Source organism: Psittacula echo, assembly GCF_963264785.1.
Source record: "Psittacula echo genome assembly, chromosome: 9".
NCBI classification, from domain to species: Eukaryota; Metazoa; Chordata; class Aves; order Psittaciformes; family Psittacidae; genus Psittacula; species Psittacula echo.
In genome coordinates this window covers 15,664,128-15,736,216 of record NC_137745.1, presented here as the reverse complement: position 1 = coordinate 15,736,216, position 72,089 = coordinate 15,664,128, and positions in this window count along the sequence as shown.

Below are 72,089 nucleotides of genomic sequence, written 5' to 3'. Positions count from 1 at the left end.
TGAATCTGGGGAAAAAAGCAGAGTTCCCGAATGAAGATAGAAGTATGGAGAAAGCAGTAAATAATTGCCTGAGAGGAGTTGCTCAGTGAGCCTGTGCTATCATATAGCACTGCTACAGAACTGCTCAGTAGGAAAAGCCTGTCCTCAGAAACTGGAAATTTTGGCAACAAAGATTCAGGAAGGTGCAAGCTTGGACTTTAGACTGTAGGAAGAAGGTGCAAGCTCACCGTGCTACAACCTGCATCCCTTTAGTACGAAAATCTGTGATCGCACTGCAAGAAGAGGTTTGGTACATGCTGGGTGTGGAGTTAGCTGCTCTGGTGCTTTTCCATCTTCTCTCCTGCCTGAAATACTACAGAAATTTTTCCTGGTAGACAGCAGATAGACAAGTGGTAGAGTAATTTTCTGGGGAAAAATGATGTTGGAAGGAGGATGAAGCAAGACAGGACAATGTCTCTATTCTTTGGTTGAAGTCCTTTCAGCTTTGCAGAAAACACAAGCAGGAATGGTTATTCAGCCACCCTCAGCCCTGCAACTGAGTGAATGAAGTAGTTGCCTACTGCTCTGGAGAGTCACTTTGGTGTCTTAGTGACTTTCCTTGTGTGATCACTACAGGCATTTTCTATAATCGCAAATTTGGAGCAGAACCAGCAGTGAATCAGGTAACAAAAAGAAACCCTAATGTTAGAAGCTGTTGTGGTGGACTCCAGACTGTTTCAATGATGCCTCAGGCCAGAAGACTTTAAGCTCACTGGGGTTGAGTCCAAATGAAATGTGCAAAGATACTTCCTGCAGGAATTGCCACACTAGTGACTGGTTAAACAATGAAAACAGATGGGTTTTTGTTCTGGGTGCTTTGTAATGAGATCTATTCAAATGATTAATGAGTTACTGGAGAACAAGTATAGGCCTAACTATTATTCTGTATGGCATTCATGAACTGCGTGAACATAGCTGTTTGGCTGGAGAAAAACTCAAAAGTCAGAGCTTTGAAAAGCTTAAGCACATAAAAATGTTACACTATTTGTGTCTCCAGGAAGCACATAGTAATACAAAACATCCACCACATGCTTAAATTGTGTACGATAATTTATGTATGTACATGTGTGTGTATATTTATGGGGGGAGAGAGAGTGAAATAAAATCATGTGATACTACAGTTTTAAAGCTGTTTGCAGATATTCTATAGCAATTTTGTAAAAGCAATGTCTAGAATGAGAGAAATGAACACCCAGCATTAAAAAAAAAAAAAACAACAACAAAGTAAATTAGATTGTCAGATATCATGCTGGTCTAAAAACTTCATCTACAAGAATTAATGGAGGAACTGGACCATGAAGGCCAAGAAATGGGGTCTGAAAATAAACTTGATTAAAAAGATAATGCTCACGATGTACAAAGGAAGACTGATTAGCATGGATGAGAATGTCAATGAACAAGCAGAGGAATAAATCTAACACAGACAGCTGCTCAGATCAGATCGGAACATATTTAAAAGATGAAAGATAACATAAGGAGCAATTTCTCATTTAGACTGGAAAGGAAGGCCTCCAACTGATGTATTCCTTCCATAAATGGCTTTCGGCCAAGACACTAAGCTTCGTCCACATGCAAATACGGTAGTTGGTTTGCTTTTATCCTAAGAATCTGTAGAAAGACCATGACAGGAATTCCCTTATTGGAAAGGGGCACAAAATTATGAATAAACCAAACTTAATCAGCAAATACATTTAAAGACAGAAAAGGTAGTAGGTTGTCCGTATGAGGGCAGGAAAGAAGTTATGGCTGATAGCTTATGCTCATGTGAAGTAAATGCCCCCTGCACCTCACAGTGGCTTTGGTGGGAAGAACCCATTTGTGATTTCTTTTTATCAAGGGAAAGGCCTCAACCAATTCAAAATATGAAAGCATCATCAGAGTGCAGTGCTATCTGTTTATTGTTTATTGTGATGAGGTTTTAAAGAGTGAGAGTAAGTCTCCAGATGATATTTCATTCTGTAAAAAACTGAAATGCATCATCTCTGCTCTGAAAGACCAGAAAACCCAGAAGCATATAAATCCAGGTGGATATATATGCTACAAGGAAATGCACATGATGCAAACTTAGCTAGGAGAGCTTTTTTCCTATTTTTTTGTTTTTTTAATTGATAGTAGAGGCTTAGAGGAAGAGAACAGAAAGAAGACCCGAGCTTGTCACTTTTAGTTTACCCAGGGTGAGCATATAGACATTTTGTGGCCCAAGAGAATTGAGTAAGTGGAGTCAGAAGACCTGATTTATCTAATGGTCTGTTATCATTGTTATACAGATTTTTGGTGAGTCTTGTTCTGAATGGACGTTACAGACATTACCATAGGGTGGCTTCACCAGCCTGATGTGTCTGAACACACACAGGGTTGGGTATTTTCAGTCAGCACAGGCAGTCACAGCTGTTGCTATTTTTGCACTGACTCCTCTCTAATCACTCAACACATTTTAAAACAAGATATAATGATAGACTGTGCTGCCAAGACAGAAAAATCAACAAAGTATCTAAACGAATATGAAAAGGAATGAAAATTCAAACCGTATCTGGAAGAGAAATAAAATAGACAAAAAAACTTTTGATACAGGTTGTTTCTATAAACTTGGCAATGTCAGTGCTGTAAGTAAATATGACTGTCTACCTGCCTTGCTTTATGTTCAGTGCATCCAAAACTGTATGGGTGTGGGGCAAATACAAGGAAGTCTGTTCTCTTGGTATAGCCAACTGAGTTTTCAGGCCTAATCCATTCTGAAATTGAAATTAACTCAAATTGTTGGATTCTACCAGGAAATTTAAAATGGAGAATTTTCTTCATAAATATGGATAAGAAGATGACAACTATTTGGATGTTCTACACAGTGACTTTCATTAGGAAAAAAAAAATAATATATATATATATATATATATATATATATATAGTTTCCCAACAGTTTACCAATGGTATCTCAGAATTTCAGCTATTATTTTATACATGACTTAGAAGTCCCAAATCCCCATTACTAATGGAGTCTCTGTGGGATTATGTTGACATTTTTAAGGGTAACCATTGAATCAGTTTAGATGGAACCCAAGGACAAAGTTCAATCAACATCAGCACTGCAGAATCAAACATGAGAAGTAGTAAAAACCCTTTCATTTAAACAAGTTAGGAAACACCATGGTTTAGCACTCGCTTTCTAAGCAATAAAAGTCCTAGTCCAAAACAAACTGACGTAAGTAGAACAACTTGTGTTTATGATATCAAAGGCTTTTGGCTGCAGCTGCAAATCACGGTGAATTAGGCATAATCTAGCTATGCTTCTCTTTTGTTCATTGTAAGTACTGTCTTTCCATCTCCATTTTGGGGATAGTAGGTGGTGTTTGTTTTTTTCCTTTTTTTTTTTTTTTGATAAATAGTAGTATTTAGAATGCCTAGAAATGTTTTCTGCAAATGTAGAACAAATAAATTCCATTGTAATGGAAAACAATAGGCCTCCTACTGAATCAAGTACTCCATGTACCATTGTAAAAGCTGAAATATATGACTTTCAGGAAACAGGTCACTGATAATTAGTAAAACTGTATCATTTATGTTTGAAAAATATACACTACATCTACATTAGCAAGCCATGTGCTCAGCAGGAGAAAGTCTGTAATGTGATGCAGTTGGTGCAGTGTCTCACATCCCAGCATACAGATGAAGCCAGGACTTGAACCCTGGGCAAAGTTTAGCCCAATCCCTTGGCAGATCACCCAACAACATCTCCAGTACTTTACTGGGGCTTCTGAAACACATCTTCCAGTTCAGGTTCATCCAGATCATGGGTGTCTCCACAGCTTCATGGGATGAAACTCAGCCAAGCAAGTGGGAGTGTCACTTCAACAGGTACGTACCTAATCCCCAAAAATGCTAGTGCAAGTGCACACAAAATAGAGTTTTTTTTCCTGTGGATGTTGCTGTTAGACATTCTAAAATACTTTCTGAAGACAAAGCCATAGTGTAAAATATATTTGTGGATAGTACTTGCCAGAGTTCTTTATGAATTAACTTTACTACCTCTGTCTGAATTACAGATCGTTATTACTTAAAACAAGAGGTAGATGGATTACACTCAAAATATGTGGAAAAGGAAAAAAAGACTGTGGTTTACAAGCTGTGTAGGAGGTCCATACTAAGTCATCATGGAAGCTCTTTAATTTCATATGTAAGATTTCATAACTAATGTATTGTTTCAAGTGATATAATCAAAATTGCTTTCCTTGAGACCTTTGTGATTTACTAATACTGACTGGAACTAGTCACATAACTGCATCTCCGACTGGATTTTTTACATGATGTTCTATGCTATGCTGGGTACTCAAAAATCTTAGTTACCCAAAGTAACTTTTCAGAATTACCTGTATATATCATGCAAATGGTTCTTTTCATTGCTTTGCTGATGCAAGGGTCAAATTTGGCGTTGTTTCCCAGGACATGCAGTTAACACCCTCCATTGTGGCACAAACGGAAATGGCAAAATACAGGCAATACGTGCAGCTTTGAGTATTAATTTTTTTTAAAACTCCTCTGGTACATCATAGTACCAGGTAAGCTTTTGGCTGGGGACTGTATTTTTGTTTTGTTTGTATAATAGAAACATGATAAATAAATAATGATAACAATAATTCTTATCACACAACTAAACTTGACAACAAGCTTTTGGAGAGGAGGGTCTCATTCATGACCATTTTGATAATTTACATTTCCGTGTTATTTTCTAATTTAAATATCATTATATTGTTGCTATAAAAATGGATATTAATTTTAATATTTTTCTTAAGTTACACTTGTCTCGAAATGCCCTTAGGGATAAATCTGTACTCTACACCAACATGAAAAGAAAATTTGATATGTAACAGTTCTGATTTTATCCAAAGAGAATAATTTTAGCTAATTTTCTAATTAATAAGATTTGCATTACAAATAGCACAGACTCTTTCTATGCATACAGCTATTTCAAATATAAATATTTTCCTTTTTGCAGCATTTAATTTGTCTATGGATACTTACTGAAATCAAACCCCAATGTGAAAAACATACCAAAACATTTTAGGGTGCAAAGAAGTAAGTAGAAACAGAATTCCACAGGAAAGATTACTACAGATCCTCAGTATTAAGTAAGGTAATTCAGTCATAGACAATTATTGACGTATAGCTCAAACCTGACAATAAGGAAATACTTGAATGTTTTTTTCCTCAAATGGACAATTTTCATTTCTCACTTCATAGTTTTTATCGGGGTTCTGTTTCCTGAAAAAAGGCATTGCTTATGTAATGCACCTGCTTACTACAATAATCCACATTGGCACTTTTAAACTTTCCAGAATGAAATCAGATTTGCAGCTGTGTGTATGAAGTGTGTATTTAAAGTATTTTAACATACTGGTACTTTTTCAGGTCTGTAACTTTGCTTTTATTTCCAGAGACCACCTATATATGGCAGGACAGGTAACCCCTGACGTACCTATCTCTATCCTGGTCCCTCACCTGCCTGGACCATGAAATCTCAAGTGCTCAGATCCCTGCCTGACCCATTTGCTTCAGCTCCATCCCAAGAACAGGTTGTCCTCACCTCTGGAGCCAGGGCACAGCCAGGAGGAACACACAAGACGTCAGGATTCATTTAACACACTCTGACAGCAGCCAGAAATTATCTTGACCCAAAAGCCATTCAGACCAATGGCAAGGCTCCTATAGACTTCAGTGAGGTTTAGACCTGAACCTGAAGTATGGAGTTCAGGTTTGATTATATACATAAATGTTAAGTATTCAAAATATGGCGAGCATTGGAATTTGATCTTGAGTCAGTTTGGGCTATTAATACATCTATTGCATGATAATGGAAGATTCAAGCATAAGCTGATCAGGTCATATAATTGTTTACTTAGCAGGGTTGGAAGCAAATCCTTCAATTTCAGTAGCTAGAGAGCCTTTTAATACCTGGAGGTATTAAATTTAGGAAGTATCCTATAAGTCTTTAAAAAAAGATTATTTAAAAACAAATCCAAAGCAAGTCCCACTTGTGTACCCATTAAACCAGTAGTGTCCACTATTGTCACATCAGTATTATTACATCTACATTATCACATCTATGTAATGTTGAGAGGAAAAACAGGTTAATATTTCATTTTCACTGTGCTGTATCTACTCTCCCTCTAAGTACCCCATTAAACAGCTTCAGGATGGAACTGGAATACTCTCCTGTACCTGTTCCACTCTTGGGATTTCTTAGTTGCATTTTAGCTTGGGCACACAGTACTGAGGATCTTGTCATCAACTGACAAGGATAAATCTTGAGTGTGTACACATATAAAGAGCTTTATAGGGTGGAATATGAGTGTCTGATTCATCCTAAAGACTGTGGAAGGCCCCACTCAGCTGCTGGGATATGGATTGCAAGTTGTCAGGCTTCTGAAGATCTTACAGGTAAGGAGGGCAAAAGAGCTGAAATACCTAAAGTCAAATACCTATACAAAGTGAAATTTATAGGAGTATTCACTGTGTTTATTTTTCCAGTGTCAGTCTCATTCTAGATCTCATGCTTTGCTTTCCTATCTAAATTGATTTCTTAAATGCCATGTTAAAATATATTTATTCTGCCAAGTGTAAGGGGAAATATTTGCTAGATTAGTGTATTTAGTTTCTTCAACTGCTTCATACATTTGTTGCAGTCTGAAACAAGAAAACTAAATGGCTAAAATTCCAGTACCTAGTATACACCTACATCTTGTTATGCAAAGTCACCCTTAGGTAATACCTGTGCCCACATAAAATAATAGAAGTTAAGGCAAAAAGGAAAAGAGTATATAAAGTAGCAACAGCATGTGATACCAATTATGTTACAGCCAAAAATAATATTTCTGGGCATGTTATTCTTAAACTGTGTTCTGTTAATGTTACTTGGATATAGGCAGTTATCGATGTACACTTAGAAATATTTCTGTTTGAGAACTATTAGGAAAATATTTTGAAATTACAATTTTCAAGCATATGGAATGAGTTACGTCCCACAATTATGTGAACTACTGTATAGAGAGCTATATAGCTTCCCTTCAACTAATGAACCATGTCATAAATTACAGACATTCAAAATAAAAATTACTCCAAGGCAAGCCAAATATTTACTATAAATAAAAGGGTCAAGAACTACAAAGTAGCCATTTCATTCTAAATCAATTGTGTTTAATTTTTATGCTCTTTCTCCTCAAATTTGAAGCAGATTAAGTTGATTTTAAATGTCGAATCTGACAGCTGTAGATGTACCCCCAATGAGACTTCCATCAGGGCTAGGATCACTGGAAGATTTTCAGTAAAAGTGCTAACTATTTTAAAGATATGTTTATTGAACTCATGTGACTAGTTCTCAGGATAGGTTTCTCTTGGATATAGCTAGGAAGCATATTTTCACAGGCTTCCCTTCAATTGTCTCTCTGGCAGGACCTTCTTCATCTTTCTGTCATGGCATCAGACTAGTAAATAACTGCATTTCCTCAACTCAGAGGAGCCTGAGGCAGAGGGCAGAGCACTGGGCCTGCAACCAGGGCTGCTGAGCAGAGCTCCAGTTTGCCAGAGCAGTGGGAGGAGGAGCCCTTCACCTTCTCTTATTTCTTCTCAAACACTGCACTAAATGGAACCTGGTGGGTGCCACCAGCTTTCTGACATCTGTACAAGTGTTCTTCTGGGTGTTCATCAGGAGCTGGGGTCCTGCAAAGCTTTGCATGGTTGAACTACTGGCATAGTGTTAAGGTGCAGATCCCAAAAATTCAGGTGGGGCAAAAGCTGACTGCTGCTGTTGGATTTGGTTAAAAGTCCACCAGGCTGTCTTTGGTGTATTAGAGCCTGGATGTTGCCTTGATGATGGTTGCTGAAGCTGTAAAAGTCACCATACTCATTCTACCTGCAGGAAACATATAGCAAAAATGTGTGCTTTCTTCCTCATTTCACGTAGCCACTTTGCTCCTCTGTTACGTGCTGGCTCAGTGGCAGAGTGGGGCAAATGATTATCATTTTTGTATAAATCTTTCTGTGGAGGAGAGTTTTTCTTGTCAGGCATCTAAGGGGTAACCTTCCCAAGTCACTCAGTCCTACAGGGAGAGCAGTAGGTGTTGGTAGATGAGGGCACTGCCTGCTGGCATCATGCAAACTGCTCCACATCCTGTCTTTCCTGTAGCTTCTATCCAGAGTCAAGCTGTCTTCACTGCCCTGTACTAATATTTTGCTTGCATGTCTGTTATTTTGTCTAGGGTTATTTGTCTAGGGTTATTTTTGCTTGGTTTGGGTGACTGATTGAATGGTTGATTGATTTTTAACAGTTAATACAGTCCTAAATAATGTAATAACATTTTCTCCTGTGAACTCATTATAATGGTTTGTGTAAGTCACATGATGTTACGTTATTGCAAGCTACATCATCTAATCTTTTATATTAAGCATAATGTAAACTCTTTGCCCTCTACTTTCTTCTTTTTCCCCTTTGAACCACATTATTATCTATCTGAAAGCCAGGAATGAAGGTAGACAGATGCACTGACCATATAGATAGCAAACAAGAAGTTTCCCTAATGAAACAACCAAATAAAAGCTCCTCAGACACCCACCCCATGTTTGTAACTTAAGTGTTTGGCATAATAAAGATAACAGCAGCAGATAATTAATTTATCTAAATGTATTGCCAAGAACAAAAGCAGACAAAAGGATGATAAAAGTATTACTGCTATTAGGAAGCCAGAAAGTGCCACAGTTCAACCAGATTCCGTATTATTTTCAGTAGTTACAGTTGTGTTCACAGTGATTTTAACAAAAGTGAGAATAACAAGAAGAGGAATTGGGTGGAAGCAAACAGCTTAAGTAGGCTTTGCTGGAATGTGGGAAAGTTGTTAAAAGTCATATTAAAATCAGCAGAAGCATTCAATACAGGTCTCAGAGAAAGAGGTTGTGTTTAAGTAAGAGAAAGGGTCAGCTGTTAAAGAAAATATTTGGGAAATATGAAAAATTACAAATCTTTTCATCAGGAGTTTGGGACTGATTGCATGAGGGTGTACAGACTTAAAAGTGACAACAGCTGAACGATGCTTTCGCAATGAAATCCTGGCTTCATTCAAATCAATGGCAAAATTCCCATTCGCTTCAATGGAGCCAGGATTTCATGTATATCTGTCTGTTTTCATTCTTTTTTGATATTTGTATCCCAACTATCTGGCAGCTTATTGTCTGTACAGGATGAAATTACAGCTTTCTATTCATATGTGTCAGAGTTACTGTCTGTTTTCTCACCCCAAAAAGGAGTGTAATAGTATGTTATGCATACTTGTAGTGCTATATCATTCACTTCATTCGTCAGAGGAAAGAGAATTGTTTGCTGCATCTGCTAGAAGAAGGACAAAAATGCAAATAAAAGGGCTAAATGCTGCCTGTGTGTAGTTCTTAACTCCCAGGCTCTTAAAGAACTCTTATTTTCAGCTCTGTGTGTATTAAGTTTCGGATATGGGTATCATGGGAGTTAAGTAGGGGCAGAATTACCTCAATGCTGTCTCCCCTGAAAAATGCTTCCTGAATATGGAGAAGTATGGCATGGTCAGGAAGGAAGGTGACTTTCATCAAACAAATCTGTCATGCAGTGAGACTATTTAACTCATCAAACAAACCCTGGCATTTGTGCCTCTGAATATAAGCATTAACCTAAAGGAATGAGAGAGATTAATGAAAATTCAAATTCAGAGAATGAAAATAGGTGATAACCTACTACTTTGCAGATGAATGAATTTTTTAAAATGCTTAAACCTGCACAGCTTGTCAAAATGTACCAAGAAGTGCCCTGGTAAGTGAGAAATGACACAGAGAAAGTAATAAATGTGAATGAGTAACTTTGTGTTCCCCCAGTGCACTATTTGTATACTACAAAAGCTTTACAAGAATTGTAATTCTACACTCACTGTTGCTTATCTTGGGAAAGTACATGCGGTCTGCAAAGTGGCTATTGCTATTCTGGTTTTAAAGCCCATCTGAGAGAACATGGGCATTATAAGCCAGAACATTTCACAAATATAATGGGAAGCCCTAGAAAAGTAAGGAAACATTCAGAGAAGTGGAAATCCTTTAAACACAAAGAAAGTTAGAAAAGAGGCAATATACCAGCTGACTTTAGTTTATGGATGGCATCATGGTAGATAAAAACAATATTCATGGTAGATAAAATATATGTGACAGTACATATATATCTATCAAAGACAAATATGTCAATAGTGAATCCCACATAAGAAAATAATAATTACATAGTATTGATCTCCAGAAAGAATTCAGTGCCAGGCCGAGTCCAAGAACAGAGCAGTTTTGGATATGGGCAGTAAATAAGAACATATTCATGTTCTGACATTTTCTAGCCTATTAACTCTATTTGTTGCTGTTATCCTAGATGAAGCACAAGTTATATCAAAAACATTACTGTGTCATTACCTTACTGGACAGCTAATCTGATCAAATATATTTGTTGTTCAAAATAAATATGCACATAAATTCACAATTTGGTCATAGTTACACATGTACTGTCCATGATATAGAGGTTACGCAGTCTATCCTTTTCAGTGGGTGTATGAGCATAGTATTTGGTATGCAGTTGACATTGGAAATATTTGTGAGTACATCATTAATGTTCACTACCACAGTGGTCATTTCTGAAAGTTGTATCAGCAAATATTTCTGCTAGCAGTCTCTTTCTGCAGCATATTAGTAGAAATTTAACACACTTGGGAAGTGCAAACAGCAGGGTTGATGAGCCTGGGATCAGTGCCAGGCTAATGCAGCTATACAATCTTTATACCAGCCAGCTCATATCCTACAAGCTTGGAAAGCAGTTAAGGACAATGCATCCCTCCACGGAAGGTGTATATAAACATGGCCAAGACACCAAGGCAAACATCGCAATTACTGATGCAAAAGGATGCCAAATATATCATGTCTCTTCTCTTCAGCTGGCCAGTGGAAAAAGAAATCCTTTCTAAGTAGAAAAATTCATCCTGTATTTAACTTCTCCAATTCTTCAAGGTCACCTTCTCCTGATTTAATTGTCTTTCTCAATGAGATGCTGAACGGTGTTTTGCTCACTGGAAAAATGGATCATGGAACTGTCATTTTTCCTTTGTTACATTTGCAATTTTTTTTTTTTTTTTATACATTGGTAATGATGAGAATTTTATTAAAGCTAGAGCCTTAGATTCACAGAGAAAAACTGCAACAAACATGATTAAGAAGCTTACTGTAAATCTTATTGACTGCCACAGAGAGGCAGTAAACATGGTAGCCCCTGTTGCCACTTCATATGTTACTTTTCAAATTACAATAAGAGCATAGCTTAATTGTGTTTACCTTCAGAATCTCTTTGCGATATTTCCATGAAATGCAAGATAATGAAGATTAGTAATTCTGTTCTGGGAGCAAAATTACAAGTGGTGGCCAAGGAATTATGCTGCTTAATTGAGTTTTGATGTTCTTGCTGCTATCTACAAACTGAATTTTTCCATGTGACTTTGTGATGAGATCCAAATATCTGTATCAAATGTTAAAACCCATGGCAGTTAGAAAACAGAGAGATTTATGTAATGAGCAGTGGTTGAGGAAAATAAGTTTGTTCTCACTAGGGAAGGGGAGACATCTAATTGATGCCTTACGTTATATGCAGAAGACTGATAAAACTGACCTAGACAAACTTTTCCAACTGACAAAAACACAAAATCAAGATGACATAATGCACATCCTAGGAAATTAGGAGCAGGTAGAAACTTAACTTGAAACTACTGTATTTCGTTCAAAGGGAAATACACATATTGAACCGATTATAAGAAATGTCCACTAAGAGTGGCAAAATCAATTCGTTCAAGAGATAGCTAAAGAAATTGTAGACAGAAATGATTGAAGGGCACAGGAAAAAGCAGTATCTTTAAAAGGACAAAAAGGCAAAAGAGTTCCTTTGGTTTCCACCTACCTTGAATTTCTGGTTTAAAAAAAAGATGCTAGATCAAAAGCACAGAAGCAGGAAATTATATACTGAGATATTCCAAGTCTAACATCCCATTCCTGAAATACATCGTCTTGCTCCTATTATATACTAACCTTCAACATGTATTGAATAAGACTTATATGGTCCTCTTGTGGGAAAAAGTCAATTCTCAATTGGAACAAAACAGTAGTTCTAACCAATTTCAGATGACAGCACTTCCCCTGTCTTTCTTCAAACTCAAAACTACAGAGGTGCAGCAAGCAAGTAGTGAAAACCTGACCATAAAAATCAGTTATGAAATTCTGTTTCCCAATACTGACTGTTAATGAGGTCATAATCTATTGAATGTAATCTAGATATTTTGGCAGTGTTTAATTTGGTCAAATGAGGCTCTTTTGACTTAAATGTCTTTTGGTTCTTTTGGCCATGGATCTTTCTTCTGGATCTGAACATATGTATTTGTAAGCCCCACTGACGTGAATTAGCTCAGAAGCACTACTCAGAGTGAATAACAGTTCAACAGTTGTCTTCTATTCCCTGAAAAAATACTGCATTGTCCTTCTGAAATCAAAATTGACTGGTGTGTTTTAATTGTGCTCTCCGATTTAAAAGCATTGTTTTACTATCATAAAGAATTTATATGCATCCAGGAAATTATACTCTTCCTCCTAGAAATGAAGAAAACTATTCCAGTTGATCCAACTTCAGACTGGTCTTAACATAGGCAGGATTATAGTTTTGTCCTCATCAGCAAGACTACCTGCTGCATCACCTGAGACAGGACCTCTCAGCAACACCTGGGCAGCTTTGCTTATCGTTGTCTTGAGAACTCTTTGAAATGACAGTGTTTAGCCTCTGAACCAAGTAACACAAGTTGACTGGCTGCAGCAAAGGCTTCATGACACATGATCTTTCCACACTGCAGATGGTGACACACTGTTAAACCTTCTCAAATTCCACCCAGATGTGAGCTTTTTAGAGCAAAAGAATGGCCCTATCTAATGTCAGGTGTTTGTAGCAAATCTAAAGATTGGAAAAATCCTTGAATAGACAGAGGAAAATATAGTCTGAAATACTGAGAATTTTAAGAAATTTGACTTCAGCAGGGTGGAAAAAATGGTGATATCTTGGACCTGAAATTTCTTTTGAATATGAGATCAAATAAAGACTAAGGATGTTGGCCAGTGAAGAGGAAGTTTGGTTTATTTCCCACAGGTGTCTGATAAGAAAGCACTGTGCAGCAAGGTAAAGGGACTATAGTCCCTTTAGTCCTACAGTGCAAGGAAAAATTCCTTGAAAATGGTCAGGAATCATAGAATCATAGAATAGTTAGGGTTGGAAAGGACCTTAAGATCATGAAGTTCCAACTCCCCTGCCATGGGCAGGGACACCTCACACTAAACCATGCCACCCAAGACTCCATCCAACCTGGCCTTGAACACCACCAAGGATGGAGCATTCACAACCTCCCTGGGCAACCCATTCCAGTGCCTCACCACCCTCAAAGTAAAGAATTTCTTCCTTATATCCAATCTAAACTTCTCCTGTTTCAGTTTTAACCCGTTATCCCTTGTCCTGTCACTACAGTCCCTAATGAATAGTCCCTCCCCAGCATCCTTGTAGGCCCCCTTCAGATACCGGAAGACTGCTATGAGGTCTCCACGCAGCCTTCTCTTCTGCAGGCTGAACAGCCCCAACTTTCTCAGCCTGTCTTCATACAGGAGGTGCTCCAGTCCCCTGATCATCCTCGTGGCCCTCCTCTGGACTTGTTCCAACAGTTCCATGTCCTTTTTATGTTTAGGACACCAGAACTGCACACAATACTCCAAGTGAGGTCTCACGAGAGCAGAGTAGAGGGGCAGGATAAAATGTATACCTATTCTCTGTTGGTAAGCTGAGATCTTGTACTATTTTTTTATCTTCATTTCCATTTTCTGTCAAGTGTCCCTGAAAAGGACAACTGTAGTTTGTCATTTGAACCAGCATCATTGGGCATTCACTAGCTAGAGTAAGTCTAGGGACAGGGAGAAGGCCAGCTAGTGGCTCATACACAGAAGGCCAGCAGAAAGATGCTGAGTCCCTTTCCCAAACTATGTGCTACGTACCTGAGTACCTGTGCAACGGGCATCTGCCAGAGGTAAGAAAGCATCACTGTTGCCTGGAGACTGTGTGATGGAGTAGCCTCATCAGGGCTATTCTCACTCTAACAATTCTTTGTTTATTGGACATGAGGGACTAAATTTACAAAGAAAGCAAGATGCTAACTTGCTTCAGTGGCTGAATCAGAGCCTAAGTACTTGAAGCAGTAGGGTATGCAGGAAAAACTAGGTCTATTTCTTGCCTTGTTTGTATCTACTTGTAGATACAGTTTGTTAATCCCCTCAATTAATTACGAAGAAGAAAAGAGGGTCTTACCCCTAAGAAGAAAATATTTCTTCTTCTTACTATAAGCATTAAAGTTTCCCTGGCAAGTTTTTCTGTTTTGCTGCTGTTCAGGCAGATGGTTTGAAACTGAGGAGCTGCCTTAGCGCTTCTGGAGCAAGGAATAAGAGAAACCAAGGGCATGAAAAAGCATTGTGGAAGCCTTCCTGCTCGAGACATTTAAAAATTCACTGACTGGAGCTTTCAGAAATGTAGTGTAGAAGACAGACACCCAACTAACAGGTAAATAAAACAGATTTCCTAGGAGTAATTTTCGAGTTCAAAGTTTTGCCATTCTCTGGTGTTAGCTGGGGCATTTATCTGAGTAGTTGCCAGGTAAATGACTCCGTTCCTGCTCCTACAGCAGGCTCCAGGTAGGAACTGACAGGAGGGGGAGGCAAGCAGAAGGTCTTATAGGGTATAACTCACTGGAGGAATGAGCTTGGTTGGCTCCTGGGGTAGAGTGATCAGCAAAGAGCACCATTAAAGGGTGCAATCAGGCTTTTAACATTTAGGTATCTCTACTAGCAGGAACCAAGAGAGGCCAGTTTTGCCAATACAGGTAAAAACTGAATTTTCTCCCTGTGCACACCCTCACCCCCAACTTAGCTTATAGAAGGGGAGGTAGAATAGAAAAAAATTCTGCTTAATATGCCACAGTGCAAAAGGAGTCAGTCTGTTGACAGGCTCTGAAGGGAGGTCCATCACAGCTCTAGGGCCAGCTGGCCCTGCAGCACGGCCAAGGACCAGGCTCCAGCAGGTCAGAAGTTTTGTAAATGAAGTGTCTGTTGGAGGCAATGAAGATCTTCATATCCATTGGTTCAATTAATATGAACTTTTATATTTAAAAAATAATTATTTAAGGATTCTGGTATATGTTATAGCCATGTATTCAGGCCCTGAACATTGTTCATTACAGTTAAGAGTGACAAGTAAACCTTCACCCTGCTATTAAGCCTCATCTGCTGTTTCTTGCCTTGTCTTGTCTGTGCATCTGAGCCAACAATGACAGAATTTTCTTTTCCACTTAAGCAGATGTTTACCTTTCAGCACCTAAGCTGACCTTTTGACTTGGGTTTGAAATTCTGGCCCTACTGAAATGGGTGGAAGTTTTGGCACCGATTTTGATAGAGCAAGTGTTTCATTCCAGGTGCTTTGCTCAATAAAGCATATAAAATTACATACCATAGGCCTTTTCTCTTTCTCAACTTCTCAGTCATCCTAAGTATCACTAAGTGATAAGCAACGAAAATCTTGAGGAAATAAAACGGCATCTTAAAAAAAGGGTCCTACACGAATGATTAAAATACTTCTTAATATATATAATAGGTACATCTATGCACACATGCACACACATATATAAGATGTCAATGGGATCAAAGCTTTTCTCCAGCACTTTAATAGGTGGCATGCACCCTCACTTATCTGCTAAAATCAAAACTTGTACATGCACATGCAGGTGCTAGGAGTTGCTTTTTCATATTTTTGGCACAGGGCCACATAGTAGAGACATACATCTTCATTTTTTAACGAGCCTATGTTTTCTCAGGTGTTCATTTATCTCTGTGAAGAAGTTTCTCAGACCTGTAACCTCAGGTTTAGTATGCTAATAGGAAGAGGTGTTCTTACTGCCAATAAATGGGCTTTATTCTATCTTAGGTGCAAGGATATAACTACAGAATTCTTTTTATAACATTTCTAAATATTTTTTTCCAAATATAAGGATCATGGACATGAAATAGTAACAATTGGCATTTGGAACAGACTACCAAAGGATGTGGTAGGTTTTATACCACTGACAGTTTTACTATCAAATGTGAAAAACTTCCTAAAAGACAAGTTTGGATTCAATCTACAAGATGCCATCCTAGAGGCATGAACAACTGTATGAAATGTGTGGCCTGTGTTGTAATGGCTCTTGTGGCCTTAAAAATCCATGAGTCCATGACGGTTTAGGTGACAGAAAGATACCATGAGCAAAAGCAGAAAGAAACTAAAGATTATTTTCCTGGGGAAAAAAAAATAAATTGCATTGAATAATGAAGCAGAGCAAAAGAAGGTGCACATTGCTTCCATCCATGTCATTAATAGAAGCACTCTGCTCAAGCGGGCAATTCAAGTCTTTTAATTCATTGCTAACTTTTAAAATTGCAGAGCAGATTGCCTGAATTTTTGAGTGAGTGACTGAAATGTTTATACTGAATATCTCTGTGGCAATTTAGGAAGTGACACTGTTCTTGCTACTTAAGCCCTATTACAACAATCGTGCTTTTTCTGCAGGCAATATTGTCAGTTCCCATTTCTCTCAATGCTCTGCATTTTGACAGCAACCTAGGAGTCAAATTACTGGGTTGGTTTTTTTCATTGTTTGAGAGGCCTTTTCTGCACTTGTCTACTTCAAGGGTTCACTCCTCTTTTGCAGTCAGTAGAGTTTTATTGTTGCCTCTCACAGGTTAGGTACAGGGTTCTGGTTTTTCTTTTGTGCATTTATTTGATCCAAAGAGCTGGCTCTTGTTATCTAAATGGAAAGTCACTTTCTCGTCCATTAGTCAATGTATGTGAAAGATCAAAAGTTTGAGGGATTCGTTGGTGATTCTAATGTCACAATGTTTTTCATTATTTACTGCTCTTGTAGATCCTGTATTTGAAAATTTAGAAAAATTGTTTTCAATGTCAACATCCAGGTACTTCCCATAAATAAAAAAGCTGGAGTCACTTAAAATAGTTTCAAAGACTTCCCCACACAATCTCATATGGAATAGTCTGTAGTTTCCTGGTATTAATCTATGTTTTTGTTTTACAGTGTAGTCTTATGTTGCCACTTCTTTTTTCTAGTCATTTTAGATCACTGCTGAAACATATAAGGTTATGAAAAGAAATTATATCTTTAAAGAATGCTAAACCCTTCTAATTTCTGCTTACTTTTATGGGTACTCTGGAAGATGTGCTGTTTCCGAATCTTATTAGGATCAAAAATATTTAACTTCTACCTATTTCAGAGTTTCCTGAATGGGCCTGAAAAAAAAACAACCCCAAAGAGCAAACAAAACCACAGATTACTTAAAATCGTATATTTTTCTAAGTACTAAAATAAGAATAACTTTCAGAGTCATCAGTTACTTCTAGGAGGGGCACATATGACAGAAACAGGCTTTTGGGGGGGAAATTGGTGTGCAGTAGTATTCAGCAGCCCAAGAGTAACTCAGCCCTTTCCGGACAAGTTAACACCCTGTGCGCCCACTGTGTGGAGCTGCAGGGGCCATTAAAAATATTCTGAGGAAATACTGTGGCTCCCCAGTGCCAGCTAACACTGGCACTGCAAGAGGTGCCTTAGACAGTGTTTGTTCTGTACCTTTAAATGCTCCATTTCTGCCATTCCTGAGTCCCTATGTTCTACTGTTACTCACAGGGATGCTGCTACCTTACCTGACAGCAAGTGATACCCATAAAACCAGATAGATGCTAAATACACTATTTTCCAAAGATTTGCTACAATATGCATTGCATTGTCAGCAGGTCACCCTTTACCTTAAGGTTCGCATCTCCCAAGAGGTGTGTCATCAGAGCAAATACAAACTTGCGTCTGCTTTCTCTGGGCTGTACACAATCACAGCTGTGGATGAACACAGCAGTGTTATGGCTTCCTGCTGTCAGAGCACCTCTGGATGCTGCTTGAGGAGATTTCAGATTTGCAGCTTTGCAAATGAAATCTGAGTTGAAACGTGCCATTTCTCCTAACATGCTGTTTAAAGTCTTCCCTTTTAAATAGCAATGCTTTCCTCAAAATCATTGTCATACACTAAGGGGAACCTCAAACAGCAGTGACACTGCCAGTGGACTCAGCCCAGAAGCCAGGCAGATCTGAGACCAGTGCCCAGCTGCCATGTTCGTTGCTCATCAGAAAATGTAGAAGCCACCACTCCCAGTAGGATACAACCTTCAGTGTCATCTCTTTCTTAATGTTGTTTCACAGGAATTGTTTTTAGTAGTTTCTATGCCTCAGTTCCTCTATTCAGTGGACTCAGTGGATAGTTTATTCTCTAATTTCTGGTATGGATTACTTCTGTCAAAGTAATTTTGTTTTCTTAGTGCACTCTTTAAATAAAGCAAGATGAATATTGCTTGAGAAAGGATTTGAATAATTCTGTTGGCCTAGTTTGGTACTTGCAACCACTTAATTTACTTTTTTAAAAATTTCAAACAGGGTGTTTAAAATTGTTATTATTTGTGGACACAATGATAGGAAGAATAAAGGCTGTAAATATGTATAGACCCAATATTTAAATTGGAATCCTATGCCTGTTTATTTTGGATACAGTACCTGAACTCTGTACTCTAGTTTGGGAAGTGAGTGATAGCATGGGGCTCAGGTGGGCAGTAATTATCGCATACAATTAGTCTGAAATACTGCCCATTGCTAGTGGCTTTTCACAATCCCTAAGGTGAATTGAGGTTATAGCTAAGGACAGATTTTTACTCAAACACATTTGCAATGTGTTTGCAAAAATGCTAAAGCTGACTTGGAAATAGTTTGCTAACACAAGAGGGGCTGTGACAGTCATACAAAATACCAGACATGGATAACTAGTTTTGATATTTTTTAAGTTCTGATACACGCAAACTTCATTTCTACAGAGGAATTTCCATATAGTCCTCTTTAAACTTCCACTTAATTTTGTTTCCAAAGAATGACCATCTGTTTGTATTTTTCAAGTAGTGCCTTTATAACATCCTTTATTCTCTCACTGATCTGTGTCCCTCCCTAGTAAAAACAACAAAGCAAACTGTAGATTTCAAAATGCATGTCCTCCTAAGCACTTTCCTAGGAATTTTGCTGAGCTTAAATGTCTTCAGTATGTGTGAGAAAGTAAATATACCAGTAACAAAGAGTTCTTCCTTCCCTGGGTAAGAGCATGTTATATAATGGAAAAATATTATTCTTGGCATGATAATTAAAAAGAAATAACACATTTGAATAGTACTAGCCCACAAAATGCAGGGCTTACAGCTGGCAAGCCATATATCATTACTCTAGGATGAATTTTGTTTTTTCCACTACGAGTTACACGGGTATATGTCAGAAGCCTTTGGCTTTAGTTAGTTTTTGTAGTAACACTCTTACAACTGAAACCATAATATTTTATTTTATGTATTAATTCTGCAGAAGTAATTTTCTTCTCATTTCAACTGGACAGTATCAAGTGAAGTCCAAACATACTAAATGCAGCACTGTTTCATAACAGTATAATGATTTCTTAATTTGTCTATAAGATTTCTTCTGACAGCCCTAGCAGCATATTGGAGGTTATACAGAATCTGTCTTTTCTCATCCTCCTTTCTCATTTTGTGCTGTAGCCAAGCTAGTACAGTCCAAGTTCCCAATATTCTCCCAGGCAACATGGTGTTTCCTGGAGGGATCATTCTGAGCGTTGCAGTATCTGCCACATTAGCGGAAAATTTGCAGTTTGTACTGTTATTAAAGATCCATACCTTTACACCAAAGCGTACATTTAGCATCCTGCAGGTCAAGCATGGAGACCTGGGGAGGTTGTGAAGCTCTGAAACCAAGTGGCTTTTTTTCATTTGGTTGGTTTTGATAGGTGGATTTACACAATGACTTCAATACTGGGACATGGACCACAGTTTTGTTTTAAACAGCTGTAACCCCAGAGTACATAGTCAGTAGCAAGAACCTTATGGAGGGAAACCTGCTGAGATGATGAAGCAATTCCACTGCCAGAAAGTGCCCCAGCCTCTGTCAGTCTCTGTTTTTCCTGTACCACATTCTCACAACTCCCTAGTGCAGGTGTAACCACCATATCTACCTAAGAAAACATCTTTAACAAGAAGAAAGAGAAAAAAGTCCCCCAAACTCGAATCCATTCATTTCAGTTCTAATGAAAGTAATTATCAGTTAATACAACCCATCAATAATATAAGCTATGTCAGAGAAATCAATGGGGTTTTAGTGATTCTTGGTTCCAAGGGGACAGGCAGGTGCAGCATCCCGTTTTCTCATGGGAGCTTAGCCCAGCATGACCAGTGCAGATGTGACAGCCAGGAGCTGCAGTGTGTCAGTGGGCAGGCTGGGGAGCAGTTGCAACATCACCATCTGATGCTGAAATCTCTACTTACCTTCAGGGGAATGGGCCGAGCCACAGAGCGGGAATGCTGTTGCTGGGTGGCTGGCAGGGGTGTTCCTTGCATGCTTCTGGAAAGTATTTAGGAGGGCTGGTGACCACTCCTGCCAGCAGCCATAGAAGATTCTTATAGTTCCTGCCTGATAGAAAGGTAAGGGTTCTTCCCACATTATATTGCCAGTATATTTTCCTCCACGGTAGTTTATTGCAACTAGTCTATAAAACAAGGAAGACCAATATGAAATCTTCCTGATGGGAGAAAAATTGTAAAAATATTCTTCCACACTCCATTATGTGTGAAGTGTTGCTGAACATGACACAAATATTGAGAGAAGGAAAAAAGAAAGCACATGTCACCTTGTGCAATCTCCCTTCTTCACCACACCAACCCATATGGATGCTTAGTACTTTTGAGCTTAGGACAGCTGGGGAGGGATAGTCTGTGATGGAAACCTGATGGAAACTCTGAATCTGCAGATTATTTAAGGGCTTGTTATTTTCTATTGTGTATTAGTGTATGTATGTGCCCGGGCTGGTGGGTTCCTTAAGCACTGATAGCCTTTGGGAGGTCACAGTGTATTCGAGAAGGTTTACTTTTGGCATCATGCAGCTGGAGTCATTTGGAGCCTGATTGCGCGCTAAAGAACATGTCAGGAAACCACAAGACATAGTTTCTCTGTGTGGTGATAATCTGCAGGGAGCCTGGATAGCTGTAATGGTACATTGCTGCTTGCTTTATGTCTGGCTTTGCATTAACTCTTCAATTTGCTTGCTTTGGCTTCCCTGACTGTTAAATACATACACGCAGGGTCACTTTGACATAGTAAAATTTGGTTTCTGGAATCAGCTCCCTAGTCTCAAGACCCTGGAGCTCCTCACACTGGTCCTGCTCCCATGTGCTGCATGGCGTTGCATGCACCGCGCTGCTGGGGTAAGTCACCATCTTACCTTTCCTTGCTAATTTGCTGTGACAGTGACAAATTCCAGAGGCATTGTTTAATGGGGTAGGGATTTTCACCTGAATAAAATTTACAAGGATTATTTTTAACCATTATCAAATGAAAAATAGTTTTTAAAAGATCTCTGTCTACAGCTCCTGCTTTTGCTGTGCCAAACTCCAGCAAGCATGGGGCAACTGGCTTTTTAACCCTTTTTACAGTTTTCTCCTTTTAGATCTCCTCTCCTACTAATGCATAACCTTTGCCCTTTCTACCAGGCCTAGAGTGTTCCACTCCCTTTTTCTCTGGTTCTTCTCTCTTTTAATCATTTAGATGTAAAGAGACTGGACAAAACCAGTAGCTGGAACATTCAAAATCTGTCTTTGGAAGAGGAGATTGTTGTCCTCCTCTCCCCACAAATCAGGACAGTGCTTGCAGGGCTGCAGAAGCACCATTTCCTCTCCCAGTCCACAACAAATTACATAATGAGGTCTCTCAGGCCCAGGAGATGCAAAATATATTGACCTGGGAAGTAATATCCCCATGAATTTGTGGTACTAGAGGAAACCTTAAGTAATTATTGCTAGATCTAGTTTTTGTTAGTACTTGCTGCTGCTTTTATTTAAGCAAATGTGCTTTAGCTGCATTATATTTGTGCTGATTGCATCTAGAAAAACCAGCCAAAATAATATTTGATTAGAATAGCCTGTTATTCAAAATGCATTTTTCTCGAATGACTATCATCAAAAGTAAATGAACTAAAAAAACCTACATATTTTTCCATGCTAAATCCACTCAACCTCAGATTTATTCTGTTTGTGACTTTAAAATTAGATTGAAGAGAGGCAATGAAGAACTAAATATTAACAACAGAAAGAAAAGAAACAAAGCATCTGACAGAGAACACAACCGATGCCTTCCTACCTAACCTGCTCTTTCACCTCTGCTCGGAAGAAGGAAACTGGCCATAGAACTAGGTGACCTGTAGAAATAGAAAGATGCAGCTTAGGAAATAAAAATAATTAAAAAAAAGAAAAATTCAGAGCAGCAATGTAGCTGTGTATACCACAAAATATTTGGCTTGGCTGGAGCATCAGTTTAAAGTTTAAGCAGTTCTTGATTTTTTTCAGGTTGGTTTACGCATCATTAACAAGGACCACACTACAGTTAGCTTAGTCACACAGAAGCTGCTCCCAGGATTTCAGTATCTTGAACTACATATACTAAAGCTATGAAGGTATGACTGAAGTCAGAATAAATATACAATGTTTATAATGTATACTCAAGGTGAATAATACTGTGTTGTCAAATCTCAATTAGCCATGGTTGCTTATTTGGTCTAAGGATTATCTTTGCCACAGACCCTGCGCACTTGAACCTGGCAGATTTCTTAACTGAGATAAAGTATTGAGCAACCCAGGCTCTTCTGTCCACAGGGCTGGCTCAGCTCTGCACACACTGGGCATGGGATCCATTGCTAGGCCAGTAGGACTCACTGCAGTCCTTCATAGCCTGTCCTTTACAGTCCATCCTTTGCAGTCCATCCTTTGCAGTCCTTTGCAATTCTGGATTGGATTCTTCATAATTTTACTACTTAAAGATTTTTCTACCAATCTCTTATGGAAACCCAATTAAGGGTAAAAGAGTGATTGACCATTATTGCCTTATTAGTAGAGAAAGAAGCAGTGTAGCTCATGAATAGTAAATTAGCAGAGAGGTAGTTACCCTCCTTGCCATGAGTGCCTCTGTGGTAAGGGAGATGGTGCCATGGCAGGGTTAGATGGTGCATAGATAACCATGTGCTTGTCCTGGGTTCAGATTGCATATGATACAATCTGTTGTTACTCGCATAACAGTGTTTTCAGTCATAATATGAAGGCTTGCATTTAAATATAAAGTAAGTGCAAGAAGTTCCTATCATCTTAACATGAGAGGCAATAAATTTTTAAGTAGAAGCCTGAATTAGAAGTTAAAAATGCCTTTTATAAAATGCAGTCCAAATATGAATATTTTTCTTCAGATAATGCAGATGCCTTAAGACAGATTAAGAAAAGAAACAAAACCCAAGCAAACAAAAAAACAAAATCAAAACAAAACAAGGCTTTAAAAAAGCCCTTTCTACAACTCTGTGAATGGATTTAGTAGTAAATGATGTTTCTGGAGTGAGGAGGGGTGAAGCAAGCTCAGCCCTGATGGCTCTATTTTGAGCTCCAATAATATATTCCAGAGTATCTTGCAAGACAACCTATAAATGTGAATACAGAAAAACTGAGCATTCTTTTACACAGGCAGGTCTTTTCCTCAAGCATAAATATTCTTAGTCTGTTTTTTTGAGATAAAGGCTATATCATTACCAGACCAATGGCTGGAATTTCTCTTTGAAAAGGAATCCTTGTAAATGCTATGTTGCTAAAGCCAAAAGGTTATAACTTCCCGTGAAAATCATACTAACTAGCACCTTTCAAACTTTACACACAGTTAATATTATATAATGTTGAAAAAAGAGAAAGTTCTAAAGCTACTTTCTATGTAAATAGTTTGGAGGGTTTTATGCTTAAATAGATGCAAGTTACTTCAGTTTTTTGAAATTATTCATGCACCTAAATACCATGGGATGACATGGAAGTTAGGGCTGTAAACATGAATCAGTGTCTATTTTTCTTATTTATTATTAATTTAAATCTGAGCTTCTTAAGAATTTTAAATTTTTTAAATTTCTTTAACTAAAAAGTAAAAAATGTAAGTATACAAGCAGTCATATTCCTCAGTGTGTGCATGAAAACATATCCACTATCTAAAACTCCATAAAAAGCAAGTTTTGCCATCCTGTATAATGTACCAGAATATGTTTACAGTAGTTTAGAAGATTATTTTCGGCCAGCACTGAGTTCTAAACTATACAGAAAAATAAATAATAATTTCATTAGGTCTGGATCTTTTAGAGTTGTTTGTTTGAGGATGCATGGCTTGATTTAAAAATCTTTAAGGTATTCTTTGCCTTTCTTATGACAAGTAACATAAAAAATAAAAGATTTCCCCATATAACAGTAGCTGCTGGTGTCCTGTGTCTGGGTATTAACCTTTTTAACCTTGTCAGTTGGCTGGGGCCAGGAAATATAGACTAGTCTTTTACAACTCTTCTGTGTGTCACAACTTTATTATGCATCACATTTTTACTCTTCTGAAGTGTCTATAGTACTAAAAAAAATAGTCTTGTAAAGAGAATGCAGTGTTGCATGGCTAAAAAGGTATGTAGGACTGAATATCATATATTTTTATCAAAGCAATGTCCTTCTTCATCCAGAGTACGTTATTGCTGCTCTCTTAACATCAAAGAAAGACTCGGGGTTCTGTTTCATATTTTGTAAAGGTGATTTCGAGGATTTCTAGTTGAATTATTCAATAGTTTGCTGTATATCATTTTGCTGATGACAGGAAAGCTGTCTTGAACCTTTAGTAGTGTCTGTATAAAGTTGGCTTGTCTTTCAAGTTAATATAAAGTCATATATAGCTGATTAGCAATAAATATTTCAACTGCTATTAAAGAAATCTTAGTTCCTACAGACAATACTATTGTCCATTACTTATACAGATTATACTCTTCTCAGAGAGCTTCCATTGTACAAAACCATTATGAATAATGAAAATTATACGAGCACTTAAAAGCCTCTTCATGGTAAGATGGCATCATATTGCTAGGAGATTCAAAGACACCCTTTAATTCATAGAAAAACATTGCTTTATCACTTAATTGTAAATCTTCAGAGATTTACGCTTTATTTTCAGTAATCCAGATGGTGGTAGAAGAATGCTATCATCCAGTAAATATAATTTTGTTAAATATATAACAGCTTTGGGCATTACATTGCAAGCTGTATCCAATTCTCTTTTCATTGCTGGGGTTATAACTGATGCAATAGCTCGGCTCCATGTGCCTTACTTTTATGTCCATTTTTTCCAGATTGTCACCCATAATTTACGATTCATGTTTATGCAAAAGGTTCATTCTCCAAGCACTATTTCTTCAGACAGCCATGGTAGCAACTCACTTAGAGAGAGTGCCCTCAATCTGTAGAGGTGTCTGACCGCCAGAGACAGGAGCATTATAGCAAAAGGAGTCCTTTCTCCTGTTTTGACCCTGATCTTGGACCACCACCTGGCGCAGAGAGCCCCAGCATCACCTTTGGCTGGGAAAAGCTGCTTTGCTGCCTGTACTTCCTGCCTGCACTTCTCTAGGATCCCCTTCATATTGGTTGCACCTCTGCCATTGCTCTCCTACCTTGAAGCCAGAAATGTGTAAGGTTTCCACCACTGATGCAAAGTTTATGCTCTTTAATGTCAACCCTGACCAGTCCTACAATGGGCTTCCACTTCCCAGGTCACAGCCCAAAACCTATTACCTTGAGCCATCCAAGTTCTTGCTTGGGTTTTCTTTTCTTTCTTTCTTTTTTTTTTTTTTCCTCCCCTTTTTAGGGGAGAGAGTGGGGGTGTGTTCATTTGATTTCTGCCTCAGCAGCCTCTTTTGATTTAACTTCTGGCGGGCAAGCAGGGTAATGTCACACAGATAACCTGAGGGAACTGTGACATTTATTCCTCATAACTCTGTCATCCTCCACAGCAGGGAGGGAGAAAGCTTAAATATGATCCCAGGAGCATTCAAATGAGGCTTCATCACGGTTAGATGGAATTTGGTTCCCAAATCACTATTTCTCCTTAGCAACTTTAGTCCTTTAGAAAACAGTGGCAAAGACTGTGACAACACTCCCTGTAAGGAGGTTTTGTGTACTGCAGTGGGATTTCAGCTTCATCCCAATCCCTCTGTCCACCTCTGGCAAACTTTGATAGACAGCTTTTGGGAGATGGATTCAATCAGGAGGAGTAGTAAGAAATAAAGTGAAGGGAAATTTTCCCATTTGGTGAGATGATACAACACTGCAATAATCTATAAATAGATGGACTGAATAGCCTTTTACTTAACTGATTTATAAGTGAAGTAGACAAAATAAAGGAAAATATACTTTCAAGAATAATCCCAGCTCAGAGTTTTCATCTGAAACTAGTTTGAGTTGGTCACTATTCACATTTTCCATTTCTTAAGCTAATCAGTATTCACAGTTTCCACTTTTTAAAAAAATGCTTACCATTCAAAATGCCCAAATCTTAACCAAGTTTAACTCATTCTGACCTGAAATAAAACCATGGCATTTTTGAAATTTTACACAAAATCAAAATTCTGGAGAAAAAAATTTCCCCTCACGTTTTCATTCTGAAATTGTAAAATGTGTTCTCAATCTTTAGACATATTTATAATTTTGCAACATATTTGTTTTTATAAGCCGGTTCAGTTCCTCACTAGTTTGTGTTATGTCAATAATAGTAATATGATAATACAGTTAAGTATGGTCTGTTCATTTTTAATTAAGGAGAAGAAGGGCTCATCTGGTTAAAAATCCTCTTCCTTCACAGTAGGTACATCTCAACCCCCCCGACAGCACTTTACATCACCAGAAGAAAATCCATAGTGACTGGTGTGTCTGTATGGTCCAGAGCAGAGTGATGCCAAGAGGTTAGCAAGGGTCTTAAGCTCAACAGAGCAATGCTGGAGAAGTTAGAGTCCACAACAGCTCCAAAGTCTTTGGACTACTTGTAAGGGATCCACAGCAGCAGGTAATTGATTTGCTCCATTCTTCTAAAGAGACGAGTGGAATTCAAGGTCATGTCTGTCTTTTCACTCTTGATATTTGTGCAACACATTTCCATCCATGCTAAGGAGCTAAGGAGGACCAAGCAATCACAGTGACTTTGTGTCGTGTTAGGCATCAGTAGCTTTGTACACTAGGTACTTCTACTGATGTGCCAAAAACTTAATTTTTTTTTTTTTTAAAGAGCATTATACAGATCTGTTCCTGAAAAAAAAAAAAAAAAAAAAAAAGATATTCTAAGTTAAACTTCAAAATATTCTAAGATTAAAAAGAATCACAGCAAAAATTTGTTAATTTCAGAATATTTTTATAGAGATGTAATCTAACTGAAATTTGTGGTCTAAGAAGTACTCATTGCTTTGGTGGAAGGACAATGTCACCCTTCTTTTTTCTGTATCACAGAGCCTGTTTACTTGAGAAATATGCTTTAAACCTTCACGTTACATTTTAGATGAAAGTGGGTTTGTTGCTTCGTTTGGGTTTTTATATACTTTATACATGCTATATAAATACTATCTTGTTTTAGTATAACAATCAATTTTATTCATGCTAAATATAGAATTTCCTTGTTCTACATTTGTAGCTGAAATATTTTTTTGCATTCAAGATTTTACTTTCATTTTTTAACCAAGTGGTTAAAAGTAATTAAAGTTGCAATGCTTTTGTTTCCAGCAGCCTCTTGGGATACATTTCATGAATGCACACCTCCACTTTTCTAGGCTTTGCCTTTCCCTATTGTCTTTTTCCAGCACAGCAAATACAATTGCTTTCAATTGCTTTATACCAAATATCACACATGATTTATTTTATTTTTTTTTAAAGGTTACCCTTTTCTGACATATTTTTCTAATTTATAATATGTTAGAGCCCATCTTCATTTTATTCTTATCACTGGCACGACTGAGAGTTTGGAACTTGTTTTTAGATTTTTGTCTATATGCAGTTAAACGCAATCAACTGTAAAGTGTTGGTCACTTAGTTCAAAATGCTGAAACAACGTATCCTGTTTTAAGGTTTTGATTTTTCTTCAAGACACTAATATGGTGTTCATTATCAAAGGACAAAGGGCACTCTGAATTGTAATAAGGACTTTCTGGTTTTAAATTCCATTACTTGCATTAAAACCACTTACTGCCACTAAGAAAAATGAGTATAACTTTGTGCAGTTTGTGGCAAATAGGCAGTCTTTTGATATCTTACAGCAGAATGTTTCAGTTAATAGGCATGTACTTGAAAATACCCTTTCACACCAATGGCTGCAAGTGCATTCTGTGTTTTTGTTTAAGTCTGACATCCATGAAAAGACAACCAAGATCTGTTTCTTATTGTGCTTTAAAGAGGACTCTTTGGAAATCACTGAATAACTTAGCAATATGCTCTGCATCATTTTTACTGAGGACAAGAGAGTTATCATCTCTGGTGCATCTAAAGTATCCTCTTGGATAAGTTCTCTATATCTCAATCTGCTTCATTTCTTCAAATAGGAAGCAGTTTCAAAAGCCCTGTTAATTGTCAAATACCAAAATATTTCACATATTTGCAAGAGACAAAAATGGAGCATGCTGACTCGGGAGGAAAAAAAGCCCACAACAGTCTTGCACTTAAGAGCAGAGCTGCTTTTTCAACATAAATACGTTGATCATTTCAAGCATTCGGGTTTCTGGTGGTTAGCGATCACAGCTGTACCAGATTGGTTTGTCTTCCAGTGAAGGTCAGGACAGCTGGTCAGCCCTGGAGACCAACTTCCATTGTATTTTAGTGTTTAGATTAATTTTGTTTTGTTTATCACTTTTGTGCTTGGAACTAAAAGATTTCCATATACACCCTTTAGAATCAAGATGTAGCCTGCATCTCCCACTGGTGATGCCACCATCTCACCAGGCATTATCTGCAGGATGGCTCAAACCTGTTTGTGCAGTCCTTCCACCCTGGATTTTCAGAACTGAAACAGGTGAGTGTTGAATGCAGGCAGCACATGCCTGTGCTGGTAGGCAGCGGAGGTTTTAGCTGCTGGTGTGTCTCATACAGAAAATGGCAAGTCTGCATGAAAACTTGGTGTAACAGGCACTTGGGGCACAGCCTAAAATAAATCAATGCTCCAGCTGCGTGCTGGTACGCTTAGCATATTGGCTTACATGAGAAATGGGGGAGTCACTGCAACACACAGCTGAATAGTTTCTGAGCAGTAGGCATTTCCTGTAAATATTCCCCTTTAAAAACAGAACAACAGCAGGAGACCAGAGCAAAAAGGAAGGGAGACAATGGGAGGGAGAACAAATAGGGTGCACCTCCAAGTGCTGGCTGGTGTGCTGGATATCGTCTCAGACATCAGGTAAGATTGCCTCAGCAGCTAAGGTGGGTTCCCAAATATAGAAAGGGACAGCTGGATGGTGGTATTTGTAAAAAGAAATCTGCCATGACTAAGAAAATGTCCATTACAAAAATGAAGTCATTTTCATCACATTTTACTCAACAGTGCTAGTTCAGGATGCTCAGTTAACATATTTTTATTAGGTTTAGCCTGTTAAATAGTTGGACTGCCCATTACATGGTATCTCAGTGGAGACCCTTTCCTAATCCAGAAGGCTCAGTTTTATGGTATCCCTTATCTGAACCAATATCTCCCCATAATTTGGACTTCTCGTACCCAGGGATTTTGTGGCCTCATAACTGCCTGCTGCAGAAGGCCAAGAAATTGGTAGCCTCTAACTGTAAAATCCTCTTGAAAACAGCAAACACTGTTTAGTGAGATGTGAAGAACTTTACTCTTATTGCTACCTTCACAGCTTGCTCTACCCTTCTTTCTCCCAAAATAAGACATAAAAGATAGAAAAATGTCACCATTTAACTGTAAAAAAACTGTCTCTTTTCTTCATATGCTTATGCTTTGTTTTCCTTTTTTAGCAACATTAGTTCAGGCAATGTCTTTGTCATCCAGACTTACACTGTGTTCTTAAGTTGTCATCAGAAACATTTCTTTTACTGACTGCCAGTCACTAATTACTTGTCCTGTATGTGGCCATAAACATTACATGCAGACATATTGTTATATAATATTCATGTGTTTTATGTTTGTATAAACATACTGCTAATACTGTGTTTCTCCAATAGAGAGCTCTATAAATCTAGACCTCCAGAGATACCTTATAATGACTTAAACATTACACCAGACAAGAGATTCCAAGGGGACACGATCAGGATGTAATAATGGGCTAATGTCAAAAAGGATTTATGATTATTATTCATATGACTCAACCATATGCTCCAGCTACTGCTGTAATCTTGCGAGTCTTGGTCTGACATTTGTAGTGATAATGAGTAAAATTGCATTACGCCACAGAAAAAAATAAAGACACTTTAAAAATAACTAGTCGTCTGCCAGGAGAAACATTGACCTCCTCTATAGGGTCAAGAGATGGTTTTAAAATACGCTGGATGCTCCTGACAAAGTTGGAGCACTCCAAGGATCTGGCAACCAGCTGTTCTAGCTTTATTAGAGAAAAACTTAGGTATAATTGAATTCCTAAACCATATGTCTTTATCACTGCAGTTAAATACCATGCATGATCCTATCAGGTTGACTTTAAAAAAAGGAAGTTACCTATTTCATTTTATGTAGGAAGACAAATGGTATCTCTTCTAAATAATGTGAGATTGGGGAAGATACTCAAATAATCTGTATTTCCAGGATCACCTGAACAGTTGTTCTACCTGTCTGTCTTTCCTGGTTAAGCATCAAGCTTCCAAGTGACTACAGTGAAAAGACACATATTCCTGGTTTGTTTCCCTCTTGGTCTTGGTCTGTCTTGGACTTTTATGGAGCAGCTCTTGACTCTGGCTACAGCTGAAACTGGTGCTGACTAGGAAACAGTAGCTTATCTATGCTGTTTCCAGGTGTCCCTGTTCAGTGGAAATTTAGCAAACATGCAAATACTTTCTGGAGAGGTGCGCAGACACTGAGAACTCCTTCCTAATTCTGAATTAATATTTAGTGTTGTGCAAGATAAATATGATTGTAGACTTCTTTAGTTTCTGTCAAAGTCCGTTAATGTTCCATTACTGACTTCAGCACTTAGGTGGGAAGTGAAAACTCATTCATTTCTCTGTAAGAAAGAGAAAATTCAGGTGAAATGGCCTGTCAACCCTCCTAATCCTGCAGTGGTGGTTAGCAGATGCGGGCAGCAAGCAAAAGTTAAAGGAGCTCATGCATAAGTGGGCTAAATCACAAACCACCAAAGCTGCTATAAAATCATGGCCAAACATAGCAGTAAAGGACAAATATTTAGGCAGTGTCAGTCAGTCAACTAATGTATGTATCAGCATATTAGTGAGGAAATCCCCAGGAGCTCTGTGGGAGTTTTTCTTTTTGATCTGCCACCACCTGCCAGGCTGCTGGCATTGCCCCTGCAGCCACCAGGCAGGCGGGAGCAGTTCCCCTGGGACTGGAACAAGTTATTCCTTAAGGCAAATAGCCACTTCATTAATTCAAAGGCAGACTGAGCAATCAGCAGCAGGTGAGGAGCAAAAGACAGGGAACCAGACTAGAGACAAGCTTGTCTGCCTGCCCCAGAACAGTGACAGGAAAGCTCCTTCTGTGCTTGTTAATAGCAGCAAATGTTCTTCGCTGCTGTCAGACTTGCACAATCTCCATTTTGCTCACACTAAATTCTGGTGCCTCTCCTCATTCTCTTGAGATCCTCAGCCAAAAAACAAGTTCGACATCTGTGAAGCCTGAAGTCTTGGCTCGCACAAACACAAGCACTGGTAGATGCGAGATGTTATTTTAAGCACCTGACATCCTCCATCTGTCTTCTTTATTTTTAATTATTTCTAGTCTATAGAGTGACCTAATCAAACAAGCTCCCGTCTGATGTCAAGGTTCTTTCTTTGCTTTAATCTCTTCACATTTCTTTATAGTTTCTTTTTCCTCTGGAACTATCAAAGAATTTTCTTTAACAAACCCATCAATGAAAAACAAAGTCTGCATTCTTGAATTCTAAGTCACACATAAACCTTAAAGATGCTGTTTGTTCAGTGTTGACAGAAGCAGTCGTCTGCCCTAATTTACCTTCATCATATGTTTTTATTAGAGCTGTGAGAGCATGCATAAACTCACCAGGGGGACATGCACGTTACAGGGCTCCTTTCTTAAACTCTCTCAGCTCTAATAAAAACACACAAACTAAAGCACTATCCCATATTGGCAAAGCAGTACCTTTCTGTCCTGTGTTCTTTTAGTATCAGAACAATTGTCTCTGAGACTATTCACTCACAGAAAGTCATCACAACATCACTGAAGGAACGGTCTTTGAGGAACGATCTTGAGGAACTGTCTCTTTTCTACTGATATTCTTCTGATAAGTCCTACCAAAGAGCTTAGTGATGCTTTTCCTCTAACTCAGGTGTCAAGGCTGATAGCCCTATTCTCACCCAATTATTTTTCAGGTGCTTCTAAGAAGTAAGTGGTGCCATGGACTAGCAATAACAGGCCTCCAAAAGTAACTAAAATGGCCAACCTATTGCTACAGGCTCATACATTCAAAACAGGATTTCCATATCCAGTGTGAAATTTTTGAGGCCCCACCAACTGACAAATATTAGATATGAATGTATGCAACCACATGCATAAGCATCAAAAGGAGACAATACAAGCTCAACAGTAGGAGGGTTATCACTGTGGCTGATTGGGGTGCTTCACATGTAACTTTTAGAGATCACTTAGATTAGAGAAAGGTGTCATTTGATCTTCCATTTTTCCACAGATGCTGCCAAATAGTTTTCTAAATCAGTCCCAAATGTGGCCTGGTCTCTGTGTTGGGCCAGTGTGAGTATAGTAGTGGTTTTGTTCTGTCTTACTACCTTTCGTTCTCCCCCCATGCTTCCTCCCAGACTTTGGGGTGAGAGCACTGAGCCCCAGATTATTGCACAAGTTAGACAAAACAAAGCTCCAATGTGCACTAGATATAATAACCTGCAATGTCTCCCCTGTCATCCCAAATTACTGGAACACACTGTGTTTGAGCCTTGCCTACCTACACTGCTGCCTGTTGGAGAGCTGGACTGGTGCAGAGTCAGGTATCAGCTCCTTGCTGAAATGTGCTTGCATTGCATTGCGCTTGTCTCCAAGGTCATGGGCAAATGGTGCTTATGCTGATCACCTGCAGGGTTCTTCATGAATTACGTGGCTTCTCAGAAATGTCTGGGGAGTTGATGAATGTATCCAGTAACACTGGGGAGATTGGTCACTGCCAGCAAGCAAGTCAGGCACACAATACACCTCAATAACTAGCTGGTACTTTCAGCAGTGGCATAAACCAACCTCCACATTTGGAGTTGGCGGGGGGAAATCTTTCCTCTGCACCAGGCTGGCAAGGCTGCACATTTGGAAGACATGATTTGTTTAAAAAATAACTCTTCTATGACATGATATTGAAGTCATTTCTGAAAAGATCTTGGATATGCATTTAATAAACTCTCTATCATGGGGAGATAGGTCTTTGGTGATGTCATTGATTGCTTGCTTTCTTAATGAAGTTAATTGTAACTTTGGTCTTTTATCTTTCTAGTGGGTGTTGAGAAATCACTGAAGGCCGCAGTGGATAGGCTGTGTAGTCAAATACTCTCCAGGCTCTTCAGTGCAAGACACTTCACTGCTGCAGTCTCAGGTGATGGGAATTTATGAGCTAAGGTACTGTTTCAGCATTATAGTTCTTATAGTCCTAAAATAAACCAAATCCCTTGAAATGGTTTCTATAATAAGTCTTTGAAAATTCATCTCAACCAGGCAGAAACGTGTTAAAAAGCCCTTCTTAAAGTGTACAGCAAATGCCACCAGCTACATGACCATGAGTATTTGAAGGTATGCACTCTTCATTTGGATTAGTTTGGCCAAGAAGAAAACGTTTTCTGAAACGACATGGCGAGGGAATCCACACCTACAATTCTATTGCAGCCATTTGCTCTCACTAGCCACATGTTTTTTCTTCTCCTTACTCCATAAAAAAGCCAGCAAGTGTGGCAGAATCCTATGGCCTGTCACACCACCAGTGAACACCAAAACAGATATTTTTACAGTAATTTCTTGAAGCCTGAGTATATGAGTTTGGAGAAAACATTGTGGCAATAACTCAAAGGGATTGAAAGGGCTTGTTCTGTTTTTATTTGGCTTGCACAACGTAATTTTTTGCTTGCAGTGATATTATTTAATGATGATCATGGCAGAAGTAATTCCTAGTGTCAAGCAGATTTTTGCTAGACACTAGGAAAAAAAGTCCCATTTAATCTTGCATTTATTTTTAATCTTCTTTTAAAAAGGCATCAGTGGAGCACTGAATGTTCAAGAAAACAACTGGAAAGTCAAAGTTCAGATCCTCAACTGCATCTCTGCTCCACTTTCAGATGTGAGCTGATTAACGCAGCTAAGGACAGGGATGTAAGTGGAAAAGAACATGCATCATTTTATACATATGAATACCCAAGGTAAGATATACGCTGTTCTAAGAGGATGACTAGATCTTTACAATAACAGTTGCCTAATTAACTTCTTAGAGCCTGTCTAATCTTAGAGATTATGCTTCCAAAAGGGCAATTCGGAGCAAGAAACTTGGAGAATAAGACTAGAAAGTCGTGGCGCGTTCAATAGGGAAAGCATAAACACAGGGATCCAGCAGGCTGTAGAAGTGGAAAATAGAGATATAGTAATTGGCATATGGACAGATTAGTGAAGATAGATACACATGAAGGGATTACAGTTAAGAAATATGCAAATATAACTTTTCTGCCCATGTCTGGGTCACATAACTGAGCTATGTGAGTGGTTTCCGTATCAGGGTGCACTGTACTAAGCGAGGGGTGCATGGTGACAACATGGCATCTGGATGTTATGTGGTGGAAAATGACATGGGAAAGATCAAATTCCCAGAGCCTGAAATGGACTGAAGATAGTGTTTGTTGGTGTCATTGCTTCCTTTTGACGGTTGCTTTTGATAATTTCTATTGGTACTATTGCTTCCTTTTTAGCACACCTAGAGTGCTTTTCTGGACAGAGAAGTATGCAGGAATGGTTGAGTATTGTCAAAAGTGATGGAAAGAGAAATCCCATAGTTTAAAACTGCAGAATATTAACAAAGGTCTTTTGGTAGAATGCTACCTGTATCACTGCTAATCTACCAAAAATGTTAATCCAGAAGCAGAGGGTCCAAAATCAACCCAGGAATCAACCCAGGGAAATTTCCTCCCAGTGGTCACAGTGTGAGAATAATCACTGCCACCTTTATATCATAGGGATTTCATATCTTTCAACAGACTTTTCTATCATCCTTGTAGTAGTGGTTTGTGAAATGAATGAGGTCCCATAAGTGAAAACATAAGTAAAGTAAGTGACCTTCATACATAGAGGTATAAAATAACAAATCAAGCACCTCAAGAAGCCAGCAGTGCAGTGTGCACAGATGGAAGCAGACATAATAAATTAAACCAACACTGATATCTGCTGTATCCCCCAGTATCCCAGAGGCTCTGAAAAGTACCCACATTTTTTTTTTCCAGTTGCTTATATTAATATTTTTTAAAGTCCAGAATCTTCTTGATAGATGTTTTCCCTGTTATTTTATGGCAAATTGAGGGAAAGACTACTATAATTTCAGTAACTAATTGAGCTAGTAATTTAATCATGTTAGATGGCAAAACTTTTTTATTTTCAGTAGTAATTTTTACTCTGTTTTGTGCTCTTTAATTTAAAATTAAAGCCTCTTTTTTAAAACCATCATCTTAAAACTCTGAACAAAAAAAATTTATAAAAGGAAGTAGCTGAATGCTAGTTTCAGGATGTTTTTATTAGAATACTTTTAGAAGAAATTGTTGGTGAAATATTGTTTTTGTAGCTCAGTTTTCCTTACTGCTGAGGAAAATCAGAAGCAGAAAAGGAGGTGGTTTCTGGTCACACCACAAATCTAGAGAATTAGGGCTCAGTCTCTGCTTACCACTTCAACTCATAAAATGTGTAGGCTCATCACTTAGTTCAGTGAAGTTGCTCTGATTAGCTGGAAGCAGTGCCAGCCTCTTTACCCGGTTACTTTTAATCAGATGTATGAGCCCATAGTCTGCCTGTCCATACCTGTATCCCCAGTGCCAACAGGAAGGAGCCAACACATCCTTCTGTAAGCAGAATACAGACACAATAGTGTGTCACACCACAGATTTCTTTATTCCAGAGTTTGATGTGGTTTATAATGGTACAGAAGCGCCTTTCTATGTAAATTCTAGCATCAAATTCACACTGAACTCAACAGATTCAAACCAGGGAAGAATTTGAACAATACATCTAGAGTAGAAAAATCAGAAACAGAAAAACAGGGTGGGTTTTGTTGTTTGGAGTCTTTTTCATTTCATTTTGCTGTTTTACATGCTGAGTTCCCAGAGTTTCTGGAAGTTTGAATGCCTCTACTGGGGAAGAGGCCCCAGCAGAGGCACAAACTGGGCAGTTTTGCATACCTGGCCCCATGTTTTCACCTAATGCATGTATGACATCTGACATATAGCTAACTACATATACTGCTACACAGCCAGCTGTCTATGCAAACAGCATTGCTTTAACATTTTTGTTTTCTGTCTTTATTGTTTTCTATGCCCTGCCATCACCCATGGGGTCCTAAAGTTACAAAAAGCTCTTACTGCTGCATGAATATGTCAAAACTCCAAAGCAGAGAAAAAGCTAGGTTACTACTCTAACAATGCAACTAGCATTCTATCTGTTCTCTCTTCCTTTCTACCAAAGAGGAGAGATTCTATCTGTTGTAATTAAATATGCCTGTCTCATTACCACGCTTAAGCAAGCAGCTTAATATGTGGCTTAGTCCAAGGGGTACAACTCAATATAAGAAAACCCTGCTTTGTAGCTTGTCTCATGAAAAGCAAACCATAGATTATGCCCTGGAAGGTGCTTACAGAATAGCTCTAGGTCTGACCTGAAGATCGGGTTTGTTTTCAGCCTTAGGATCCCTTCGGCTTAGTCGCCTGTTGGTGCTCCCGTACTGCCCAGAGCACTGTTTTCCGGGAGAAGTCGGAGTGTCCTCTGGTGGCTGGTACCCTGCTGTAAACCTTGTGGGCCTCCACCGAAAGGAGAGGGGGGGGTGTGTTGGGACTGCAAGCTGTTGAGACAGATAACCCTGACTTTCATTTTGTAAATCAGATAGTGGTTTTTTTGTTGTTTTTTTTTTTTGCCATGCAGTATCTTACTTTCCTTGCAAGCATCCTTGTTATTCAAAATACCCTGCGATTAACGAAAATGCTCGAATAGATCCTGCAAAGTGTGGCCTCTCTTCTCGGGTCCCTGCAGTGGTCCTAATGCTCTCACTGGTGCAACCATGGCATTCCTACCACTGTAAGGGGGCATGACAGGACAGGCTCAATGACTTCTGCCATGAGATTTTCCTAACGATGGGTTGCATCTGTGAAAGCTTGTAACTCAGCTTGCGTGCACCCACATCACACAGTGCTGTGGGAGCTGCTTTTGCCATGAAGGCTAAGATTACAGAGCAGTTTCCTCCCAGCCTCGTGACTCCACACGTGCACGCATGCACGTTTCCAAAATACTCTGTTCTGGGGTATGAGGGGTTTTTTTGGTGGACTCACTCTGCCAGAATATTCAGCAAAATCTTTTGTGCTTGCTGGGGGTGGTGAAAGGATAGCAATGATGCTTTTCTTGCTAGTCAAAAAAACCCCAACTTCTGCTTATTTCACCAAGCAAGAAATAAAACTACCGTGGGTCTCACAGTGTGTCTCTTCACAAATGTCCTCTTCTCCAGTCATACTCCTCTTTCCCAAAAGCATTGTTTTCACTTTCTTCACTGCAAAACTCTTTGTTCTCTCTCTCCTTTCTACCAAAACTGTTCTTCCTTTTCCTAGAAAATCCTTGCTTCTCACTTTTGCCTCAGTCTTTTAAATACCAACTGCTCCCCTGCTCAGGCCTTCCCTATTCCACTCCAAATAAGTGGAATTTGGCCCTGCATCCACCTCCTGGACAGGACCCCAAACTCAGGGTTCACAGGAGTGCCCATCTGAGGATTTCAATGCAAAAGGCACTATTTTATTCTCTTCCACACCATTTTAAGCAAAGGGCTGGATTACCCAGATAATGACAGTATTTGAGCCCCACGATCCCACAGTTTCTGTAATGAATTGGCTGGAGTATTCCTGAGAGCAGCACTTTGCTAAAGCCCCTGCACTGATTATCATTTTATTCTATTAGCATGACATTTCAGTGGAGTCAAAACCTCTCTCTTCACTCTGTCTGTCACTCAGATGAGTGAAGTTGGCCCATTTGGATGTCAGAGAAGGATATGTTCCTGCTACTTTGTGCTTTCTCTGTTTGTAAATTTCGTCTTTGGTTACTTTAGCCTTCATGAAGTGGGGGTATCCGACATTTTAAGTCAATCTCTTTGTAACATCTCTAAATTAAACACTCCATCTTGTTTGTTAGTTTGGTTTATCTTTACCATCATATACCATGAAGCTACAAACTCCACATCCTTTCAGAAAACAAATATGACTGACAGCAGTCGTTATACAGAAAAGCTGAAGCAAACCCTGCTTTGATGGATTTTCTGTTAGGATTCATAACAGCATGGAGTTAAAAGAGAGAAAATAGGTGCTTTGGAGCATAAGATTGTAAAATGCTAATTTCAGTAACACAGTAGTGGACTGAGTAAATATAGAAAGGATTTATTATGAAGTTCTTTAGTGTTGTTGGCACTAACAGCAAATTGCTGGGCAGCATTATATAGCCAAAATCCAGGAAATAGCACAAACATTGAACCACTGTATTTTCAATGACAATAATGAGAGAAGCTTTGGTATTGGTTGGCATCCCCACAAAAGGCACATGTTGGCATGTTCAGGAATGTAAATGATAGATCTGCTGCTTGAAGTTTATAATTATTTAATCAAACCCAGACTGCAGAACCTGGAGGGACAGCGTGTATCCTTAAAGGAGAAGAAAGAGGGAGAGAAAGAAAGAAAAGTCATACTTTGCAAATGACGGAATGTATCAGTGCCCTGGGTGTGCCTACCATGAATATGTGACTGCTGCAGAATTTGTGGGTGATCTTTTCTGCTTGCTACATCACCATGTATTCAAGTAGCCCTGCAGAAAGCAAATTGCCGACAATCTCTTTTATGTGCTGATGGAAGGCAGATCAATTATCTCCACTTCCTTTCATGGAAGAAAGAAAATCTACAGATCAGAACAGGAAACCACTCATTTGATGAACTATTGCTACATTACTGTACACACACACACACACAACCTCCCCCTTTCTCTCCTGCAAACAGACATGCATACAGCTAACAAGCCCTCTCTCTTCTAGACACACAGAGAGGCATGTTACTTTCAGCTCACATTTCGTGTTCAGATTATTGCTACTATGGAATTTCAAGAAGACTTATTTTGTTTCTACTTTTTGTAAGGAAAAAAAAGGAGAAAGATAATGAACATTCCGTCTTCAGAAATAAATCTCCCAGCACTGTATGTTCTGGCTGGTAACAGGCTGAGTAGCAGAGGTCTGCTATGTTCCCAGCCTGGGCTTTGCTGCCGACTCAACTTTCAATTTAGTCCTAGCGTGATGGAAAAAGAAAAAAGCCTTTCAAAAGCAGTAATTGTGTGTTTCTGGGGAGAGAGAACAAATTACTAAATCAAATTAGCATTGCATTTCATTCCTAGACCCTAGCAGATTCAAGGATTTACATAAGATACTTTCTTAAATTATGTTGTTAGTGTAAACATTAAGATTCTGCACAAGACCCTGAGAAGCAATGCATTGTTAAGTGATGTCATCAAGCTCTATTTTTTCTTAGAAAAATGAAGAAATGCCTTAGATGCACATATCAACATGATTGCTCTATTTTTAAAAATAAAATGCAGGATTTAATTGTATTCTGAAGGGTTTAAAGTCATTAATCCATTCACTGTGTGTGCTAGGAACACTTGCATTGGTTTTTTCTTTTCTCTTCTCACAGACAAAAATATTTGCTGTAGGGTATTCATGGCTGGAGAAGATGAAATCCAGGCCCCACAGAAGGCTGTTGAAAAGTTACCATGGATTTCTATTGGGTAACCATTTTATTCCAGTAGGCTAAATAAGGGTCCTCAATATTACTTCATTTCCCATCCCAAATTTCTGTGTCTAATGACATCTTCCTTCTTTTCTGTCACTAAATTCTCTGTAATTCTATTTCAGTTTATTGATTTCTTTTTTGTACACTGAAGTAGAGCAAAGTGGGGCTCCGCAGGTCATTACTCTCCTATGGGCAGCCACAGTCTGGCCCGCTGCCGCAAGCAGCCATGTGGCATTGGGCTTACTCCAGCTCAAGTTTAAACCTCACTTTGCCAAAAAAAAAAAAAAAAAAAAAAAAAAGGGATGGTCAAAATAAAAATAAATAAACAAATAAAAGACTTCTTTTTCTTAATTTTATAAGTTTAGGGTCTGTTGAACTGCTGCAAATGGTAAAAAGAGAAACAAAGTAAAATTGTATTTGTGTCCTAAGACATATAAAGGACAGTCAGTGCAATTGTTGAATTAGGACTACCCCATTTGAAAAGCTAAGCCACAATAGCATAAAGAAATATGCAACTTATGTTAATTTTTTTAAAAGATGACTTAGTCATACAAAACAAAGATAGCATTAAAATATATCCAAGCCAAAAAGCTTCAGAACTGTACAAAATGTAGTGTTGTTTTATTTTAAATTGGACTAAACAGTTTTGCTGATCCTAGGACTTTCTGTATATGTTTCCTGTGTTTCTGACAATAAATGCTCCCCACAAATTTATGCAATAATATGTAATATATTCAGGAAAACTAATTACTGAAGCAATTTATGTTTGGAAAGTTATCTCTAAAGCCAGAGGGATAGAAACATTTTTGTGTAATGAGAACTCACATCCCACACATAATTTCTTTTATTTAATCTACCTGTGCATAGAAACCTATTATTAAAAAAAAATAATAACAATTGGCAAAATAAATTCAGCAGTTGAAAGGCATAAGAAAAGTATGCAAATATGCAAAAGCTAAAATTACAGGCATTTAAAACTTCTTTATTAAAAATAATTATAAACCTAAAAGTTGAGTGCATATCATAGTATGCTATCTAAATGCACCCTTCCACTACCATGCAATTTATATTAATATTGGGAAAAAATGAGCAATGACTTATTCTTATTATTATTTTTTGGGGGGTAGAGGGTGTCTTTTCTTGAAAAGGATTGTGGAATTTACATTTCCTGGGTTTAGTTTTTTTTTCAGCAGTATGGCCATCTCTGTGATTTACAGTTTTTGCATTTAATGATTTTCTCAAGCACAATAAGAAATTTTTTAGTTCTCATTTTAAAATCTTCAGTACTGATAAGAGGTTTTAAATAAGATCTATGATAAAAGAAAGATATGGGTTGATTTTACAGTTCAGAGTTCTTTTAAATATAAATAAATTAATTTAAAAAAAAAACCAAAACACAAAAACCAAACAAAAAAAAATCCCAACAAACAAAACCAGGATCACTTGGGAAAGCCTTCACTCATTGATTAATGTGTAAGGATCAGCCAGGCAGGTGAAGGAATATCTACAATATCTGATTATATTCATATGAAAAACATAACCCATGCACATTTTTTGTGTGTTGCAAAAATTTCCATTTACTGCTAAAGTTTCTGAGTGCACTGCTTAGCTGCTGGTCTTTCTCAAAGCCTGAAATTTCAAATGAGGCAGATCCATTACCCAAATACATGTGCTCTCTGCAGCTGATCCCAAATCCAGCGAAATCAAGGGGAGACCATGCTTGAAGATCAGACATGCCAGCTGCTCCATGCAGGCACCACTTCACTGAAAACGAAGGAGCCACATCACTTCACACCAGAAGTAATGCTGCACAGAGGTTGGTTTTCACTAATACCTAAAACCAGATGAATTTCTCAATGCACAGAAGCTCAGAATTTGAAGCATGTAGAACATCTATTTTGTATTTCAATAGGTTCATTGCTAATAAATACATCAAATTGTATGCCTATGACATAACTAGACACTCCCTAGGTATGACCAGGAGCCATGCATTAATAAAAATCAAGAGAACTGGGTTTATTTATTAGACACCTATGCTTCAAAAAATGTGTTTCCACCGCAATGATTTCTTTTTTCTGTCTTATATTTCCTATCAGCCTTCCTTCAAGATACTTGCTATGTTTGTGATTTTTTTTCAAATGCCATAATTGTGACTATGTCAGCTTTTCTATCCAGCAGTTGGAAAGTCTACACAATTCCTTTCTGGTTGTCCAAGAGTGCTGCGTGCACTGGCAGTCTGTATTTTGGGAATTAAAAAAATGTAATTATATGCTTAGATATCTTGTGTCCCTAACTCATTTGCTGATAAGTAGCTGCCAGTGTTTAGCCCTGGATTCTTGATCCTCTCCAGCACCAGGAGATTTGTGTGTGGCAGGGGGAGTTTTGGCACATTCCCAGGGAGGTGCTAGCTGTGCTTGAGCCAGCTGCCCTTCTCCCTTCTGCTTCTGTATCACTGCATGCATCTTCAGACACTGATGTTGTTGACGGCAAATATGTAGCTTAGTTTGTATTACAGCAGCGTTAGATAAATTATGGCTCCTCTGTTAACAGCCATCTTCCTTTTGACATTTAGGACAAAATTTGTTCTTCAAAGCACACTGCTTGGTTAAAGCATTTGTGTATGATTGTTACCTGAAATTTTGTCTTACTTCATTTTGATAAGCATATATAGAGCACACAGTATTTTAATGTGGTGTATTTATATCAGATGTATACATTGCAATTAATCCATACCTTTGTGTATTAGAGAGTTTTGTGTATAATGTAAATAGCACAACTTTTCCAAACAGCACTTATGCTTCAACAGCCTAAATCTCCATTCATTGTATGTTAGCAACATGAACAAGTTTCTCCAACCCTTCAACCCAGAAAGTTAAACTTGCTGTTGAGAGGTGAACCCTAAATTAATGGCATGGTCTATGCTGATGTCACTTGACATGACAGTAATCCCACAGCATAAAACTCACCCAATATAATATCAACACACACAAGACTTCAGACAAAGTTTAAACTGAACCCTTTTCTATGAAGAGTAGTGTTTCACAGTCGAACTATTTTTCAGAAATGTGATTATATAAACAAAAATGCTGATGCGGAGAGACCTACACTGTTCTTTCAATTTCTTTTTAATAAGAAAACATTACAATATGAAATGTTTTATCATTTTAATTAATCCTATTGGATTTTTAGACCATATTCCTAATTATACCTGTTTAACATTGCAACATAACACAATGATGAAGAACATTCAAAACAGAATATTTCAGTGGCTGTAAGCCATAATGTTTTGTGGCTTTCAGTCTCATATCAATATTAAAGTTTCAGCTTATTTTTATGCTTTGTAATAATTTATTTTTTATTCCAGAATAGCCGTTGAGTTGGAAGCTCTGATTTCTGATCATCTTTACAAAGCACAACATCAATATTAAGAGAAAATTCTTTGCAAATCTGAAGAACGTAGTCAAAATTTTATACATATATTCATATCCTTTCTCTGTGACTCAATTTGCCCTTTGTAAAAGGAAGAAAGATAAGCCTTCCATTGTAAGATACTTTGAGATTAACTTATGTTGAATTGCTTGTGGAAAATTGTTTTAATCTTTTCTATTATGCTCTTCTTTTTTTTTCCCCACCAGATTCTCAGAAGCATGGAGCTACCCAAATGCTGACTCACCTGCTGAACGTTGAGGCAACTTCCTGCCTAAAAAAGTCTTTTCATCATTTCACCTGATTTTTCTGACTGAGTATGTATTGTGCTAGCATTTACCTAACTCAGCTACTCCAGACAGGGCTGTAAGTACCCTCATCAGCTGAAGAAAGAGCTAGAGCATGCAGCCAACCTTGTTCTTTACTACATATTGCAGTGTGTGCTATATGACAGGCAAGATCAGGATCATGGGCTTTATTTTGAATCAAAATGGGTTTTGGCTGCTCACAGTTAGATATAGCCTTTTTGTAACTGAAGTGTGGGTGTCAGACAGCACAAATGCATGCTTTTGCTTAGGCAAAACCATGCAAATGCACCTGGCATTACCTTTTGAACTCTCCCAAATACATAGCACGAACTAACTGTGCATTACACCAGTCTATGTATACACTCAATGGATGATGTTTTGTTACATGCTTAAAATCAGCCCTGTAGAGAAATTGAGTGCTGTTGGATGAACTAGCTTGCACAAACAAAACACACTGGAGATTTTGGCTATCCTCTTGGTCTAGAAGGTAACATTGTGTGGCAGTGAGCAGAAAACCCAACAATACAGTGCCAAGGGTATCTCAGAGATAACAGCCAGAAACCTGGGAGGACAGGATGTGCAAGGCACTTAAAAATCTTATAAGGTTGCTGTTGAAACTAAAAAAATAGCAAAATTGCTGTTAAAGTCCTATTTAAATTCTACTCTGCACTATTTTCTGTTATGTTTGAAAACCTGGTAGGAGTTCAGCAGCCTATCAAAAGAGAAAAAAGGAAAAAAATGATTACTTTTCTGCAAGTGGGAGGACTGACAAGATTACAGCAGCTGGACATCTATTACTCCAGACTACACTGTGCAGAGCTAAAATGAATCTTCCTGCAGAAAGCTAATCAAGGTGGAAGAGAAAAAATGGGCTCATTAACAATCCCCGTCACTAAAAAGTCAAATAATTTTTCACTCTCCAGTTGAGTCCAATTACAGAGATATTACTAGAAATTGTTTTTTCTGTGATAGAGAGCTCTGATGGTGGTTTTTCTTTTTTGGCATTTTGCTTACTGCTCACTTGCATTGCACCCATTGCTGAGTGGAGATTAACACCTGTTACTGTTTTAACAGAAAATGATGAATGGTGCCATTACTGGCACAGCTTTATGTGAACAAAATTAAGCTTGTGTGTGTTAACTTTTGTAGTTACAGCAATTACTACAATTACTTTCAAATTATAGCTTACTCAGACTCTGCACCAAAGCTGAACAACTGAGAACAACCATCCTCCAATTTTCTTGAAGAGGGCTGTAGGCATAATGCGGACTGCAAGCTTGCTCCATGCCTCCCTTGACTCAAGGGAAAGCTATAAAACACACCCCTCGTTTTGCCCTCTCAGCTGTTGATTTTTATAACTCTGCTCTAATATATGTATAAGGCTCTCACATTTCAGTTTATAGCTACATTTGACTCAAATATGAAATGGATATTTATAAAGCTTGATTCAAATCTTAAGTGCTTATCTGGATTTTTGAAACCTGACCCGTGTGACTGAATTAATGGGCACAGTTATACTTTGGCTTTAAATATACATATCAGCTGTACCACTCTTTGTAATTCATCTCACCTGGTGTTGACTGCTAAAGGTTTGAGTTCCAGTCTAAGTTGCTCATCGAGGTTTCTTCTGTAGTCATTGGGGATCAAGATGTGTGAATCCACCAAAGATAGGCGGCTGGTATTAATGAGATCGGTTGCCATCCAGAAGTGCCTATTCCTTTTCTTTGACCATAGAGGGAGCTAAGACAACTGGTTTGCACCAGAAAGCTGAGCTTTTATTTAAGATTGAATTCAAAGCCATCTTCATGAGGTCAAAGAAATTTGCCATCCTCAGATAGTCACTGCCTTTCAGCTGGACCAGCTAATTAAGCAGTTGCTTAGCGCACAGTAGCATGTTCTGCTGGATAAACTTCACTATTAAAAGAGAGATGCCTCTGAAAGCAACTTTTCTGTTTCTCTTGTCAGCAGGCTGGGTTTCTTATAGTGAGATTTGCAAATATCATAGCCCATACTTTCTGAAATGTGATATGTAAAAACGTGGTTGTTGAGATCTAATAATCCTTTAGATTATTGAAACTATGGCTAATAAAAACATTAATGACATTTTAAAAAATTTCCTGCAGCTAACCATGAAACGCAACATCCTATCTCAGTTCTATGGTGAGACCAGAAAAAGTATCCTTGTGATTTAATCTGATGTACAATGTTCTTTAAAACACTTCACAGAAAAATTTTTCTTGCAAACAAATAGCTTTTCCAGAAAGAAAAAACCCAAAACAATTCCCATATCACATTTCTTGGAACTAATTGTCCCCATTCATACAAACCAACAATTTTATCTTCCTGTTGACAGCACTGTGTTTTCTTTTCTTTTTTTCCTAGTACATTTGTAGCATGTGGATCAAAGGTTTATGGATTCTTGTCTTTTCTTGAACCCACAAGCAAAGTAGCAACACAGCCAAGTTTTAAAAGTTTGCAATTCATTAAGAAACAAACCAGACAAAACATATATTGTTCCCGAGAGACTTGAGACTTGAAAGCATCTGTATTGTGATGTACGCACACAAAATCTGTTGGGATTAGACTTAGTTGTTCAGTAGGACTTGGAATGCACAATGATTCAGATCTCCTGTTGTAACTTTAAGGAATCAGTCTATATATTTTGCCACAAATCCCCCCAAAACTATGTCTGTAATGGAGTTGAACCTATCCATTACTCTGGTCTTAACTTCAGATTTTAGGACACTGATCTCCATTCAGATTTTATGTAAATGTCTCATAATACATGTCCTACTTGAGCATAAACTTTGCAGAGGTTTCCTAGGTTTTGGTTTCTTTACAGATCTTATATGAAGAATCTATCCTTACTGAAGTTAGTGGGGCTTTGCCACTGCCTTCAGGATTTCATTCCTATTTCTTGCTGTTTCCTTGCTGTGGTCCTCTGGTGATAGAGTTCCTGGCCTCCTTTCCTGCTTGCTCCACCTGATAATGGTTAGCTTGACTCCACACAGTGATCAAAAGCAACATCAGGCAGGAAACTGGCACGTGCTACCACATGCAACTATTAGCCTTTCTATGATGGGTCTACGGAACTGATGGACACGGGTAGAGCAGTTGACGTCATCTACCTGGACTTGTGCAAAGCGTTCTTTCAGTGAAGAAGTGAGTCAAATATCCTATACAAATCTTATATCTGTGTAGTTACCTTCATCAAAACATTTGACAAGATTTATTTTTCCATAAAGATGTCTTGACTGGCACCAATTATGCTGTTTTCCTTTTATTTTATACTAATTGAATCCCTTATCAGCTTTTCCATTACTTTGCTTGGGACTTATGCCAGACTAACTGACCTGTAATCACTGTGATCATTCTTCTTCCTTCCTTTGGCTTTTGGCAATGTTGCATATTTCTACTGTTTTCTAGCAATCTTTGGATTTATAGTGCAAGGGCTCTGTGATATAAAAATATTAATCTCTAATAAAAGGATTTTAACAGTGCTTTCCTGGGCAACGCACTGCAAGGGAGTTTATTATTATTGTGTCATGAATAGATGACTATATCATCTTTTTTTTCTTCAAACACTAATAATTAGAGTGTGTGTCTTCATATGTCTAAATACAGTATATATTATCTCAATCTTATCTATAATATTCATAACAACATTTATTTAAGTAATGCATTCATACCATTTTAAGGAATTGCAGGGAAGACAGTATAGTTCTGAAAAAAAACCAACCCAAACCTTATTATTCTTCTTAGCAAAATATATCTCCTTGGCTTTCTTTATCATATGTCTACACTTTTTTCACTGCTAATTTATACAGACCACTGTCTAATTTGATATATGTATATGTGCATAAATACAAGTGAGAGAAGGTTTTCCATGTTGTACAGTAATGCTGTGTTATGTTTTGCCATTTTCTGCCAAAAAAAGATGTAATATCACAAACACTGCTCATATGTAATCAAATGATCAGAAAAGATGTTCTGATGGAATTTAATCCATTCTGTGCCGAATGGTGTTATTTTACAGCCCAGAGCATTTATTCTATTACGTTCCAATAAAGATCATAAAACACCCTCACCTCAAGTTTCTCTTTGTTTCTTTTTCTATTGTCTTTTTTTTCCTTTGTTTAAACATGAGTTGTTTGGTAATTCTTATTCTCCTAAACTCATTCACTTTTCATGCAAATCGTCAATATACTTATATTACTGCACTGATGCATACCAACATAGCAGCTTGAAGCTTGCCAATGATATCCTGACAGCTGAAGCTTGCGTTCTCAATTTACTGGGTTTTGTATCTCTCCTGTTTACTGTAGCTTCACAAGAGAATGATATTTTATAAACACCTGGTAATTCAGTTAAAATAAGGAGCTGAACTTTTAACAAGAGAGCGTTTTTTTTAAGGTTTGGCATTCAGATATAAAACAGATGTTTATTGTGGCTTTTAAATGTCCAGGAGATCTTGTCGAAAGTGTCTGGCATATACAGTTATTTTTATGTTATATATATATATAAGTGTATATTATTCTTTGTTTTCATGTATTAACACATGTATATTATTTCATAAATTAGTTCTGTTTTCTTATTATGGAATAGTGCTTTTGGTAATTGCCCACAGCTCTGCATATAAATGTATTCTATGAAGGTGTTTGGATTAAAGATGTCTGGCTGCAGCTTTATTAAACAAACTGTTAATTAATCTCAAATATTATCTAGCATGCCAAAGGCTTTCCCTTTGTAAACTATGTTGGTTTATCTATGGAATCTCCAGTCAAGTGGGCTTTCTTGCCTCTTATATGCCAAACTCATTTCAGTTATTTCCCCATACAGAACACTGGATGCAAAATGCATGTTCAGCCAAGACCAAAAGATGTGACATGCATCTTTGCCAAATCACCATTACCAGCCTGCACTGGACTATTGTCCTCACGTTGCAGACTGTAGATCTCACCTTTAAAGTTGCATAACCCCACTCCTCTCCAAGATCACTTTTTTAATGGCAATTTCTGTTGGGATATGAGTCTTTTTCAAGTATTATTCTTAAAAGAGAACCTTTGTTAAGGAAGCAAATCTCTGAGAATAGCAGCCATTCCCACCAGATTCTGCAGAGTCCACCAGTTCCAGAACTTTTGGCTCAGCTTTTGCTTCTGAAATAAGGACTGACAAAGCCAAGAGGGATTAGTTCTTAAAATCTCTCAGAAGACACAGTTTAGGGCTTGACCTACTGTTTAATGCCAGTCTTAGTCTGATTCTGCCATTGTTGATGCTAATTTAAATCTAGTGCAAGACTTCAATAATGTTCCAACCAAGGAAATGAAATTCTGAATTTTTACCTATTGTTCTTTATGTTCTCTTTCATCTTACCTGTTTTGTCTTAGCATATATCCTCTCCTTTGCATGAGCAGTGAATCCCCCTTGCAGCTTTATTTTAGCTTTTCTTTGTCTCTGATCTTTTTCGCATTCTTCTAATGAAAATACATAGTCTTATCCAAAAGTTGGTGAAAAGGTGTTTTTCATGGACTAATATACTTGAAAGGGGTAAAATACTTCTCTCTGTGTCTTCTGATTAGAAAAAAAAAAAAAAAGCTAATTGTGGAACACTTAGTGGAGGAAAAGAGACAATTATAAATGAGCCTAAAATTAGAATTATGAGTTTGAGTCAGAGTCCACTGAAGACCATAAGAGTCTTTCCACCAGCTTCAAAAACATATGAAGCATACCTAGCCTCACTCTGCTACTTAACAGAACTTTGGGTTAAAGCTGTAGTAACAATCCAGGGAATCTGCCTTGAAGGATAAACCCACCTTATTTTCAAAGAGAAAGTCTGACAAATTTTGCTGGACTCTGGAAGTTAATTAAAACTGGAAAATTTCAGTGACAACTACTTTACGACTCTTTTTTTTAACATTTCTTCTTGTGTGGATCAAGTAAAGTAAAAGAAAAAATACTGTCTTTGTTTTCTAGGAAGTTTTTCATTCAGATGCCTATAAGACCTGCATTCACAGAAAGGAATAAATATCACTTAGACCTCTTCAATATCTTATGCAGAAATTATGTTATGGGGTATTTATACATATTGTCTTGTTATTACACCAGGAACATGCCTGCTGTCTTTAAAACAAACAATTCATCACCAGTCGCACTGTTCCTGTGATGATCTCGAGTATCAGAACTGTATTTACAAGTACCTTTTGCTTTAACTAAATGCAAAATAAGTCACTAATTACAGGTTTTAAAACTAATTTACTGAAAAAATATTTACTCTGATTCATTATAATGATATCAGGCCTGCTTATGTTCCCCTTTTAACAGGACCAGCCACTCGCTGCAGCGGTTGTGAGGTGGAAATGGTGCTCCCATTTATGTCAGTGGATCCCTTAGGTCAAATCGATTTGAACTTCCTGCTTCCATGAAATATGCTTTTTTTGTTTGTTTGGTTGTTGTTTTTCTTTTTTTACTTTGGGGGGTTGTTGTGTTCCAGAGCTTTAAAGCAATGCCACACGGTACTGCCAAGGCAAGCATGCACCTCAGGATCCAGAAGGCACTAAGTGAGATGACAAAGATCATGCTGGCTGTGTTCACCTCCAAATTTATAAGACTCTGTGTGTTGGGTTTGTGTGCACAGTATGCTTTAAAAGTGCTGTGGTATGGTGGCCCTCCTAGGGAACCACGGGGAATTTAAAGTCCAGTTCTTCCTACTTCAGTAGTCAGCATGGGATGCTGTCCCATCTGTCTTTGAACTGTATTGTAAGACACATACATGAATATTGCATGTAGAAATATGTGTAAATGTACATTTGTATAAAATAAATAAAGAACAACCAACAACTGGTGTCCATATAGATATGTATTTAACTATGTTTATTAAAAAAATTCTAGCATTGATCTTAATTTTCAAACATTTTTTCTTTGTTTAGATTACCTTTATCCCATTTTCTGTTTTCTTGAATCAGGAAACCAAAAGAAGCAGCAAGAGTAAACTGTTTTCTCATCTCAATTTATAGCATCATCTCATAAAATGTAGGCTTCTCCTCCAAATAAACTGCATAAGAAGTTAGCATTTTGCCAGAATCCCTAAAGTGCCTGTTAAATACTTAACGAAAGGCTTGTTTTGACAAAGGAATATCACCCCAATTGTCAAATGCATTCCAAACAAAACTGGGAGAAGATGAGTGGATATTTTCAGTCAGCAGTCAGGCCTTTGAAAACTTCACTGTAGACAGTCAGAGCTAACGCTGCATTTTTGTCTTATCAGTCACAGATTCATGGATTTTATTATTTTCATGAGTTGCTTTCGTTTGATGCTTCAGACATACTGTTTGACATGTGGAGAAGATGGACGTGACAGGACAGTGTTTGGAAAGGAAACTGCTGAGCTGATTTCCTCCTGGCGTGTGCTGGTATGTGTTAGCCCAGGCTGCAGAGAAGTGAGAGCTGGGCAGCAGTGGTGTACCTGACAGAAGAAACCCAGCTTGGAAGTCCAGGTATAACAAGGTTTCTTGGGGTTTTTTTTGGAGTAACATCTGCTGAGAATGGACTGAGTTTCTCCTCCATTTCTCACTGTCCCACAGGGGTGGTATCCTATGGTCTCTTTGTCTCAATTCTATTTCACATTGTTTTCTAGTCCCTTTGAGGACTGTTCCCCACCCTCTTGTCTTTCTCCAGCACTGAGAGGTAATTGTTGTCTTCCTTACTCCAAGGTCTTTGCACTTTCAGCTAGAATTAATGACATTTCGGTCAGATAGCCAAGAGAAAACTGGATCCTTCCAGATTAGGAACCAACTTTGCAGAAGGACCAGCCCTGAAAATTGTTAAAATAAAGGGAGGCTGCATATTCATGTCTGCCTGTACATTTTAAAGGCTTTATTTTCAAACAGGACTCTGTTTTTGGAGAAAAGAAAAACCACAGGATGCACTTATGAGGAGAATAATTTCTAAAGCCATGCCAGATCCTTAGTTCTTTCCTCTGGCCCAGCACTGAGAAGCAATATTTAAGCTGCTTGCAGAAGACATCTGGTGATCCTGTGGTATAGAGGAGTCATCGTGCTCCTTAGCCACTTCAGGACATCTGCTCTTTTTAGCTTTTGGAGAGCAATGGGACCAAGCCAAAATTTGCAGCATTTCGAAACAGATCTGTCAGCAGAATAGTCTCTGGAGAGCTTTGTTCCTGCTGGTGTGATTTCAGGTTGGTTCTTTCTACTCTATTTCTGAATCAACCAGAAAAGAAAGAAAGATGAGACATCAGAGAGGTGTTTTTTTAAACCAGCTTTTGCCACCTCTGTGGACTGTGCCCAAAAAGTAGGTTTCCAGACAGGAGGGACCTGTTATGAATGTAATTTTTTCCAGGAAATGTCTTAGCCACTATAACGACAAGAAGTGTGTAGCTTTATAGAGTTAGCATGAATAAAGAGCTAGAGATTGTATTAAGCCATTAAGAGCATGGCAGTTGGTAGATCTCTGAAATTCCTTGGGTGTGTTCTCAGTGCCAGATCATGCAAGCGCTTGCTGTGCTGGTGGTATTTCTGTATGTTATAAATGCTGAAGCTGCAACCATCAGCACTACCACTCTGGATTCCTTGTACCACCTTCTGCTCCACTGTTCGCGGATTCAAAGCTTCAAAGACTTGTTTGCATGGAATTATGCTTTATTATGCTTTTTTTTTTTTTTTAATTATGCTTCAATTATACTTTATTTGCTACAAAATAGATGAACATAAACTCAGTCTTACTGTTCCTACCTGAACAAAAAGGCAGAGTAAATCATGAATTAATCACTTTCTCCCACTCTCTGCTGCTCTTTTTCAGTAATGATGGCCCAAACTCCATCAAGAAACTAAGATAAAGATAGTGTAAGGTAAACTTATTTGCTATGAACTTAAAGAGTACAATATAGAAATGTCCATCCTCCTCTCATGCTATTTGTGGTAACTGCATAAATAGCAACTTATTCTGTCACTTTTCTAACATATTATTCTGTTCATAAAATATGTCTCACAAGTGCTTAAAACATATTTATCTGAATTGATCCTCTGAAAAGTCTGATGTTTTTGACTTCTAGGTAAATAAGCACTCATGGAGTACACACTCTACCTTCTGTATGGACAAGATCGACTGGGACCTATAGAACAGTATCATCCTTCTTAGAAGAAAACTGGGTTGGTATGTATTAAAATCTTTTTATTCTTTAAATATTGTAAGTACTTCTTTTCATAGCTTTAGGTGGCAAGCAAAAAATTAAAGCTATATATATAAAATTTGTATTCTAGAATGCAAACAAGGGAGACCGGAAAATCGTTAGGAGGATTGTGTCTAATGTATAAGGTATCCATTGAAAGTGCAGATATTTTTAACCCTTTCCTGAACAAATGCAAATTCTTTGTTGGAAAAAAAAAAAAAAAAAAACCAAAAAACAAACAAACAAAAACCCCAAACAAATACACAAACAAAAAACCCCACCAAACAAACAAAGGTGTGATTCAGTCATTATACAAAAGAGTAAATTATTCCAATTGGGTATCAAAATGTCTGTCATGTGTCTGGAGTCATGAGAATACATGAAAATTGCAATGAACATCAGTGTTTGTGTAAATGTGAATTCCTCTTCAAGTATCTTAAGCACTGAGAAGTAAACCAAGCTGTGGAATAAGCAGGTGTAAAGCCTATTGCTTTCAAAAAGGGTCTATATTGTTTATGCTGTCACTGAATCTGATGCAGAATCATTTAAACCAATAGATCCAACCTGCTGAAATCATCTTCAGATTTAAACCTTTCTACAGGTCTTCTAGAGACAGATGTGTGTCTAGAGACATGAACTTCAGAATTGTAATTACTTTTTAAGACTGCTGGCACCAACGATATGCATAATTCACGAGCTTCACATTGCAGACATGTTAAGGCAAATGAACTATTGCAAACATGTAGCTAGTTACTGTGTACATACAAATCCAGAAGTAAATATTGTTCATACCTCACTGTGAGGTGCAAAACGCCTTTTTGCTATTGAAATACAGAGGCAACATTTTATGCTTTCCATGGCCATGAAGAGATGTGAGGGTGAATAGGTGGATTTCATTATTTCTGTCATGATGGAGAATGGCAGCACAAGCTCCTTTCCACAAGTCTTAATTAGTAAAATACGTAAATCTTAATAGTGGTTAGAACTTTAATTAGAGATGCATCTTCTAATTAATTTTCTCCTCTGCTTTCATTCTTCAGAATCCAAGAGCCCTTTTCTGAATTCAGTGCAAATGTAGTGGAGGTTTTTGAAGCAGTTTATTTGCAAATCTCAACCACAAAAGAAAAGCAGTCACCTTTAAGATACCTGAAGGTACTGCCTCAAGAAAAATGGCAATGTCAACATTTACCACTGAGGTGAATGTAATTTTTTGTTTAAGGCATCCTTAACTTTATTAAAAATATCTTTGTGTCTCAAAGCCTTTGAAGGCAGCCAAGATGCTGGTTGTTATTCTTTGTCTGCTGCTTATTTGTTCACTCCTATTTGTCTTCTGCATAACATTAGCCAATACATGAAGCAAAACACCCTTCCAGTGCTCCTCGTGTGCTTGATGTATCAAGTAAAGCCACCCATGCTTCTGAGAGATGTTCCTGGCTTTTGGAGCAGTTCACAGCAGGGGATGCAACAAAAGGGTTCAAATCAGGCAAATTAAGAATGATCTCTAAGATAAATATGTATTATTCAGTAACCTTATTCAAATTCCAGGAAGTCTGAAGTCCATACCTCTTGCTTTATGTTGCCCAAAGCCTGCTCTTTGTCTGCTGTCAGATTTTCAATGTATGACTGGGGGTGACTGACTTTTCCATCCATTTCCAGGCATAACTATTTTCTCACTCTTCAGCAATGCCTTTCAGATATTTGTCACAATCAAGCTTTGTGACTGTTGCCATGAATTCTGTTAGGTCTGAAGAGGAGGAGGGTATTGTACATTTTCACCAAGAAAACTCAAGTCACTCTTGTCTTAATTCTGCCACACTCAGCTGTCCCTGTCTAATCAGAAAACTACCTTTTGCATGTGACTTCATATAGCCTTGATGATACCTCAAGAGAGTCACTATTTCTTATTTTTTAAAAGTCTTTTTATATGTACTGTCTTCCTGTTTAGCAAAGGAGGTAAAAGAAGGAATAAATAACTGCCTTCAGCTGTTCTGCTTTGACTGAAAAAGGGTGAGCTTTATATATCCAGTGGCATGAGAAGGGTGCAAGAAGCATGAATATTTCATATCTTGAATATGAAACTATGAAAAGGGGTATAAAGTACAACTTGGTGCAGTTATTGCTGAAAGTGGAGCTCACTTTTGACAAGGCTCAGTAAGTGAGAAAGGGGAACAATTTACCCTTGGGGTTTTTTTGCATTCATAATAGAAAATGATGCAAATTAGAGCTCTGTCAAACACACAAGAACCATCTCATGCAAGGTCTTGAAATATGGCTTTGTTCCAAATTGGATCAAAGCTCCAAAATTTCCAAATATTCACTGAAAAAATGTTGGTGAAAAATAACATCCTGGGATGGCTGAATTATTTTACTTCATCAAAACTGAAGTGTTCTATTTTGGCTTTGATTATTTAAATTTTCTGTGATGCATCTAACCTGATGCAAAATAAAATATCTCATTCAAACTTTTAATTCCAATAATACTGGAAAAAGGCACTTGCTGGGTTTCTTGCATGAGATGAGTTAGGATGTGTTTCCATAACCTTCAAAGATATTCCTGTGAATTTGCCTTGGTTTAGAACCAGCAGGACGAAGGTCAGCAGGTGTGCCCAGATCTTGCAGGTGGGCTTTATGTATCCTAGAACAGCCATTGGTCATAATGAAATTTTTAACGGCTGTGTTATCCTTTTTCTTTGTTTCCGCGACCTAGCTAGAACACAACCTGGCTGTGTAACTGGGAATATGTGTTTTACAGTGATTGAAGCCAATGCTGGGAGAAGGCTATCCTGCCCCTTCAGCTGCCACAATGTTGATCCTGTGGGGCTTGTTTGGTTTAGTTTGTTTAGTAATCAAGCAGGGGTCATTTTAGTCATCCTTTAATCACGCAACAAAACTCCCATCACAAAGAACTATCATTAACTAGTGCACATTTATTTGCTTAAGGAGTCTAATAATCAATCATCAAATTTCTCCACTTGTTTTGTGGCATTCTATTTCATCACTTGGTAGGGTATGAAACATTATCATTCTTTACACAAGTTTGTTAACAGAATATTTATTTGAAGAGGTTTCAATATAAATAAAGATTTCCTACATATATTTCTTTAAAAAGATTTATTTTTATTTCAACTGTTTGCTTTTCCATGAAAAATCTCCGTGAAAAAATAGTTCAGAAGTATAAATGGCATGAAAATGGAATTATCCATCAGATGGAAGGGGTGATCACTCCAAGTCAGGTATGCGGCTTTGGGTGGGGTACGGCAAATGGCTTCATTGGTTTATATGTTTGGGGGATCTCTCCCTGTATCCCTCTCTCCCCACTACTGTAGATCATTTATTCCTTGAGAAAGAAAAGGAAGGCTGGTATAAATTAGGAATGTAAATGTAAAAGCTTATACCCACTGTATAGAAGTTTTTCAAATTAATGCAAGCATTAAATTGCCAACATTTTTTCCATATACTGCCAGTATTAAGCATGACATGCCTGCTAGGGTTGGTATAAAGTTTTGTCAACATTTTTGGCGTACAAGGTCTCAGCCTAGGGTCAGTATTTTTTTGACCAAATTTTGTTGTTTCAGTTGCCTTTTTACACTCATATCTTGTAACTCAAACATTTCCAAAAAAAGTCAATTTTGGCAAGATATTAGTCCATAATGTGGTCTAATGCCTGTGGGTATTTTTTAAACGTAAATCATTGAGATATTTAAGGTTTGAGGTTTAAGAACTGTGCGCACACTTTAACAACTTCTTTTAAAAATATTTAGTATGCCTATTTACTACATATGTATCTTATAGAGACTGGAGATTAAACTGGAGATTACTTGCTAAAATATGCAAACTGCTGTCCATGAATAAACAACCTCATGAATGCCTATTAAAAGTTTCTTACTTTAAAAAAATGTTTAAAACTACAATAAAAGCAAAGGGAAGTAAGATGAGGGGAGGAAAACACAAGGTTTAAGTAACTTTAATGGTTTAACTTGGCTACAGAAAATAAAGAAGTTAATTTTTTTTCTTCTAGGATCTAATCCAAAGCCCACTGAGGTCAAAAGAAAGCTTTCCACCTATTCCCATGTGCATTGGATCCAGTCTTAGCTCCCTGCTCTCTGTTGCTCCTTTACTGTACTATGCTGATGTATACTACATAACACAGTAGGCCCACTCATCTGCCATATGCATTACATAGTTTGGGGTAAGTTACGGGTGGCAGAGGAATCACACAGAATCACAGAATCCCAAGGGTTGGAAGGGACCTCAAAAGATCATCTAGTCCAACCCCCCTGCAAGAGCAGGGTAACCTAGAGTACATCACACAGGAACTTGTCCAGCCGGGCCTTGAATATCTCCAGCGTAGGAGACTCCACAACCCCCCTGGGCAACCTGTTCCAGTGCTCTGTCACTCTCACAGTAAAGAAGTTTTTCCTGATGTTCACATGGAACCTCTTATGCTCCAGTTTACACCCATTGCCCCTTGTCCTATCACTGGACATGACTGAGAAAAACCTAGCTCCATCATCCTGACACTCACCCTTTACATATTTGTAAACATTGATGAGGTCACCCCTCAGTCTCCTCCAAGCTAAAGAGACTCAGCTCCCTCAGCTTCTCCTCATAAGGGAAATGTTCCACTCCCTTAATCACCTTTGTGGCTCTGCGCTGGACTCTTTCAAGCAATTCCCTGTCCTTTTTGAACTGAGGGGCCCAGAACTGGACACAATATTCCAGATGTGGCCTCACGAAGGCAGGGTAGAGGGGAAGGAGAACCTCTCTTGACCTACTAACCACACCCTTTCTAATGCACCCTAGGATGCCATTGGCCTTCTTGGCCACAAGAGCACATTGCTGGCTCATGGTCATCCTCCTATCCACCAGGACTCCCAGGTCCCTTTCCCCTTCACTACTTTCCAGCAGGTCAACCCCCAACCTGTACTGATACATGACTCACCTCTAGAGTGTCCTTCCTTCCTCTGTAAATGAGATTCAGATGTCCACTTTTGCTTTGACATATCAGTGCTTACGAGTTATTCATTATAGTCCTCACAAAGTAAAATATGGGAGGCAAATTGTAGAATCCTGCAAATGTACGTATGTCCCAGTGTGCCTGTGCATGTAGCAGCATTACGGACCACGCAGCATCCCTCAGTGTAAGAGTTCTTCTAGACATTAACCTTATTTCGAAGTCGTTTCTAACATCAGCCTGGGAATACAGTCTATAATTTTTGTTAGTTACAAATGACAGGATTTTTGTAATCAATGAGCACTGGCACCATCACATGTAATCCTCGTTAGAATGCAATTCCTGCAGTTCGTGGACAATCTGTTCCTTATGGTGATTTCTGGGAGCTTGTAAACTCTCACTAAGATGCTGGCAACATCAACCAAACATCTCAGACACATTGTCTTTCTGAACCTGAACTTTTAAAATGGTGGTTAAACATGTTGTCTGCTTTAGTTTCCTGTCTATCTTCATCATAAGCCAGCACCTGTTTCTAATAAGTTATACGCAGAGCTGTATCAGCAACACCTTGGCAGCAGCTGCCACCCTGAAAAGCAGAATGCCCTTGAGGACAATACACCTGTGAACACATACAGTGTTTATTTAGCTGAAAGGCAAAATTTTAAGTTACATAAAGCAATTATCTAAAGACTAATGTATGCCCATTATTAACACAAAATAACCTTGTTCTTAAAAACCAATAAAAATCTATTTAAAAGCTTTTTCCAGATCCCAGGAAAACATGTACTAGCACTGTGGATCTGCTGTTAGCCTGGGACTTAAACATCTGATGGTGGGAAGACATGTGGGGGAGGATACATGTGCAGTTATGAAGTAATAGGGCACAGATTCATTCAGGTTCATTATACATCAAGATGAGAGAAGAAGCCAAATCATTTTTAGAAAGGCTGTTGAACAATAGACTTTATTACTTACTTGTTTCATATTATAAAGTACCATTTTGTTGCCGAAGTATAGAACCACTGTGTTCAAGACAGTGTTTGATCTTTCCATCTCTATGAGACAGTGGAAAAAGTGGTCCCAAGAAAAAGGTTTTCTTATTACTAGAACAAACCTTTCATATCTAGTTCACTACCAACACTGTCCTTTCATGTAACAGTGAGCCTATTTTAGCAGCAGTAAGTGGAGCTGGTTGTTTGTAGCAGATCACAGGATAATGGTAATGAAAAAAAATATGATTAAGATAGAACACAAATCTGAGAAGTTCTCAAGTTTTGGTAAAGCAAGAATACTAGGAACTGTGTAGTTCAAGTAAACTCTAAAATACATTTTCAGTTCAATATGCATACTTTAGAGATTATTTGGCACATGAACCTTATAAATCACTTAAAGAAGAAAAAAGTTTCTACTTGGTGTTTCCAAAATTAACACTAAATATGAAAAGTTTAAATATGTGTGTGCATGTAGGTATATATTCCTGTATTAAATGCTCATAAAATGCTTACATTTTAAAGTCATATTTTACAACACTTTCATTCCCTGTCTGATGCCTCCTGATGCCATTTAAGTGATCAACAGGAATGCTTTTAGGTGAAAATGTGTTTTAACACTTCTGTTTGGCCAGATCTGAAAACTGTGGAAGGACTTGTTAATGAGTATTACAGCTTTCTTAGGTGTCTTTTTTTTAAACCCTTACAGTGCTGAATATAAATACATGTAGAGTGGTGATACGAGCACACAGATATTCTCCCATCAATAACTTTGTACAATTAGTTCCCATCGGTTATGTTACGTTTTATGAAGTGCAAAACAAACTTCCAAGAGAATGTCATTAGCATAACCTCTCAATAAATACTTTGTCTTTAAAATCTTGCTAAAAAACATATATTGTTTCATATTTTATTGTCAGATAGTGTTTAGTTCAAAACTAGCTATATGTTTTCTAGTCAACTTTCTCAAAACTTCTCTATTTTCATCTCAGAACAAATATGGTACGTTTCAGAGATCCAAGCTAAAACATATGGATCAAGTCAATGATTCAGTTTCCAAACTTCCAAATGACTGTTTTGATTACTCACGCAAATCTATATTTTTGCCAGGTTTCTTTAAGACTTTAATACAACAAAATATATTTTCGTCTCCTAATGCACATGAGAATATGATACAATGATGGTGTCCATATACAGATACAAACCTGCTTCTTAGTTTCAGTTTTCTTGGCTGTGTTTCGTTCTAATTGAATATAAATGCTAAGAGCACCCAGCTAAGATTCCAACCAAAAGGAAATTCATATATGGCTACAAAATAAAACTATTTATTTTCCCCTGGAGTGTTTAGCTTTTATTAAATGTCAACAAACCTAAAAACATGTTTTACTAATCTATGGTGTGCAAGGGAAATAAGTCACAAGCAAAAGTCACTGAAGATAATGTTTGCTTCAGTTTAGATAAACAGATTCCAGAGAACTGAAATCTTTCACAAGCATTTAAAACCTACCCCTTGTTTTCCTTTAACATTTGTCAGATCTCCCACTGGTGATCAAAGAATGCCAAGCTGTGATTTAGTGCTCGAACTAAAAGCAGACCTACATTTGTGATTGTTCACTACCCTCTGTGATAAGTTTATCCATTAGTTTCTTTTCTGTTGACTTTCATACGTGATATTAACCCAGAATGTTCTCAAACAGAAAATGGGATTACCAGTGGAAGATACTGCCACCTGGAAGGCACCTGCCTCTGTGCTGCCTGCTGGAGAAACACCTTGGGAGTGAGAATCACAAAACCAGCTTTGTGCTGGGACCAGCCGGGAGCTCTGCCTTGCTGCAGTATAAACTGGACTCCTCCTGACCTCACATCTGCATTCACACAGGTTTTGTGGAGTTTGGGACGCTAAAGTGGAGGTAAGCACTGTGCATGGGAGAAATGCATTAATTATAGAAGACAGCATAATATTATCATGCCTCCTTCAGCACAGTTTTTCCTAGATTCAAGGACAGTAACAGCGGTGCAGGGCCATGAGGGTCAGACTAGTCTCACCTAAGACATTCCAAGTTTGGTTCCATTGATTAGCTGTCATCACTGGGTTTTTCATGATGTGATGCTTGGGCCAGGTAAATGTACAGCTTGACTTTGATCTCCAGTCAGATGGCATCCAAAAATAGGTATCAAAAGGCACCCCCCTCTTTTTTAAAAAGCCAAACAGAAGAAAGTGCAGATGTAAAATACAGTTTGGATACAGCAGACAAACCACCACCAAATAAGGCTGGGTATGAATTAGATCGTCTTCTTGCAGACCATTTTATCTCAAGCACAATAAGTTGGAAAGAGAGCTGTAGGTATGAGAGTTTTATTTACTGCAATGCTTTTCTACCATTTTAATTACATTTCTTTGCACTCATGGAGATACACAAGACAATAAAAGAAAGCAATATGAAAGTTCACAGTATGCAAGATTCATCTTGTATTCACAAGTTTTTTGTAACCCATTTTAAACTGATGTTTGCTTGTTTAAGAATGCACACCTGCACATTACCACTTGTGGTAAATAAGTTTATTAGCCAAGGAATGTCTGAATACTTACTGGAAATCTCATGTAAAGACAGCAATGTTTTCTGTTAAGATCCCTCTTTGGTAAAACATGCTATCCCACTTCCATACTCCAGGGAAAAAACAAAGCAGTAAATGATGTACAAGCATGAAGGAAAGAAGCAGGTGAAAAGATTCACAGGGCTTAAAAATGTCATATGCCTGATGATTCAGTATGTCTTTCCACGTGCAATTTAAGCATTCTGTTTCATATTAGATTTATGTCAGATCAAATGTTCCACTCAGAGAGTAGGACTTTATTAGAGCCTCATTTGTATTTGTTTTTACTTTGAATTAAAACCTAAAGGTGGTGACAGAAAAATTCTGATACTTGGCATAGGATTAATACTTGATGGCTATTCAACTTTACTAATCATCCATTTGAAGAGAATTTCCTTATGCAAAGAGATTGCTCCACTTAGGACAAAATGGTTTTTTTGTCATCTCTGAACTCTAAAAGACCAGAAGGGTGGAAAGAAAGTGTGCAAAGGCAAAGAAACATAGTGAGACAGAGCGAAGTGGGAAGCTTTGATCCTTTCACCAAGGGGCTGAGTCAATTCAAAACAAAAGAATCTCTCACCACTTTTAAAAAAGAAAAAAAGGGAAAGGAAGAGAAACAGAGAGAGCAGTAAGACAGGAGACAGAAAGTGAAGCAGGAGGCAATGCCTCAAAGTAAGGGTTGATCCCAGGCTTTGAAGGAGAAACTTTGCAAGGAACAGAAAAGAGGAAGCATCTTGGCCTCCTAAACCCAAGCATCTTCCAAAAGAAGTTAGGAAATCACAAGAACAAAATACATTCAAGTGACTTCTGATTTTGCATCATTCATTACATTTCTTGCACTATCTAAATTATAAAATAATTGTGCCATAACCAGACTGAACAGCCTGGAGCTATGAACAAAAACATGCCAAAGATATTGGGCAATCTGCAGGAGGAGCTCTGGCCCCAAAGCCTTCAGCAGTAGCACTGAGAGACTACATTTCTAAAGTAAAGAAGAGATGCAGCCTGGGTGTATGCCAGGGTTTGGGGAAGGGGCAGTGCTGAAGCCTATTTGGGTCGTGGTCAACATGACATAAAAGCGGCGTATGGATGTACCAGCAGGTCTATCAGCTGGTTCACAACCCATGTGGGCCAGGTCTGCTACAACTGTCTCTCTGATTTAAAATGAACAGCAAATTAATGAATTTAGCAAATTAATTTTGTCATAACAAATTTGACTGGTAGTTTATTCCAGCTCAGTGAAACTAGTAGGACTTCCCACAAAGCTGAGAATTATTACACTTGAGGCAGGATCAGTCTTCTAATCTGCTACCCTTATACAGACCAGTTTTCTTTGTTTACACCTTTGCCATTACAATGCCTACAACATCTGTCAGTAAGCATCTTCTTGGCAGGCCAACAAATTGAGGTGGATATACAAAAAATCCAATTTATCTGCACCTTCACTTTTGCCAGGGATATTAATGGAGTATGAACATACAACCCAAACACAGTAGTTTGCCAGCACCATTCCTGGCAGTATGTAGTTAAGCATGAGCAATCGATGATGTGTTGAAGACCAATAAGAGACTTGAGTTGTTTTTAATCTGCATTAAGATCAGTTTTAGCAAAACAATGTTTGCTATATATGTGGTGCTTAGTATGCTTTTATTTTTGCATGATGGTAACCTCTACTGTCACAATTTATTATTAAAGAACTACAGTGCAGAAGTAATTATAAACAGCACATAAATTCAGTGCCTGAATAACTGCCATATTTTTTTTTCCTGCTAACAGCAGTCACTATTCAGATGTTTGAATGATAGAAACAGAATACACACCTACCCACAGTAATTTATTTCAGTCATTTTCAACAAGATGTCCTCTTTAAGAAAAAAAAATCCTTGAAAAATCCACGTCAATCCTTCATCTCTCCTCTGAGGAATGTGTATTTGTATTATTCTTGAGCCAAGAACGGATCATCGTTCACATATGCAAAAGAAACATTAGATTACTTCTGGAGTTTGCCCATTCTTATTTTATTCTTTTCAATTCTGTGCACAGTTCATGTTAAATGAGTTAGTCTGCTGAATGTAATAGGACTATCTGGAACCTTGCACAGAAATCAGTGCTAAGAGGCTGGGTGAACATTACTACTCATTTTTGCAAGAATTTGCTTTTTTTATAAAGCAATAATACACGGACAGTCTTGGCCAACCTATAGCAAGGTGCTGGTTTTCTGAATCCTTCTGGGAATACTGTTTACAAGCATACCAGACCTTTTCTTTGTCTCATTCAATGTCGATGCTCAAAGAGAACAGGATTTCACATTAATTTAGCTGTATGTGTTTGTTATTTCAAGTAAAACTCTCAAAGCATCAAAAGACCTCTATATATCAGGTATTTCAAGAAAGCAGACACAAGCACACCAGATCAAAGGTACAGAATACAGTCTGATTAAGCTAAATTTTTAAAAATGCATTCAAAGTAATTTTCTTTGATTTGGGAACATGAAAACCAAACTACCTTTGAACAAAAAGTTCCAATGAAATCCAATATTTTTTTAATAATTCAAGAAAATCAGGGGGTTTAACGTTTCTTTGCTTTTGCCTTTTTATATGTCAATTAGAGTGGGATGGAGCTATTGCATGAAATATATATGGGGTCAAAGCCTAAAGTAGAGCCATCAATAATAATGTCTGCAGAACATCTGAGTTTTCTTTGAATTTCATGGCACTTTAGAGCAAAGATGTTTGCAAAAATCTTAGCACTAATCAACATTTATGTTGATAATTAAAAAATAAACAGAGACCAAACCTTTGAAAAGCACATGATAAGTATGTTTACAACTATCCTTGGTAAAAAAATTGGAGACTTAGAATCATAAGCATCATAGAATCATTTAGGTTGGAAAGGATCTTTAAGGTCATCAAATCCAACCATTAACCCATCAGGTTTCTCTCTTGATAGTTCCCCTTCCACAGCAGCTCAGATTATACCATTTGTTTTGCTTATCAAGATGCATTGTTTGTATAAAATGTGAACATTCAAAATATTTGCTCAATAGTGAATAACAGGTGATCTTATCTGCACCTTTTACTTCCAAAGGTTGTCATGCTTGCAACATGCAGTTCCAACCAAAAAAGGCAAAAATATTAACTGTAAAGTAATTCAGAAAACCAAACAGCAGCGATTTATTAAGCTGCAGATTGCTTGAACCCCCACATTTTTTTATGACAAGAAAAAAATATCTGGTTCAGCAGGCAAACCAACAGTGCAGATGATTCAGATGGTTGGAAAAAAATATACAGAACTATTTTAAATAACATTTCAAAAATAGGTATGTCTCACATATGCGAGGTTCAGGAAATACAAATCCTTTAAGGTAACATGCCCACTCATACACACGTTTGTATGAATGGGATGAATTTTTAAAGACTGGTGTGCTTTCTTATTGCAATAAAGATGATCAATGAGAAGCAAGTCTTCTCTCAAATATTTCACACAGATACTGTAAAATATGCAGAAAAGAACATTGAGAGCTGCTTCTTTTCCCTTCAGGATTTATCCTGTTTAGCTATCACATGGCTGATCTCACTTAGTGCCATCCTGCTAGTCTCACAAGATGTAAAGTATCCCCAATATTCAGGACATGAGAAACATAATGGGAGAATTTAGGAGCACGTACAGATTGTTACTCACAGAAGCAGTTAGACGTGAGTCTTGTCTATATCTTATTTTATGTAGAATTATAGTATCTCCTCACTGTATGCTCCACTTTAAAAACTTAGTTGGCTCCATCCCTATGATTTCATTAGTTTTGATGCTCTGGTCATCAACCAACATACTGCTACAGTTTCTTACCCTATTTTATTGATAAAAATGAGGGAGCATGTCTCTGAAGATCTTGAAGGTCTGGAATTTTTCTCTTTTCCATTGACAAGAATTTCTGCAGCTAATGGCATATATCTAAAATTCCCCACAAGCCTAAAAGCCTTCACAAGCTTTATTCCTGATCTCTGCCAACAGCAGCACACTTGATCACAATTTGGTAGCTTGTATGTGAGAGAATATCCAATAATATCTAGGTTTTAGTCAGGATTTGGAACCAGTCTGGGAATTAAATGCTCTCCTCCTAATTTACCATTTTTCCATTCTACAAGAGATTGTTTCCAAATTGGTTGTCTCTTCATCAGCTTTGGCTTCCTGACTAGCTGGGGCTTTTTAGTCCTCTTTTTATACTGTTCAGTTGTCACCTCTTTCATTTCCACAGCCTCTCAGCTTTCATCTTCAAACTGTTCTTCAGAAGCTCCCAAATTCTCTGAGCGGATAAGCCTGCCTTATGGCATTTGTATATTCCTGAATCTAACGCTCTGGTCAAGGCATCTTCTATAGACACTACACTTCTCTAGAAAGAAAGGTGCAGTGCCTGCTGGAAGCATTGCATATAAAGTCATCAACTTTATTTTCCTGCTGTCAATGGATTCACAAAGCTTGTTTTAAAACTGTTAAGCAAAAGCCAAGATTATGAAAAATTTTCCCATTAGCAAGTAAACTTTACTAATTATACTTATAAAGATATGGTAACTACAATTGTTGTGAAGGCTATGAGCTTTCAGCAATGGCAAGCCCAAAAAACACAGGGTATCAGTGGCTGTTAGTGTATTGCCTGGCATAATGACAGAAATAAGAAAATGTCTATTTAAAAGTATATTTTACCTATTTGATAGGCAGCTAATAACAGTCACCTTGACCACCAGTTGCCTGGTTCTTGCTCGTTTTCAAGATATTGATCCAAACATAGGCTTTGGACTGTGTTTATGATAAACAAAAACCTAAAGACTCACCAAGCAATTGAGTGCAAAGGGACTGAAGAAGCTGTCTGACATTCTCATGTCTTGTCTGTGCTGTAATTGTTTCCAGTGGTCAGCAAAAAATGAAATCGAACCATAAGGTTTTAAAGATTAGGCTTAATGTCTCCCGCATAGCCTGATGCATGATATGGCCCTTTCCTGGAACACTGTGTGCTCTGAAAGAGAATGATGAAGCAAAAGAATGGGCACTATGCCATTGCATCAGATGAAAGGGACGTTGGTGGATATTTGCCATGGGAATACTTGACTGTTAAGCACTTGATCTGCTGTCTGTTAGCTCATGGGAATGGAACTAGTAAACTTGGGAAACCTCAAATAAATTCCCATTGTATACATAATATAATCCAAACCAGAATCTTCCCAGGAACAATTGCTAATGATACTGAAAGTCATCCTTGTTTAGTGGAAGAAGAGACAATTTTTTGTGATTCATTTCAGTACAGATTTCTATACTGAAAACTTTTACCCAATATTTACAAGGTGGGAAGTCTGTCATTAATGAAATCTCCATTTAAGCATCAGCTTACTGGGGTACTACAAAGAAAGTTTTTTAAAAGCCTGCTTCTGCCACCCTTGCAATGACATGAGGAACCTTTAAAATTACCTAGATGATAAATTACTCTTTCAGAAGAATTCTTGAATGAGCTCATCTTTGTACCCTATCCACCAGAGCCATAGTTTCTGTTACAAACCAGATGAGCCGAACGTTTACCTTAGATCTTTTTTTCTAATTTATGAAACAAATGTGTAATAAAGACAACGGTAATTTCATGTACAAACATTTTCACTGACATCTAAAACAATCCAATGGTTTTGTCACTGTATGTTCGGAGGTGAAACCATTTTAAAACTCATCCTCAGTCTAAAAAACTGCTACTTTTTTTATATCAATCATCTGCAAATACCTCAGACTGAATAAGTCATGCATTTCTAGCTGGCTTCCCTAAAGGCGGTTTGTTCAGTGTTTAATAGAAACCACCAAATCATTGGAATCAGAATACAGAGCTAACATATTAACAAGCCCAGAATAGAATAAATCTGTAAAGAATTTCTCTTTTAATTACTAGACACCAAGCAATGAATCAACATAGACTAGTGAATGATGTCAAATATACCTCATAAGGTACATAAAAAATCTAAGTAGTGTAGCAATGGAATTGGGGACATATAATGAAATCTTTACATATGTTCTTTTAGAAACTAATATGACTGCTATCAGTTTAATAAATTTTCTTCTATAATAACAGTTTAATAACAATTTTTCCTGCCTTGCAGATTGGTTGTTTTTTTAATTTGTTTATTTTAACCCTTGAAATCATGTTTCTGTATGCACTAAAACCCAGTATCATCATTCAAATTTTATCTCAAAACATCTTTCTTACTCATTTCTTTTACAAGACATAGCCAGAGAATAATGTGTCTCAACTGCCACAGAATGCATTCCACCAAAAGAATGCAGCCAAATTTGACCCAGGGAACAAGATACACCCCACAGTATATAAAACCATTAATATTCAGTTGCCAGAAGAGTATCTGGCAAGCTCGAAATTATGTGTCTTTTCAGCTCACTCTAGCTACTCTGTTACTCCATAACCTTCCCATGGCCCATTACTTGTATGTACTTAAAAAAAAAAAAAAAAAAAAAAAAAAAAAAAAAAGAAAGAAAAAAATCAGTGTGTTAGAAAGACAAATCTTTTCACAATAACTCCAAGGTGCAGGTGAAACTCAGTTTTCCTATTTAAATTATGCTCAGTTTTCATTCCTGTCTTTGTCCACAATCTTCTCCCTTTCCTATTTAAATAATGCTCAGTTTTCATTCCTCTCTTTGTCCACAGTCTTCTCCATTTCCCTCTCTTTTTCTGACCTTATTTCCGAATGGATTAAAATTAAATTAAATTCTTTAGAAAAGAAGGGGTGAAAAGACACACACATGCATGTCTTCTCAGCTGTTTTTTTAAAACTCTCACAGCTCTAGTAAAAATACTGTATACTTAGGCATTGCAAACCAACATTATTTTTGCTGTAAAAACACCACATGGAGATTCTCAGACACGAGTCTTCTGTGCAAGACCTCTTCACACATGCAAAAACAACTGACGTTTCATCACTTTCATGCAGGGATAAATAGAAGAACCATGGAAGAGAAATCCACTGCTGTTCTTGTCTGTTTTTCTAGTTACAGATGCTGCTTCTTCAGCATCAGGATTGTGCATGTTGATATCAGTTATGAAAGTCATTTTCTTATATACTGTATTCTTCAGTGTCTTACTGTGCCAGTTTAAATTACTTCAGTGTGCCCTGCAGTTGTCACAAACTTCTTACCAAATGAGACGAAAAACTCATTTCCTGAACCAATGTCCTGCTGAACCTAATACAAGTACTAACTTAGTATCCTATGTCACAGAATCACAGAATCGTTAATGCTGGAAGGAAGCTCTGGAGGTCATCTGGTTCAATCCTCCTGCTCAAACATGACAACCTAGAGGCAGTTGCCTCATCTCATGTCCAGATGACTTTTGAAGTCCTCCAAGTATGGAGACTGCAACATCTCTGGTCAACCTGTGCTAGTGCTTGGTCACCCACACAGTAAAAAATGTTTCCTGATGTTCATATGGACCCACCTGATTTCAGTTTCTGCCCATTGCCTCTTGTCCTGTCACCAGGCACCACTGAAAAGAGCCTGGCTCTGTTGTCTTTACGCTCTCCCTTCAGGTATTTATACACATTGATGAGATTTCTTGTACACCTTCTCTAAACAGTTCTAGCTGCCTCAGCCTTTCCTCATATAAAAGGTGCCTCAGTCTCTTAATCATCTTCCTGGCCCTTCACTGATCTTTCTTCAGCATGTCCAGTATTTGCAGGTAAAGATGGGTTTAAAGCAAAGTAGAGCCTATGTTAAACATGCTTGAATAAGGCAGCAACACAGTCAGTGAAAGGGAAGATAAAATAAGCTGAGCAAATAAAAAATACCAGAGATAATCTGTTACACCCTGGATTTTGTACATAAAGCCTTAGCTCACAGGAATACAACTTGCCCGAGGCATGTTCTGCTTTGTTTCTGATGGGGTGCAAAGAGGGAAAACCGGTCACCTCAGAGAAGAACTACATGGGACAGAGCAGAGATGTTTAGAGGTAATGTGCATGGGTGGATGCATATGTCCATGTGTCTGTCTGTATGCATGATCACAGATAGTGATCTGCTACTGCTAGGGCATGGTAATCTGATGCAAACTGTTTCGTATATTAAAAAGCTGCATTAGTAAAAAGATCTTTTCAGAAATAGACAGATGGGGTATCTATGCCAAAAAATGACATTGCAAAGGGATTAACTGTTTAAGTGGTCAAATTAAACATGACAGAAATAGTTAGCTTCCCTTGGCCTGTAGCTCCTCTACATGAGGCAGCTTGTCTCAAGTTGCCAATACCTTATTTCTACTAAGGCAAAGAGACAGTAACGTTAGGAATTGGGACAATTCCCAGTCTCTCGCTGTCTGGCCTTGTAGCCTTATCTGTGCTAGGGTAGGATCTCCTAATCTTCCTATGCCTAAACATAGGCCATAGCTGAGTACTTTTCTGGTGTAGCTATTTCTAGAGAACTGTCCTAGCACTTGGCATAGACATGTTTATTCTGGCAGAACTTCACTTTTGCTGCGTAATATGGGTGAAATAAGCTACCCTTGTGAATATGCAGTTTTGTCATAACTAAGTCCACAGCAGGGACTTCTGCTGATGCAACAAGGGATAATATTCTTTGGCTGATATTGTAGTTTGTAGTTGAAGCCTGGCCTAAGTCCAGGACTTGGACCTATAGCCTGCTTATTATTATTTTCATTAGCAGTCTTATTTAGACTAAGGCACTGGCTTGATAGTTGATTCAGGAGATTAGGAATAGTGATGTGCATATGGAAGGAAACACAGAGGTGCTCTGGCCAGACCAAGGGCTATTCCAACACAATTGTGATATTTCTGGCACTCAGCTTTATTTTTCAGAGCAAGCTCAGCTATCTTTGGACAGTATTTCCTTCTGCCATAAAAATAACAGGTCTCTTGGAAGAGTAGTAGTTGTATGAGAGAGCATCAGCTGTTTATTTCTTGTTTTCTCATCAGTAAGAAAAAAATACTTTATAAATACCTATTCAGTTGCTTGCTTTTGTTCTATGTTAGAAATGAAGGAAGCAGCTCCCAAAGTCAGCCTAGTCCTTCCAAAGTCTATACCTAGTCTCTTCTCCTTCCTGCTTGCTTAACTACTGTAATTTTCCCAGCCTCTGTGTGCACAAACCCTGTCACTTCACTGCTTACTGTGGCAATGAACAGCCTCTCTATGTAGGCTTAGCAAATGCCCACACTGTGGTTGTCATCTCCTTTAAGCTTGAATAAAGCCTGCAGCAAACCAGAACCAAGATGCACATGGCCTTGGCTGCTCCTGCCAGAACCTAATGTCATGAATTTTGAACTAGTATCTTTGTAGCATACCAAAATTATGGTCTGGCATAGCTCTAGTAGTGTCTTGAGTTAGGTTATTCAGCTTGAGTTGCTTAAAAACACAATGGCTTCATAACCATGGGAAGGTGTGCTTCTTCCCACTCCCATTGCACCTATCAGTTGCAGTGATATAGTGCAGTTGTACTATGACAGATATGTGCATTCTCCATTTAGCATCCCTTATTTCTCACACAAGGTATCCTAGGTGGTTCATTGACCCTACTCCAGACCACGTATAATTGTCATGTCAGAAAGACCAACATAAATCTTCGAGACTCTTCACTACCAAAGCAAACCTCCTACAATTCTCAAACAAAATGAGAGATTGTTAAAGTTCCTAACTAGAGGAAGTTGGCTTTGCAACCACCATAAATTGGAAAAGGAATAGAAAATGAGTTGGTAATATTTGCTACTGATACCAGCTTCTGAAAGATAACAGAAACATTTGCTGAAGAATTGTGGCTAGATGCTAAAATGGCAATGAACACACAGTCCTGCACAGACTAAAAGGAAGACACTGAAGTAGTTACTAGCACTCCCAAGGAAATGAGATCTGGAGTCATATGTCAAGCTAGAACATAATAAATTATTGGGAAAGAAAAATAAAACCGAGAACCACCCTGTACCTATATTTTGAATACCAAGTACAATCCTCATGTCTTACATTTCAACAATAACCAGAAAAGTGGCTGAAAAGGGTATGAAAAACTGGTCAGTCCTGCAGAGTGCAGGCACAGAAGGATAGGCTGGATAGGGCACAATCCCCTTGCTGTCAGTGATACCGGAGACAGAATGCAGCTCAGGACTCATGGTTGGCCTTAGCATGTTGAGATTTTTAATGTGCAAATTCTTAGTGGAGCTGGATCTGCATGGCCCTGAGTAGGTGGAAGGAAACCTGAAGAACAGGCCAAATAGCAAGAAGAAAACATAGAAAATGTCCACAATCTCTG